Source organism: Lathyrus oleraceus, chromosome 5 (assembly GCF_024323335.1).
Source record: "Lathyrus oleraceus cultivar Zhongwan6 chromosome 5, CAAS_Psat_ZW6_1.0, whole genome shotgun sequence".
Lineage (NCBI taxonomy): Eukaryota > Viridiplantae > Streptophyta > Magnoliopsida > Fabales > Fabaceae > Lathyrus > Lathyrus oleraceus.
The window spans coordinates 227,105,270-227,177,358 of record NC_066583.1 but is presented as its reverse complement, the minus strand read 5'-3'; the positions used below and the strand labels follow the sequence as shown (position 1 = coordinate 227,177,358).

The following is a 72,089-nucleotide window of genomic DNA, read 5'->3' as shown; positions in this document are numbered from 1 at the left end:
TACGGTCAACAAGAACGAGAGTTTGAGATTTTAACCAGATAACTGAAATTAGGCATTAATCCTAAACACAGCGAGAGCGCTTTAGGATTAATTAGACTTTGTTCATATTCAAAAATTACTTTTAAATTCAAAATGAGACCGCGAGAGCCAAGCATTCTAGTTTAGGAGTATGGTCAGAGTCAATAAAACGAGAGTGTGAAACTAAGTCCTTTTTATAAATAATTTCTACTGAAGAATATTTTGACCAATAAGATTACACCAGCTATCTATCGAATCCCCAAAGTTTGATGCGTTATATATCGATATCCCTTTATCGCATATCTTTATTAATCTTCTATTTACGTTATAGTTATTTCTCTTCATCCCTCCAATCTTAGAACGATCATCAGCCTTAGATTTACATGACAATATTAGACCATGATACGTTCGATTATTAGTCCTTGTGGGTTCGATAATCTTTAAAACTATGTGATAGGATTGTGCACTTGCAGTCATGATTCCCATAGACTTACTAAGTCACGATCATCTTCTAAACTTGAAAACATGACCAAATCCATAAGAATATTGAAGAATGGATCTGATATGCTAGATGAAATTCTTCAAGTTGGAAAAGAGGTTGGAAAATTAAAAGGTATAGGTTTTAATTACCAATATCAAAATAAACAAGGAAAAACCCTATGACAAAATTTATTCCTCCAGAACGGAAGTATAAGCCCATGATGCCCGACCAAATGTTACAACATCCTGCCAGACATCAGGAAACTCAAACTAAAGTCAAGTTTTTGCCTTGGAAATGTCATTACTATGGTAAATATGGACATTTAAAGCCTTTTTGCTACATACTGCATGGTTATCCAAAACATCCAACATATCATAGGGTTAATCATATAATGATTAAAACTAGAAAGGAGTAGAAACCTAAGGTTATTCCACATGAAACTACTTGTTCTTGCATATGCCTAATGTCCAAGGAAGATGAAGTCAAGTTGTGGCACCAGAAGCTTGGACATCTGAATCTCAAAGAGATATCTCTTGGTTACTCTACAAAATGTAGAGCTTATAGAGGATTTAACTCCAGAACCAAGGGTGTGATGAAATCCATTAGTGTTGTGGTTGATGATTCAATTATTGTAAAAGGGATTGATATCGATGAATATGTTGGAACATCATCTCAATAGGTTGATGCTTCATAAAATATGGAAAACATTGAGTCAAACATTGAGCCAGCAAGGAGTGAATCAGATGTTTCTGCTGACATATGAGCTGTTTGTTTTTCTATTTGATTTTGCATGTTTTTTGTGGGCCTTTTCCCTGAGTATTGCACCTCTCTGTACCATGGTTTGTACCTCTAATTCACATGTTCTACTACTGATTTTCTCTATTATTTTGTCACCATTGATGAATGTCTGCTTGGTTTGTCATATTCTGGCTAAAAAGGGGAGTAGATAGTGAAGAGTTGTGCTAGTTGTGCTCTTGATTTTTTTTTTATTCTCTATGTGAAGTCTATTTCTTTGAGGGGGAGTATGTTTCTTATATGACAGGGGAGTTATTTTTGTGTTGCTGATCATGACATTCAGGGGGAATTTGATTTTTTTTGTACCAAGGTCGTTGTGTACTTGATGTGATGTCAGACAGAATGTCTTGACGTTTTGTTTCCGAGAATTTTGTCTGTGCTTAGGCTATTGTGTACTTGTTGTGATGTCAGATAGAATATCCTAACATTTAGTTTTAGAGAATTCAGTATGTGCTTAGTCTATTGTGTGCTTGTTGTGATGTTAGACGGAATATCTTGACATTTTGTTTCTGAAGGAGGCTTGGAGTGTAAGAGTTTATTTCTCTCTATATCTTTTCTATGAGGCTGAGTTTCTACTACTTATTTCTGTTGTGTGTGCCTCTGATACGTCTTGGTGTTATACCATGTTTTGGGTTTTTGTGCTTGTGATTATTGTTGTTGTTTTATCTGTTCTCAAGATATATGATGCAAAGGTTTTTTTAGCCAAAATTTACCAAAGGGGGAGATTGTTAGTTCTATGTTTTATGATTGGCAACAATTTTGTTAAAACTTGTATCACAGTAAGATGTTGAGCAAGATGTCGTGACATATTGATCATACATTTTTGCATGTTTTGTTTTACTTCTTGGAATACTTATTTTATTACGAGATATCTGAAGATTCTCTGAATATTTAGCTAACATATCTGATTGTCCAAAAAGGTTTATTTTAGGAACTCTTGTTTCGTTTCCAGTTGTGCACTTGTTTCATAAAAGAGATGTCAAAACATTTAAGTAAACATTTGATTTTATTCTGTAGAAGATTGTGCAGACTGGATGTCGAAACATTTATTAAGACATCGAATTTGATTCTACAGAAGATTGTGCAGAATGGATGTCGAAATATTTATGGAGATATCAGATTTGATTTTGCAGAACAAATGTCGAAACGTTTAAGGAAACATCATATGTTTGCAGAATGGATGTCGAAACATTTAAAGCGACATCATATTTGATTTGATCAAATATTATGCAGAGCATATGTCAAAACATTTAAGGAGACATCAGATTTGATTTGATCAAATATTATGCAAAACAGATGTCGAAACATTTAATAAGACTTTAGATATGATTGATCAGGTTTGTTTTAATCTGCTATTTTTTATCCTGAAGCCCATGCTTACCAAAGGCTATTTAAAGAGGACGTTACTAAACCTAATTGACAGAAAAATCAGCGTTGGAAATTGTCTTTGTCAGGGTTTAGTTGTCATTGTTATTTGTGAGCCATTCTAGTATCTCTTTGATACTTGAATTAGACTGAGTTTATTGAGTTGTAATTGTGAATCACTCATGAGCTTTTAAGAAAGAGTGCATTTTGTTTCATTGGAAGTGTATCTTCTGTTCTTTGATTGTTTTTCAGTTGATAGCACGGTTGCATGATTAAAGGGGAGAGAGAAAGGTTTCATATCTAGGAGAGTCTTAGATAGAAATTCCACGGATAGTGATTAGGTGAGAAGTTTGTAAAACCAGAGGTTGTTCGAAACTTCAAACTAATATTGTTATAGTGGATTTTCTTCCTGGCTTAGTAGCCCACAAATGTAGGTGACGTTGCACCTAACTAGGTTAACAACTGATTACGTTATTTCCTGACATACTATTATTTAAATCATGTTATTGTTTGTGGTATGATAATGTGCTGACTTGAGGTCCTGACATCGTGTACGACATTAGGGATCTACTTACCAAAATTTCAACAGCCAAACAACCCTACAAAAGACAAAATAGAAAATGGAAAAGAATGGAGAAGATGGAATCAAATACGTGTTGAACGAAACTCCATCCTCCGCGAAACTCATTTCATTCTACCTTTGACCGTACCTCTGCAGCACCGACTCTACATCCACTGTGATGAACACGACGATTGCTTTCCCCCGCTCGCATCCAGATCTCTAGTTCCAACTTCGCAACCTTCCACAATGACCACTATCAACCGTGAAAAGCCTTTCAGTCCGATGAACCAAACACCGCGTCAGCCCACCCTCTGTCACCACAAGTGTAAGTCCGTCGGGTCGCCACTCCCATCGTTTGGGTTGGTGTTTCGTTGAAGAAAAAAACAAAGAGAAGCCTTGGTCTTCCTCTGTCTGTGCATTGCAATGGAGAAAATGAGGATATGAGATAGAGAATTCATTAGGTTATGCTGCTACAGGTTTGGTCTTTTCTTTTTTTATTTTATTTTTTTATTGGACACACTTACACTAGGATTGGGGGTTGGGAAAGTTTGAAAAGTAAGAGCAAGAGAAATAAGGGTGGAGCGGTATACTGATTTGGCCCTTTTTTATTTTTATTTTTATTCATTATTTGTTTCTTTTATTAGTAATTGATTTTTTATTGTTTATTCAAAATGAATTAGGGTTACTCGTGTAACACCCCTTTTTCTACCCCAAATTATTTAACATATAATCAGAGTAAATAGGCACGCATATAAAGAAAGGGCGTCACATCGACGTTTTCGTAACTTAAAACTATCAAAAACCAACAATACACCTGGTCATTCAAAATAACACATTTCACTCATCATGAATATTCAAGCAATATGCGTTCGCAGCGGAAATAAAGAATACTCATGTAATTCATAATATGATCCATCTCCCATACCATGATCATCTCTCAATAATCACTTCAAATAAAATAAAACAATTAATGACGTAAAGCTTATCAAAATAAGATAGGAGTTCAATACCACTAAATCTACCCAGTGTTACATGACCAGAGCATTGACTCATTACCTAATTTCAAACTAAATACGGGAACTCTCCAGCTATTCTTGAGCGAGCTACCGTCCACCTACTCCAGCAATACTACTCTGTAGTATCTGCACGATACCCATGTAAAGGTAACATTCAAACAGAAAGGGTGAGAATTCAAATCATCATGAAATGGCATAATAAGGCACAATTAATTAAAACACAATTTAAGAATTCATCACACTTGGTATAATCACGTCAATAATATTAACCAACAATCATCTCACATATTTCAAACGTACATCGCATCCACATCAATACATGCATTCAATGATCACATAACTATAGACGACTCAATGCAAGACAATGTGACTCTATGCATGTGGTACCTCAATGTGAACTCAAAGTTTCACCGCTTTCCGATTCAATATCTAGAATCCAAGTCACGCTTCCGATCCGGACAAGACCAAAGCCCTATGTCTGTTTCCAATGAAGGATCACCGCTTAATACTACGCCTAATCCCAATTAAGGATTAACGTCTGCTACGTCTGTTTCCAATGAAGGATCACCGCTTAATACTACGCCTGATTCCAATTGAGAATCAACGTCTGCTCATGTGAACCCACAGTTTCACCACTTCTACAATAAAGTCAATCATGCTATGAATGAATGCACACATACCAACACATATGCAATTAAGACCATCTATATACCGTCTTAACATCCCACATATCACCATGACTCACAATTGGTAGATATACACATCCATAACAACACAACAATTACGATTACATATACACACCCATAACCATAAATCATTCACCATTCAATAATGGTATCCATACACATTCATACAATATATTATTCACCAATATAGGCCAATCATCAAATATGTACACATATATTTCATTCCAAAACGCACACAACATTTAAATATCAATTTTTCACTTTTCAAACAGTGTTAACCGGTTAACGCCCTGGGTTAATCGATTAACGCAAAACAGAATGCGCTTCTTGGCAATTTATAACAGTGTTAACCGGTTAACGCCCTGGGTTAACCGGTTAACGCAAGACAGAATTCAATTTTTTCAATATCGTAACAGTGTTAACCGGTTAACGCCCTGGGTTAACCGGTTAACGAAAAAACAGAAAGCTGTTCCTGCGCTAACACGAAACAGAATGCAGATTTCCCCGCATTTTTCATCGTTGGAGGACTTCCGGACCTCCGATTTCGATTCCGTAAAAAGCTACACGTTCAGAAAATTATGACTCATCCAAATATATATTCATTCACAGTTTTAGCATAATTTAATCATCACAATTCCAGAGTATTTATCAAGACCTAATAATCCCAAACCATGCCAATTAAGGATTTCAACCTAAAACATGTTCCTACCCATTGACCCAATCATACTAACCCATAATGATAAGGATTTCCCCCCTTACCTTGTCAATTTGATGGAAACCTTGATTCCTCTCGCTTTTCCTCTCCTCTTTCTCTATTGCCTTCAGTGCTCAAGTGAATTCTAATTCTCACTTTCTTCACTCTTACTATTTATAATAGTATTCTAGTTGGGCTTAAATCATCTAATTTAATCACAGGCCCAATAATACCTAATATTTAAATACCTCTATTTAAATTTAAATAATTAACCACTCACTATGCAACCAAGTTAATTAATTAATTCAATTATTTAATTATTTCTCATATCCACTAGATAATGAATTAATACACCAATTAATTAATTAACACTCCACATAATTAAATTAAAATTATAATAATCATAGTATAATAATTCAATACTAAAAAAAAAATGGGTTGTTACAACTCTCCCCTACTTAAAAGATTTTCGTCCTCGAAAATTTACCTCAAACGAACAACTCCGGATATGATTCCCTCATCTTATCCTCGAGTTCCCACGTAATATTTCCATTGGCGACTCCGCCCCATATCACTTTTACCAAAGCAATCTCCTTACCACGAAGCTTCTTCACTTCTCGATCTTCAATCCGCACAGGTGATGTATCAACCGTCAAATTATCCCGTACTTGCACATCATCTAATGGAACAACATGCGATGGATCTGCAATGTACTTCCTCAATTGAGACACATGGAATACATCATGAAGATTAGAAAGTGATGGTGGTAATGCAATCCGATATGCCACTTCACCTATCATCTCAGAAATCTGATAAGGACCAATGAAACGCGGCGTCAACTTACGCGACTTCAAAGCTCTACCAACACCCGTTATTGGCGTAACTCGAAGAAACACATGCTCGTCTTTCTCAAACTCAAGAGCTTTCCTCCTCTTATCATGATAACTCTTTTGACGACTCTGAGAAGCCTTCATCTTCCCTTGAATCATCTTAATCTTATCTGTAGTCTCTTGAATTAACTCGGGTCCCACCACAGCACTCTCTCCCGATTCGTACCAACATAAAGGAGTTCTACACCTTCTGCCATAAAGGGCCTCAAACGGTGCCATCCCAATACTCGAATGGAAATTGTTATTATATGTAAACTCGATTAAAGGCAAGAAACTATCCCAATTTCCTCCTTGTTCCAAAACACAAGACCTCAAAAGATCTTCAAGTGACTGAATAGTCCTCTCCGTTTGACCATCAGTTTGCGGATGATATGCTAAACTCAAACGCAACTTCGTGCCCAAAGCACTTTGCAAACCTTCCCAAAATCTCGAAGTGAACCTCGGATCTCTATCTGAAACAATACTCGACGGTATACCATGCAAACACACAATCCTCTCGACGTACAACTTAGCAAGTCTCTCCATCGAATAATCCATTCTCATCGGAATAAAATGAGCACACTTCGTCAGTCTGTCCACAACGACCCAAATCGCCTCACAATTACTCGATGTTCTTGGTAAGCCTGAAACAAAATCCATAGAGATACTATCCCACTTCCACTCGGGAATAGATAACGATTGCATCAAACTAGACGGCTTTTGATGTTCAATCTTTGACTTTTGACAAGTCAAACATGAATACACAAATTCCGCTACATCCTTCTTCATACCTTGCCACCAAAACATCTTCCTCAAGTCTTGATACATCTTAGTAGCACCAGGATGAATACTCAGGCCACTTCTATGCCCTTCCTCAAGAATCCTCTTTCTCAAATCCATACCATCCGGGACACACACTCGATCACGACACCTCATGATATCATTCTCATCAATCCGAAAGTCACCACCTTTACCTTGGTTAATCAATGTCATAACATCGACTAACTTCAAATCTGACCTCTGACTTTCTCTAATCTCGTCCAGAATGTCACACGTAAGCTTCAACATCCCAAGCTTAACACACGAAGACGTCGCTTCACAAACCAAACTCAAATCCCTAAATTGCTCCAACAATTCAAACTCTCGCATCATCAACATAGACATATGCAATGACTTCCTACTCAATGCATCGGCTACAACATTCGCCTTCCTAGGATGATAATTCAAACCAAAATCATAATCCTTCAAGAATTCCAACCATCTCCTTTGCCTCATATTTTCAATTCTTTCTGATCGAACAAGTACTTCAAACTCTTGTGATCACTAAACACATCAAACCTCGATCCAAACAAGTAATGTCTCCAAAGCTTCAACACAAACACAACGACGGCCAACTCTAAATCATGCGTCGGATAATTCTTCTCATGAACCTTGAGTTGCCTTGAAGCATAAGCTACCACTTGCCCTTTTTGCATCAGAACACCTCCCAAACCCAACAAAGAAGCATCGCAATACACCACGAAGGTTTCTAACGGATCCGGTAAAATCAAAATAGGAGTCGTAGTCAATCTTCTCTTAAGCTCTTGAAAATTCGCTTCACACTGCGAAGTCCAAATGAAAGCTTGACCCTTCCTAGTCAACTGCGTCAACGGTAACGACAACTTAGAAAATCCCTCAATGAACTTCCTATAATAACCAGCCAAACCAAGGAAACTTCGAATCTCAGCAACAGACTTAGGAGCTTCCCACTGAGATACAGCTTCGATCTTCATAGGATCCACAGAAATCCCACCGCTCGAAATCACATGTCCAAGAAAACTTACTTCACTCAACCAAAATTCACATTTCGAGAGTTTAGCAAACAACTTCCTCTCTTTCAACACCGATAACACAACCTTCAAAAGCTCTGCATGATCCTCTTCACCCTTGGAATAAATCAATATATCATCGATGAACACAACTACAAACTTATCCAGATAATCATGAAAGATTCTATTCATATACTCCATAAATACACCAGGTGCATTCGTCACCCCAAAAGGCATCACGGAGTACTCGTAGTGACCGTACCTTGTCCTAAAAGCAGTCTTCTGAATATCCTCAGCCTTTACATGAATCTGATGATACCCAGACCTCAAATCAATTTTGCTAAACACACAAGCTCCAACCAGCTGATCCATCAGATCGTCAATCCTCGGAAGTGGATACTTGTTCTTAATCGTCACTTTATTCAGTTGTCTATAATCAACACATAATCTCATAGAACCTTCTTTCTTCTTGACCAATAGCACAGGTGCACCCCACTGCGACACACTAGGACGAATAAACTTCTTCTCGAGTAAGTCTTCAAGTTGACTCTTCAACTCTTTCAACTCAGAAGCGGACATTCGATAGGGAGCCATCGATACAGGACTAGTTCCAGGAACTAAATCAATCGAAAACTCGACCTCTCGTTCCGGCGGTAAATCACTTATATCTTCCGGAAATACCTTCGCAAATTCACAAACTATTGGCAGTTCTTCGATCGTCCTCTTCTCCCGAATATCCAAAGTTGCCAACAACATAAACAACTCCGCACCATCTTGCACCGATTCATCAACTTGCTTAGCAGACACACACCAATCTTCCTTAGCACCAACCTCAGGAAAAATAACCGTCTTCTTGAAACAGTTGATATACACCCGATTAACTTCTAACCAATTCATACCCAAAATCACGTCGAGTTGCTCTAACGGAAGACAAACTAAATCAACTCCAAAATCCCTACCAAATATACTCAACGGACAATTCAAACACACATAGGAAGTAGAAACAGAACCCATAGCAGGTGTATCAATAATCATACTTCTACGCATATCAGATAATATGAGATTCAACCTCTTAGCACAATCCAAAGAAATGAAAGAATGTGTTGCACCGGTATCAATAATGACAATCAAAGGTGTACCATTAATAAAGCACGTACCTTGGATTAGTCTATCATCGGTAGTGGTCTCCGCACCAGACAATGCAAACACCTTTCCCTTCACTTGCTCCTTCTTCAGCTTATCACATTGCGAACTAATGCGACCTTTCTCACCACAGTTGAAACAAGTTACGTTCGAACCAACCCTACACTGGTTTGCTCTGTGACCCATCTTGCCACAATTGAAACACTTCCCAGAATCTCTACTGCACTCCGTAGCACGATGGCCTTCCACACCACATTTGAAGCACTTAAGTGGAACAGAAGATGCTCCCCCACTTGGCTTCTTGCCAACACTAGATTGTCTCCTCTTGTCATCATATGGTTTTCCCCGATCTTGGTTTTTCCCCTTCAGACTCTTGTAGACAGAAGCACTCTCCCTACTATCCTCGTCATAAATCCGGCTCTTGTTAACCAACTCTGTAAAACGAGTAATCTGTTGGTAACCAATGGCCTTCTTGATATCATGTCTCAAGCCATTCACAAACTTCAAACATTTAGATCTCTCAGCATTAGCAGTATTGTAATGAGGACAATACTTGATAAGCTCCTGAAATCTAGCAGCATAATCAGCAACGGTACCATTTCCTTGCTTCAATTCAAGGAACTCCGCCTCTTTCTTCCCACGACAATCTTCTGGGAAATAGTTCTCCAAGAAGGTATCACGGAAAAGAGTCCAAGTAACTTCAGTGTTGTCTTCTTCGAACCTCTGAAGAGTGTTATTCCACCAATCTTCAGCTTCCTTCTCAAGCATATGGGTACCAAACTGCACTTTCTGAGCATCAGTACAGTTCATGACTCTGAAGATCTTCTCAATTGCTTTCAGCTAAGCTTGAGCTTTCTCAGGTGCATGCTCACCCTCAAAGATAGGAGGATTGTTCCGCTGGAATCTCCCCCAAGCACGGAACTCATCATCATCTCCCTTTTGGTTACCGGCATTCGCATTCGCTTGATGGGCATTCGCTTGATGGATCTGACCCATGGATTCAGCCAGCATCCTCAGTGCCTCAGCAATGGCATCATCATTCCTGCCTGCAACCATTGTCCTAAAAACCCGAAACATCAAACAAACAGTATCGATCGTGTTAGATACACAAATCAAATACCACGGAAAACCTACTATTATTGACCAACTGGTCGACCATGCTCTGATACCACTATTGTAACACCCCTTTTTCTACCCCAAATTATTTAACATATAATCAGAGTAAATAAGCACACATATAAAGAAAGGGCGTCACATCGACGTTTTCGTAACTTAAAACTATCAAAAACCAACAATACACCTGGTCATTCAAAATAACACATTTCACTCATCATGAATATTCAAGCAATATGCGTTCGCAGCGGAAATAAAGAATACTCATGTAATTCATAATATGATCCATCTCCCATACCATGATCATCTCTCAATAATCACTTCAAATAAAATAAAACAATTAATGACGTAAAGCTTATCAAAATAAGATAGGAGTTCAATACCACTAAATCTACCCAGTGTTACATGACCAGAGCATTGACTCATTACCTAATTTCAAACTAAATACGGGAACTCTCCAGCTATTCTTGAGCGAGCTACCGTCCACCTACTCCAGCAATACTACTCTGTAGTATCTGCACGATACCCATGTAAAGGTAACATTCAAACAGAAAGGGTGAGAATTCAAATCATCATGAAATGGCATAATAAGGCACAATTAATTAAAACACAATTTAAGAATTCATCACACTTGGTATAATCACGTCAATAATATTAACCAACAATCATCTCACATATTTCAAACGTACATCGCATCCACATCAATACATGCATTCAATGATCACATAACTATAGACGACTCAATGCAAGACAATGTGACTCTATGCATGTGGTACCTCAATGTGAACTCAAAGTTTCACCGCTTTCCGATTCAATGTCTAGAATCCAAGCCACGCTTCCGATCCGGACAAGACCAAAGCCCTACGTCTGTTTCCAATGAAGGATCACCGCTTAATACTACGCCTAATCCCAATTAAGGATTAACGTCTGCTACGTCTGTTTCCAATGAAGGATCACCGCTTAATACTACGCCTGATTCCAATTGAGAATCAATGTCTGCTCATGTGAACCCACAGTTTCACCACTTCCACAATGAAGTCAACCATGCTATGAATGAATGCACACATACCAACACATATGCAATTAAGACCATCTATATACCATCTTAACATCCCACATATCACCATGACTCACAATTGGTACATATACACATCCATAACAACACAGCAATTACGATTACATATACACACCCATAACCATAAATCATTCACCATTCAATAATGGTATCCATACACATTCATACAATATATTATTCACCAATATAGGCCAATCATCAAATATGTACACATATATTTCATTCCAAAACGCACACAACATTTAAATATCAATTTTTCACTTTTCAAACAGTGTTAACCGGTTAACGCCTGGGTTAATCGGTTAACGCAAAACAGAATGCGCTTCTTGGCAATTTATAACAGTGTTAACCGGTTAACGCCTTGGGTTAACCGGTTAACGCAAGACAGAATTCAATTTTTTCAATATCGTAACAGTGTTAACCGGTTAACGCCCTGGGTTAACCGGTTAACGCAAAACAGAAAGCTGTTCCTGCGCTAACACGAAACAGAATGCAGATTTCCCCGCATTTTTCATCGTTGGAGAACTTCCGGACCTCCGATTTCGATTCCGTAAAAAGCTACACGTTCAGAAAATTATGACTCATCCAAATATATATTCATTCACAGTTTTAGCATAATTTAATCATCACAATTCCAGAGTATTTATCAAGACCTAATAATCCCAAACCATGTCAATTAAGGATTTCAACCTAAAACATGTTCCTACCCATTGACCCAATCATACTAACCCATAATGATAAGGATTTTCCCCCTTACCTTGTCAATTTGATGGAAACCTTGATTCCTCTCGCTTTTCCTCTCCTCTTTCTCTATTGCCTTCAGTGCTCAAGTGAATTCTAATTCTCAATTCCTTCACTCTTACTATTTATAATAGTATTCTAGTTGGGCTTAAATCATCTAATTTAATCACTAGGCCCAATAATACCTAATATTTAAATACCTCTATTTAAATTTAAATAATTAACCATTGACTATGCAACCAAGTTAATTAATTAATTCAATTATTTAATTATTTCTCATATCCACTAGATAATGAATTAATACACCAATTAATTAATTAACACTCCACATAATTAAATTAAAATTATAATAATCATAGTATAATAATTCAATACTAAAAAAATGGGTTGTTACAACTCATGGGCATTAAGCCCATTAGATTTATTTCATTAGGACCTCCTCAATCTAATTAGCACACCTATAAAAATCTATTTTATCTTCTTCGATTTATTTAATTTTATTATTTAGTTTAGATCATTTAATTTAATTTAATTTAATTAGAATATACAAAAACATTTTTTTCTTTTATTTTATTAGGTTATTTTAGTTTTAGTAACTTTATTTAAATTAATTTGATTATTATTTTTTTAATTAAATTAACCGGATTATATTAACCCTATTCAAAAGTTACATAAGTAACAAAAATATCAAATTTCCAAATGCTTAAGTTTGGTTAATTAATTTAGTTAAATTAATTTAATTTATTTTATCTTGATTATTAACATAAAATTATAATTTGTTTCTTTTTATGTTTTATTGTATTCAATGTATCACAAAAAAAAATATTATATTAAATTTAGTTTCAATTGATTTAACTTTTAAATTATTTATGTAAACCAATTTGTTTATCTAGTTTCATTATTAATATAAAAATAATACAAAAATAGATGTATTTAATTAAATTAAAAATAAAATAAATAATAATTACCTATGTATATACCTTATTTTCTAAATTAAATTAAGATTATATCTTTGCAAATTGAACCGATTAACTGATGTCACACCTTATCAATCAAATAACCTAAAATCAATTCAAACGCATCACAACAATACTTTCTTTGCCCTTGTGCATTGAGACTTTTTTCAAGCAAACCTTTCTCCACCCTTGATGCATTGAGATCTTTCCATAACTAAAATCAACAAACACATAATATTTTTTTAGACGAACTACGGTACTATGATCCCTCATAATGCATGAGGATATGTAAGCACTGAGTTGTAACACTATGTCGAGTACAATAATAAAAAACTTTTTTCTTTGTTCTACTTCCCGATTAAATCTTTTTCTATTAAAACAATAACCTAAATCCCTTGTAAATACATGAAATATAACATTAGGTAAAAAACAAATAGGCAACATTAAACAAGCATCCCTTAGATAACATAGTAACCCTAGAACTAGAGAAGGATCCCATTGAGTACAATGAAGGTGAGGGGTGTCTAACACCTTCCCCTCACTTAATCGACTCTCGAACCCTAACGTCTTATCCTTATAACTTTAGGTTTTACCATTATTTCATTGCTCCTTAAGAATGAATAAAAAATGATGGCGACTCTATGATTTTTCCAACCGTTAATGAGAATTGAAAAGTTAGAAATAACTCTCGATTCAATGACCATAAGTCGTCTTGGAAATATTTCTCTATTTTGATTCATTCTCAGGTTTCTCTTTTAGGACTCGTGATTAAAGATGTGGCTAGTTTGTCCATTCATGTCTTTGTGCTCCTCAAAACTTTCAAGATCAATGTCAAGCCCCTTCCTTCCCGAAGGGTTCTTGAAGTTATCTGATCTCTTCCTATGGTTGATTGGATCAAAGGGAATACAAATGGTGCCTCAGTTAGAATATCTAACCTTTGAATATGCACTTCAAAAGTTCTTTGAAACGCGAGAGGCAGACAAATAAGAGAAATAGTATAAGATAATTAGTAAAGTGGTAAAACCAACTGATCGCACCTGATCAGGAGGGCCTTCCAAGGTCTTGGTGAATGGGCCGGAGAATGAAGTGAGAAGGGGGTGTACCTGCAAGGTGCTCCAACGCTTAAGTCAGAAAAGGTACAGAATGAGGTTATCAGAGTGTGAGTTAGCATACCTGCCCCTTTGCCATGAAAGGGGTATTTATATTGAGCCCCCAGCGCTGGGCCAAGGCTCCTAATGGGCTGGATTAGCTAGGCCCAAGGAGGAGCTGCCAGGGGACGCGTAAGAAGCGTTAAGACCTAGACCAAGGTCTGCCCCCTGGTCCAACTGCCCCTATCCCTAAGGAGACAATATAGGGGAGTTGGGTGACGTGGTGAGTGAGATGCCGTTATGGCTCTGCCCGACACAACTTAGGTGTCCGCGACGTGGGTTGACGATGAGTGGATGGAGATCATATGAGGAGGACCCGCTCGTTGTCCGATACGTATTTAAGGGGCCGGGGAGACATTCTTCGGGCGGACGGTCGTTCACCTGACGTGTCCTCGTGGTCGCTTGGACACGGTCGTTTGGACGTGGGCTTGGCGAGCATTGGGCCGTGCCGTGCCTAGTGTCATGGCCCAGTCCAGAACAGGAGCCCCCCAAGTCGAGTCTCTGAGCCAGAGAGATGACTTATGTTTCAACTAAGGGTTCCCCGAGACGACGGGGAAGCTTGATCGTTAGACAGGTGAGGTTGTAACAGACCTATTCATGACTGACATTTTCTCCGGGAATGTCGGGGATGGAGGCGATCGGTTGGTCTGCACCTTCCTTGCAGTAAACGTGGGTACGACGCGGGGAGGTGGCGTCTTGGTGAGTCGAGGAGACGGATAGGTGCTCGGGTCGTTTCAGTTTCTTATCTTTGATAGACGTGTCTCAGGATTAGTGGCGTCGCTTCGTTTCGCGCGCAAAGACGGCGTAGGCAGGCTAGGCAATGATGACCTAGCGTGTTGGTCTACGTGCCGAGCCCTATAAAAAGGGGTTGAGTAACTTCATTTCCACCTTTTTTTCTTGTTCATACGTTCACCGGAGTTCTCCACCTTCTCTCTCGTTTGCTTGCTCAACCGTCTGGACCGCCGTCTCCGCCCGTCCTCCTATCTGAACCACCGTCTTCTGCTCGGACACCACCGTACCCCTTTCAACTTAACTATGTCAGGTATGATTTTCCACTGTGACCCATTCTTTTTCCTTGTTGTTTTCTGTCAAACGCATGCTATTTTTGTAGAAATGTGGTTAGGTTTAACTTGGGAACAGTGTAGCGGACTGTAGGTGTATATTAGATGGTAGAAAATAGGGTTGGGATCCTACTGTACCGGGCATAAACTTCATATGCTGGGCAATACTTGCATAGGCTGTATGAAGTTTATGCCCGGTCTCCATAGAATGCGCGCGCCACCGAGTTGAGCGCGGTTAGTGTCCGTCGCCGCTACGCCCTTTCACTTGACCTGCGGTGGAAGGGTGGATTTGATATGACGTCGAATTCACTCTTTCTGTCTGCGTTTCAGGTGCTACCGGGCGCTTACGACCGAGGAAGGAAGATTCTGGGTCCTCCACCGAAGACGCGACAATCGCTCGTCTCCCTGTCGGGGATGGGAGTGTCCGAGATGGTACCGAACACGCCTCCTCTTCCGGGCAGGTCGACTTCTCATGGGTTGCGGACGAGCCCTTGGAGGAGGAATCAGACTTCTGTGACGAGGCCATCACTGCTCACGCTATGGTCGAGACCATAAGCCGGGAGGATCCACCAAACTGGTATTGCTGCGCCCCCAAGGAAGAAGACCGCATTTGTCATCATTTCCCGGGAAGCAGTTCACCATGTATGAATTTGCTTTTCGTGAGGCGGGGATTAGACTGCCCTTCAACTCCTTCCAGATGTCGGTCTTCAAGTGGCTCCGGCTGGCGCCGTCCCAACTACATCCTAATGCTCTTGCATTTATGCGGGCATTCGAGTTAGTTTGCCAGTTCCTCGGTATTGGTTGCACCCGGGCTCTCTTCTTCCACGTTTTCCATCTCCAGAGGTCCGGTTCCCGTGGTCGCCACAGTTGGGTTTCTTTCAAGCAGCCCGTGCGTCTGTTCAAGACGTACGAGGATTCTGTTCGCCATTTCAAAAGCCGGTGGTACGTGGTGATGCCGATTACCCGGGCTGCCCTTCACTCTCTATACTACTATCAACGGGAACCCAACGGGGAGGAGACGCTGATGTCGAAGATACCGCTGAGGTGGCAGCGTGATCATTTCGATCTCTCCACGGCGCATTACCGGGTCAAGTACGCGATGCTCGGCGAGGAGGATAGGCTCGCGTACAAGAAGCTGGTCGATTACGTGCAGAGCTTCAGCTTGGCGTTCTGGGCGAATCGACAGGGTGTGCCCTACCTGGATGAGGCCGGGGAGCTAATCACCGAGACGCGTTATATCAATACGAAGGCTCTGCTCGAGTGTGATACCGAGGAGGAAGCTCTGGCGTTATTGAGTAGGCAGACTTTGTTTAGCTTTTTATTTCTGTTTATGACTTCGGTCGCTAATGTTTGTGTGTAATTTATTTGCAGGTGCCATGCCCAATGCTCGTGATCGGGTGCTGAAGCTAGCGAATCAGGTCGGCGCTCCTGACCGGGTGCCCAAGAAGAAGAAGAAAACTGTGGCCCGTGTCTCGGAGACTGCTGGCGATGCCGGGGTCGGTCCCTCGCAGGCGGCGAGCGTGATTCCTTCCTCTCCTCCTCGGTCTAACCCGATCAACATTCCTGATAGCAGTCCGTCGCCAGCGGCTTCCCCCCTCCATAAACGGAAGCGTCCGGCTGGGCCTCTCACCAGGTCGTCTCCAGGAAGTCCGAATGGACCGGGCAGCTATCTTCTACCTCCCTGCTATGTGGAACGGTCGTTCTTCAAGGCCGAGGAGTCGATTGTTGTGCCTGCGCCTGAGGCCAAGGCTATTCTGGACCAGGACGCTGCTGCCCGGAGAAAAGATCTGGCCAGGGATATTGCTGCTGTCATCCGGGTGATGGAGACGGCCATGGTTATGACCGACGCTTCGGTCTCCACCGCCTCGCTGGAGGATGCCCTTTTGCAGGTTCGGACGGAGAAGGAAAGACTATCTAAAGATCTGTCGGACTACAAAGAAGAGCATCAGCTGCAGGAAGGGCTGAGCCAGAAGCTGGAGGAGGTGGAAAGGGAGAGGGACCAGTTGAGGGCTGCTAAGGCGAGCTTGGAAGAGCAGGTGGTCGACCATCAGAAGCTGATCGAGGACAACGCTGGCCTACGGGCTCAGGTTGAGTCCCTCGAGGGAAAGGTCCGTCCTCTGGCAGATGAGACCGAGGAGGAACGCGTCCTTGGTTCGCGCGGTGAGCTGCTAGGGCATATTCGGACTCTCAACCAAGATCTCGTGGCCTGCTTCAAAGAGGGTTTCGACAATGCTGTCGAGCAGCTCGGGCTTCTGAACCCTGAGTTGGTGACAGCAGGGTCGGCCTATAACTGCTGCGTCCGGGATGGTGAGATTACCTGCCCGTTTGAAGCGGAGGAGGAGCTGGGGGAGAAGAAGAAGAAGAGGATGAAGAGGTGCTCCGAGCGGAGTCTTAGTTTATTTCCTTTTCTTTGATTTTAGTTATCATGGCCTGCGTGCCTTATGTATTTTGGCCTTCGGGCGTTGTAATATGGCCTTCGGGCGTACTTGGCTTCGGCCGCTCTTATCGTCAATAATGTATGAATATTTTCGTTGTCATTCATTGTGCTCGTTTGTGTTTGATACTTGTTTGTATGAATTCGTACTCTGCTCGACCTTGTTAATCTCCTCGGTTTAGGGAACCGACGAAGTGTCGGGCTTTGTGCCCGTGGGTATCGAAGCCCGGGTCCGTTGTTCGAACCCTGGTCCCGAGGCTTGGGCCTTCCCATCGCGAGCTGGGTGCCCTGCCAGTCCTGGTACTTCGACGTTGAGTCTTGGTCAAGATCCCAACCGTCGGGGAGGGTTGTGTTTGTTATGTGACCCCGGGTCGTTCCCGGGTCTCGTGGTTCCTCCCTGGGGTTTTGGGGACGAAGAGCGTGGTCGTACCTGCCACGTCTCCCCGTGGTGTACTTAGCTGTAATATTGTCTAATTTTTTCTGCGTTCCATGGTCGAGCGAGTTGTTCTCCTTGTAGGTTTTCTAGGTAATAGGCCCCGTTGCTCGTTTTGTCGCGGACGCGGTAAGGGCCTTCCCAGTTGGCCGTCAGTTTGCCCTCTCTCGGGTTTTTCTGGTTTCTTCTGAGGACCAGGGTGCCGACCTGGAACTCTCTTTTTATGACTTTCGCGTCATGGCGTAGTGCTATTTTTTGTTTGAGGGTTGTTTCCCTGAGAGCTGCTTCGGAACGTATCTCCTCGACTAGGTCGAGCTCGGCTCTAAGGGTTTCATCGTTCATTTCCTCGTCTAGGGGCTCCTCTGTCCTCCTCGTTGGCGTCCGTATCTCCACCGGGATGACTGCCTCGGTGCCGTAAGTTAGTCGGAACGGGGTTTCCCCGGTGGTAGAATGTGGTGTCGTGCGGTAGGCCCATAGGACGCTATGTAGCTCCTCGACCCATGCCCTCTTTGCCTCGCCGAGTCTGCGTTTGAGGCCACGTAAGATGACCCTGTTGGCCGCCTCTGCTTGCCCGTTCGTCTGCGGATGCTCGACAGACGTGAAATGCTGTGTGGTGCCCAGGCTGGCGACGAAGTCCTGGAATCCTCCGTCTGTGAATTGTGTCCCGTTGTCTGTGACAAGTGCCTGGGGTATACCGAACCGAGCGAGGATATTGCGTTTGAAGAACCGGAGAATGTTCTGCGCGGTTATTTTAGCCAGTGCCTCCGCCTCGATCCATTTGGTGAAGTAATCCACCCCGACGATGAGGTATTTATTCTGATATGATCCGGTGACGAAGGGTCCGAGGATGTCCATGCCCCACCACGCGAAGGGCCATGGGGAAGACAGTGATTTGAGGTCGTTCGAGGGTGCGAGGTGCATGTCGGCATGTCGTTGGCATTTGTCACATCTTTTGACGTGCTCTTTCGAATCGTTTTGCATGGTCGGCCAGTAGTAGCCTGCTCGAAGGGCTTTTCGTGCGAGCGATCGTCCGCCGAGGTGTTAAGCGTTAATTCCCCGGTGTATCTCTCCAAGTACGTCGGGGACTTTCTCTTCCTCGACGCATTTGAGTAGTGGGATGGAGAATCCTCTCCGGTAGAGTTTGCCTTCGAGGAGTACGTATGAGCATGCGCGTCGTTTGACAGTGGTTGCCTCTTTCGGGTCAGCCGGGAGTTCGTCTCGTGTGAGGTAATTGTAGATGGGTGTCATCCAACAGTGGGCATCTCCAATAGCGTTGACCTCGAGTGGAGGCGGTAGTTTGTCGATGCTGGGCCGAGGGAGAATTTCTTGGATTACCGATTTATTCCCACCCTTTTTCCTCGTGCTGGCTAGTTTCGAGAGAACGTCTGCCCGTGTGTTGTGCTCGCGGGGTATGTGTTGAACTTCCCATTTTTCAAATCTCTCAAGTTTTTCTTTGACGAGGGACAAGTACTCGAGGAGGTTGTCGTTCTTGGTTTGGTATTCTCCTCGCACTTGTGAGGCCACGAGCTGGGAGTCGGTGGATATTTTTACCTCTTTTGCTCCCAGGTCCTCGGCTAACCTCAGGCCTGCGAGGAAAGCTTCGTATTCGGCTTGGTTGTTTGATGTTGGGAACGCTAGCGCTAATGATACCTCTATCAGGATCCCTTCTTCATTTTCGAGGATGATCCCGGCCCCGCTGCCTGATGTGCTAGAGGCGCCATCGACGAAGATCGTCCATTTGTGGGCGCTTTCTGCTGGAGTCGGGCAGTGGGTCATCTCCGCGACGAAGTCGGCCAGTGCCTGAGCTTTCAAGGCTTTCCTACTTTCGTATTGTATGTCGAATTCGGAGAGTTCTAGTGACCACTTGAGCATCCTCCCGGCCATATCCGGGCGCCCGAGCAGCTGTTTGATTGGCTGGTCGGTCCTCACCTTTATCGTGTGTGCGAGGAAGTAATATCGTAGTCTCCTCGCTGTGTTGATGAGGGCCAGGGCGACCTTTTCGATTTGCTGATATCGGAGCTCGGGACCTTGGAGTGCTTTACTCGTAAAATAGATGGGTTTTTGTCCTTCGTCGGTTTCTCTTATTAGAACGGCGCTGACGGCCTCGGTTGCCACGGATAGGTATAAGTATAGGGTTTCCTTTTCTGATGGCCGTGATAAGACCGGGGGTTGGGACAGAACCTTCTTTAGATGGAGTAGCGCTTGCTCGCATTCGTCGGTCCAGTCGAAGGTAGCCTCTTTGCGAAGGAGTCTGAAGAATGGCAATGCGTGCTGGGCGGACTTGGCGATGAAGCGGGAGAGTGAGGCGAGCACTCCATTGAGCGACTGGATCGATTTTTTGGTTTTCGGGGTCGGAAACTCCGAGAATGCCCGGCATTTGTCGGGGTTGGCCTCGATCCCTCTTTCGGTGAGATAGAAACCGAGGAACTTGCCTGCTCGGACTCCGAACGTGCATTTTTCGGGGTTGAACCTCATTTTACACTGTCTCGCCTGCTCGAATACCTTCGTAAGGTGTCGAGCATGGGTTATCTCCTCGTGTGATTTGACGATCATGTCGTCCATGTACACTTCGAGCATGTCCCCTATTTCGTCCTTGAAGACTTTGTTCATCATGCGTTGGTATGTAGCGCCAGCGTTCTTGAGCCCGAACGGCATCACGTTGTAATAGTAATTGCCCGTTGGGGTCATGAACGCTGTGTGTTTCTTGTCTGCGGGCGACATAGGGATCTGGTTGTATCCACTATATGCGTCCATGAAGGACAAGAGTTTAAAACCTGCAGAGTTGTCAACGAGCGAGTCTATATTAGGGAGGGGGAATGCATCTTTCGGGCAAGCCCTATTAAGATCAGTATAATCAACACACATACGCCATTTTCCATTATTTTTCTTAACGAGGACTACATTAGAGAGCCAGGTTGTGTACTGGGCTTCAGAAATAAAATTTGCCTCTAAGAGGTCTTTTACAGCTCGCTCGGCAGCCTCTGCCTTTTCGGGCGATTGCTTGCGTCTACGCTGTGCTATGGGCTTGGCTGCCCGGTCTAAAGCTAGCTTATGACACGCGATCTCGGGGTCCAGCCCGGGCATTTCTGCGGCATTCCACGCGAAGAGGTCGGAGTTCTCTTTGAGGCATGCTACTAGCTCTTCTCTTGTTTCCTCGGGTAATCCCTTACCTATCTTCACCGTCCTTTCCGGATCGTCCCCAAGAGGAATGAGTTCGAACTCCCCGTCGGGGATTGGTCGGACCGGGTGTTCGAGAGAGCGTTCCTTGGGGAACCTCCCCTCTTCGGTCTCGTCCAGCCCGATGCGACAGTCGAGGTCGATGGCGTTGACTCCTCGGGCAGGATCCTCGGTCTTGAGTTTTTTGTTGTCGCAGTTGCTCTTCGTGCTGACTACGGCCTGTCCTTTTACTGCGGCGTCGTAGCATCGCCGGGCTGCTTCGATGTCACCATGGATGGTGACCACACGTCCCAATTTGGTGTAGTATTTCATCTTCAGGTGGACGGTGGATGGGACCGCGGTGAGTTCGGCCAGTGTCGGGCGTCCAAAGATGCAATTGTAGAGAGACGGACAGTCTACGACCAGGAATTGGGTTTTGACTTCCCTGGCCGTTTCTTGTTCGCCGAAGGTGACGAGGAGCTCAACATATCCCCACGGTCTGGTTGTTGCTCCGTTGAATCCTTGGAGATCTGATCCGACGTAGGGGGCTAAGTTGGTCTTGTCTAGCTTCAGAGTCTTGAAGAGGTGGACGTACATGATATCCACTGAGCTGCCTTGGTCGACCAGGATGCGTCGTACGTCGAATTGGGCCATCTTTGCCCTTATCAATAGCGGGATGCCCGAGTTCGGGGATCCGCCCGGGAGTTCCTCCAGGAAGAAGGATATTGGGTTGGATTTTCCCCGGTATTTTGTCAATGTCGCTTTCTGCTCGGGGGCAGCCAGTAGGAGTTCGTCGAACTTACGTTTGACGGAGAGGGCCGCGGATTCCCCGTTAGTTCCTCCTCCAGATATCACCAGTGTGGTAGGGAAGTTTTCCCAGGCACTGAGTGTAGTGATCTTGCCCTCGGGCAATGGTTCGGGGGGGAAGAAATCTTCCGGTCGTGACACGCAGAGGGCCACTTGATGGGGAGAGTTGTCAGGGGGTGTGTCTTCCCGGGGCCTCTTCTTCTCTGGCTCGTCGTGTCTGGGAGCTTCGTTCTTCCTCGTATACTGCTTCAGGTGCCCCTCTTGGATTAAAATTTCTATCGCATCCTTCAGGTGGACGCAGTCTTCGGTCACGTGCCCGTGACTTCTGTGGAACCGGCAGTACTTTGATTTGTCGGTGTGGGGCTTTGGTGCAGACGGTTTTGGGAACCTGACCCTGCCCTGCTTAAATTCAGAGTTGATACATTCTGCGAGGATGCGCTCTCGAGGAGCTGTCAGTAAGGTGTACTCGCTATATCTGCCCGCGGGGCCTCTTCCTTCCCGGAGCTCGCGAGATCTTTCTTCTCTTCGTTTGTCTCCGTTGCGACGGGAAATGCTCGTGTCCTCGCGTTTTGAGTGCTCGGTCTCCCCAGCGTTACGTCCGCTGCGGGCATTGTGTGCCACCTGCTTTTCCTCGTATCTGATGTAGGCCTGGGCTTTATGCAGGAGCTCGTTTAAGGTGCGGGGAGGCTCGATCCCTACGGCTCTGCTAAGTTCACTGCCGGGCAAGAGACCTCTCTCGAGGAGATACTTCTTCATGTGCTCGGTGGTATCTACCTCGACAGCTTCTTGGTTGAATCGCTCGATGTATGAGCGCAGTGTTTCATTCTTCTTCTGCACTATGGCTTCAAGGGTCGCCTCAGTCTTGGGGTGACGACGGGAAGCTGTAAAGTGCCTGGTGAACATGGACCTCATGACTCTCCATGACGTAATGGACTCAGTGAAGGAGAATTGCCATCCAAGGCGCAGCGGAATATAAAAATTTCTCCTTTAATGATCCTTACGAATGAGCATGATCAGTGATAGAATCGTTACCTCTTGTGGCGATTCAAACCTTTGGTGCAGATCTTTGACAATGATCAACCTTTGATACAGATCCACGGGGCGATCACGAACGTTGAACGATGACAACGTCTCTACTCAGTCCACACGAACGGATTCCTTCAATCGCAGTGCTAGCTGTTTGTGAGTGAAGGCTTTGAGTGAGAGAGAGAGAGATACGAAATTCCAACTCTTCAGTTGTGTTGTCTGGGGTGTAAATGCTTCTACCCAAGGGGTTCTATTTATAGAACCACTTGTGTGGGCTTCAAGCCAAAAAGCCCACTTAAGTGCATTTTGGCCCATATCTCAGAATATGCCAAAATCACTTAAGTATTTGGTACTTTACCATATTTCGTATTCTTCTTAAGTACACCGTACCTTACGATGTTCCTTAATTATTCTATCTCTCATCAATCCGTCCTTTGTGTGTGACCCTATAGGTTTTCGCGGCGTTGACAATTATATTAAATCATGCATTTAACATAATAAACAGTGAGCGGTATCTAGCAACACATCACTGCTACCCAAGTCACGAAAATGTCATGTGATCTGACAAAACCTCCTGTGATAATAATTATGTGTATAATTACCCCTTTGCCCTTATGTCTATATTGAACACAAGGTATAGACCATGTCACCCTTGTCCAGTTCAATATTGGGCCCATAGACATTTATCCTGTTAAGCAGGATTGACAAATTCCATCTAGGACACTCATGTCCCTCAGCATGCTTCGTGGAGTACCTATCAACTGCCTTTATGGTTATCCAGTTACGGACAACGTTGGATCAGCAATAAAGCACTCGACTCTACATCTAGGATCCATAGTGGTTTCAGGTCGATGAGTGGTATACACTATTATCACCATGAGAATAACTTATGACACTTTGTATAACTTTCTATATAGTATTCTCATAGCGGGTCAATCCAGTATGAATATTACTCTTAATATTCATACCTATGTTTAAGACTTGATAACTCTTTATCCATGATCCATGAGACGTGATCATCAGTCTACAAACATAATAGTCTCCATGCTTTAATGTTATCCCATTTCATAATAAAGCTTGACTACGGACATTTTAAGAATAGTGTCCTGATGTTTAATGTGATCTCATGATTAAGTCATACTTGATACATTAAATGGACTATCTATTCCAGGGACTTTATTAAACAAACATAATAAAGAAAAATGCCTTTTTATTATTAATAAATAATTCGATACAAGTACCAAAAGTATTGGCCTCTAGGGCTTACACCAACACTCAGGGGCCAAGCTTTTGTACCAGGCCATGGCCCCTTTCCTGAGGGTCGTTGAGAACAGTCGGCATTTGAGGTGCCCGGTTATATCATTGCGGTAGTCGAGCATCGCGTTGACGTTGTCGACGTGATCGTCGGGATCTGTAGTCCCGTCGTACACAGCTAGATTTGGTGGTTTCTCCATGCCTTTGGGGAGCGGGGCTTCCATTATTGCCCGAGATAGGGGGCAATGCAAATCTTCCTCGTCGCTCCTTAAGGGAGACAGTTCGTTGTTGTCGGGGCTGTGCCCGCGCCTTGGTGATGTTCTCGCTCGACCACCGTCACGACGAGCGCGTGCCCTGCTGACGTGGGGTTCTGGAGAGCGACGTCCTCGCTTCTTCGTTGGCTCCGAACATTGTTGTATCCTACTCACCGGCTGGGGCCGGGCCTCTTGTCGTTCGGCTTCGAGGGCCATGATTCGTTCGTGCTGCTGGTGGAGCATAGAACCGGCCTGATTGAGGGCATTCACCATGGCAATCATTACGGCGTCTCCTTCAACGGGAACGGGAATGGGATGAAATGTCTCTGCCCCTAAATTGTGGGCGTGAGAGGCATCTCCGTTGTTTTGGGGCTCTGGAGACGGGGTGGATGGATGACCGTCCCGAACGTCCGCTTCATGGGATGGCGGGCCGTCGTCCATATTGTAGTTGACGAGGGGACGGCTGCGATCGCTATGTTGTTCTCCGGCCATGTTGGAAGGACAGAAATAAATGAGCTTTTGATCCTCGTTTGATGAAGATGGGGATAGCTAGTTCCCACAGACGGCGCCACTGATCGCACCTGATCAGGAGGGCCTTCCAAGGTCTTGGTGAATGGGCCGGAGAATGAAGTGAGAAGGGGGTGTACCTGCAAGGTGCTCCAACGCTTAAGTCAGAAAAGGTACAGAATGAGGTTATCAGAGTGTGAGTTAGCATACCTGCCCCTTTGCCATGAAAGGGGTATTTATATTGAGCCCCCAGCGCTGGGCCAAGGCTCCTAATGGGCTGGATTAGCTAGGCCCAAGGAGGAGCTGCCAGGGGACGCGTAAGAAGCGTTAAGACCTAGACCAAGGTCTGCCCCCTGGTCCAACTGCCCCTATCCCTAAGGAGACAATATAGGGGAGTTGGGTGACGTGGTGAGTGAGATGCCGTTATGGCTCTGCCCGACACAACTTAGGTGTCCGCGACGTGGGTTGACGATGAGTGGATGGAGATCATATGAGGAGGACCCGCTCGTTGTCCGATACGTATTTAAGGGGCCGGGGAGACATTCTTCGGGCGGACGGTCGTTCACCTGACGTGTCCTCGTGGTCGCTTGGACACGGTCGTTTGGACGTGGGCTTGGCGAGCATTGGGCCGTGCCGTGCCTAGTGTCATGGCCCAGTCCAGAACACCAACAATAATAATAAAATTAAACTGATATTAAATTTTATGGAAGGAGTTAAATTTTTGCAAATGACGATTGTTCGAATTTTGACAAAAATGTGGAGCCATAATCCTAGTTGTGAAGATGTCATCACCTCCACGTGTCCCACAAAGGTTATGGGTTGTTCTACGTATGTCCTCAACAGGAAACTCCAACTTGTTAAGTCTAATTTAAAGCTTAAGAACAAGAATTATTTTTGGTAATGTGAAGGATAATGTCGACATATCTCAAAGATATTCAAAACCTAATTGCCTCTTTAGGACAATCTGACTTGCTTGGAACCCAAGAATGGAGTGCTCATTGCAAACTTGACCAGACTCTTAACTTGGAAGAGATATTTTAGAGAGAAAAGGTAAAGTTAGGTGGCATGCTGAGGGAGACAAAAATACAAGGTTTTTTTTCCCACGAATTGGCCAAACTAAAAATGCAACCATGTTGGTTCAGTCAATCAAAGTGGATAATCAGATGGTCACGGATAATTAGCAAATATCAAGCCATGTGATGGAGCATTTTCAACATCTTTTTAACAATGGTTCTATTTTGATGGACTTCAGCCTGGTGGATGAAGTATTCCCTAATCTTGTCAATTAATAGACCAATGCTCTATTCTGCTTGAATAAAGATGGTGCATCAAGTACAAATCGATTTGGCCTCTATTTCTTCTTGACTTATTGGCACATCATCAAGGAGGATATTCATCAAGCAACCTTGCAATTCTTCAAGAATAGTTGGATCTTACCAAACTATAATTCAAACACTCTTGTGTTAATCCCTAAAATCCAAGGAGTAGACAAAATTGACCAATTCAAGCAAATAACTTTGGCTAACTTCAAGCACAAAGTCATAAACAAAATCATAGTTTACAGGTTGGCCAAGGTCATCCCTCACATCATTCCTCAAGAACAAAAGGGTTTTATACATGGAAGGATTATTAGAGATTGTATTCTTCTCACTGTCGAGGTTTCTAATTTAATGCACAAGAAAATATATAGAGACAATATCGTTATAAAAGTTGATATCTAAACGGATTTTGATGCACTCAACTGGGATTTTATTTTATCAAGGTCTTACAAAGATTTTGTTTCAATGATATCTTTTGCAAATGGATCAGATGCATCATATCTTCTACTCATGTGTTTATTCCTATCAACGGCCAACAAATAGGTTTATTCACTTGTAAGTAAGGGATTAGTCAAGGTGACCCCTTATCTCTTTTTCTTTTTGCCTAGCTAAGGAAGTTTTAAGCAAGGGCCTCTCAAAGCTTGCTTTTTCTCAAGAAATTCAGTTTATTAATGCCATTAGGAGTCATAACATCCCTTCTCATACGTTGTATTATGATAAAATTGGTCTTCTATAAATGTAACATGGCCTCAATATATTCTATTTCAAATCTCTTTAAGATATATGCTCCTTTCTCAATCCAATAAATCAATTCCTCAAAACCAATCATATATGTTAGATTAATGAGCACTCAAAGGCACTATATGATTGCGACCAAGATGGGATTCTGTATAATTCATCTTCCTTTCCTCTAGTGCTCATATATTTAAAGGCAAGCCCAAATCCGTTCACTTTCAATCCATTGCAGATAAGATATATTTCTATCTTTCCAAATGGAAAGCTTCCCTTCTGTTTATTGTTGGGAGACTTCTTCTTGTCAAAACTGTGATCCAAGGTATGCTTATGCATACTCTTATCATCTATGCTTGACCTTTATCCTTGACAAAGGACATAGAGAAATGGTGTAAAAACTTCATTTGAAGTGGTGAAACATCAACTAGGAAGCTTGTTACTGCTGCATGGAACAAACAGAGTCAGAGTTTGGAAGTTGGAGGTCTCGAGCTTAGATCTGTATCCTTTATCAATGAGGACTCTAACATGCTTCAATGTTGGAATATGGAAAATTCGAAGGGTCATTAGGATAGAATCATCAAAACTAGGGCTTTCAGACCAAATGGCCAAATCAGGCATCATATATCCTTTTCCATATAGACTGAATTAAAGAATAATGTTAATGATCTCAAGTCAAACTCTAGATGCCTCATTGGCAAAAGAGAAAAGATTAATTTCAAGTTCGATAATTGGGGAAATTGAGTACTTGTTGAGCATCTCAATATTCCCAATTCCACTTTCAGCAACCTTAAAAGAATATTGATTTCTTTCATTTAGGATAAGTTATTGTCTATCCCTTCTAATCTTGTGTCTGCTTTCCCCTTCCTTGTTAGTTTGAATAAGGACATAATAATCTCTAATGATGGCGATAATAGTTTGGTGTGGTCCTCTAATGAAGATGGTAAAATACCACTAAAGGTTGCCTACAAGCACTTAGTGACTTTAGTGGGGATCCCTCAATTAACAACAAGGGGAAAGATAATATGGTTTAAATGCATCCCTCCTTCTATCTCCATGCTCTTTTCGAGGCTCAATCATGGGAAGGTCCTAACATATTACATTCTTTCCCAAAGAGGATTTCATATGACACACATCTACAGTTTATGCATGTCTCAAGTAGAAAGCATAACTTAGACTTTCGTTGATTTCACTTTTGCTCAGAACCTTTGGAGGTGGTTGGCCAATATCTCCAATATCCATCAAGTAATCTCTTCCATGGGTGACATTTGGAAGCTCATCGAAGGTAGCAACTCTTGCCATGAAAAATATATTCTTTTGTCCTCATTTGTACATATTATTAATGAGAACTGAAAAGTTAGAAACAACTCTCGATTCAATTGCCATAAGTCATCCTGGAAATATTGCTATATTGTGATTCATTCTCAGGTTTCTCTTTTAGGAACCATGATTAAACATGTGGCTAGTTTGTCCATTCATGTCTTTGTGCTCCTCAAAACTTTCAAGATCAAAGTCAAGCCCCCTCATTCCCGAAGGATTCTTGAAGTTATTTGATCTCTTCCCATGGTTGATTGGATCAAAGGGAATACAAATGGTGCCTCAGTTGGAATTTCTAACCTTTGAATTTGCACTTCAAAAGTTCTTTGAAACACGAGAGGCAGAAAAACAAGGGAAATAGTATAAGATAATTAGTAAAGTGATAAAACCAATAATAATAATAAAATAAAACTGATATTAAATTTTATGGAAGAGGTAACACTCTCTTTGTTGAGCCCAAGGGTGCAGTCTTGGCCATAGAGCATGTTTTATCATCGAATTGGTTGCACTTTTGGTTGGAAACAAATTCCATGTTACTGATTAGGTCAATTTCTAAATCAATGTTGGTTCCTTGGATAATAAGAAACAAATGGAACAATTGCTTACTTGAATTTAAGACAAAGAATTTTTCGGTATCCCACATATTTAGAGAAGGTAACAAATGTACAAATATGTTAACTAAAATAGGTCTAACTAAAATAAGTGGAATGGTACGCACACCAATGTAATTATGGATTTTAATATGAACTTGCTAGGCCCTAATTTTAGGGTTCTAAACTGTCATAGTTTTGGTTTAATTTTCTTTATAAAAAATTGATCTAAAAATACTAATATTTATTGCTAAATACGCTTCGAATATGAATATTAACTTCAACCCTATAAAAAAATATAAATAATGCTATTTTGACATTAGTATTTGACACCAAATACTTACATCCAACATGTTCATTATATTTAAACGGTGAACAGTGTTTTTCATTCCAGTTATTTTATAAAAATATTACTTATAATTTTTTTTAATTTAAAATTTATTTTGTAACACAAATATAAGGTTATGTCATTAATCAACTTTGTCATTGCATTAACAATTAAAAATATTATTAACCACTTATATTACTTATAATTCAATAACCAACTTAACTACTTTATTAATCAATAAAATACATAATATTAACCGAGTTTTGACGTTAAATTATTATATATAATAATCACTTTTTACACTATATTAACCGATTTTATTTTACTACTTGAGATTTTTTTATAGTTAATTTATGGTTAAATAGGACCTCAAAAATGTTTATAATGGTTAAACAATAGCTAAATAGGATCTCTATTTCTTTTTTATGATTAAACTACGAGAATTCATCTGCCCCAAATTAAACCTGACATCCCTCATTGCATGCATAAAAGACAACATTGTCTTTACAAAAATCACTTCACTCATTTATCAAATTTACATGATTTACGCGTATTTTTGAAAATTCTACGACGATATCGAAAATTTAGAAACAACTACCGAAAATTTCAAAAATATCTTAAATGTTAAAATTTTGAATTTTGTATCGGAAATTCTAAAATTTTCGATATTAATTCTAACAACCAAAAATTTCAAAATTTCTGATACTTTAAGAATTAATTTCCGGTAATTATAAACACTTTGCTTTTATACCAGAATTTTGAAATTTCCGATATGAATAAAAGTTTTGTTTTTTATCAAAACAATCACAATCATCCAAAATTGTCGACAAAATTCAAAGCAATTGAAATTTTAAACAAATATACTATTGAAAATTTCATTTTGTTGAAATTTCCGATATCCCCTAATAGATTTTACTTTGGTTAAAATTTATGATATCCCCTAATAAACAGAGAAAAAGAAAATGAATATAAAAACTTTAAAATAAAAAAATTGTTGTTCACTTTATTGGTTACAGTAAATACAATGTATGTGTAAAAAAAATTGCCATCTATAGTATAATAATTAACACATTTGCAAAGATAAATTTTCTAAAATAATTGTGATTTTTTATTTGTAATGCAGTGATAATAAATTTATTTCAATTATGCCTTTAATTACTAGATGCATCACGCTTAAATTATTAAGATATATTACTTTATTTATAATAATGAGCATCAATCATTAGTTAATAAAATTATCTGTTTTATGAGACTGAAATAGTAATAAAATGTGAACCTAGTATAAACAAAAATAACTATTTTCATTTTTTTATTTAACATTTAAAGCAATATCTCGCTTTTTCCATAAATTTACATAGATTAAAAATATTATAAATTTTAAAATTATTTTATTAAAATAATTTAGAATATAATTTATATATACGGTTAGTATAAAAATATTTTAGAGCATCAATCAATTATTATTATCAAATATTACTTTATATTTTAAGTATATTTTTTGAAAAAAACAATAGTATATATAATTTAAATTCAATATATATATATATATATATATATATATATATATATATATATATATATATATATATATATATATATATATATATAATTTCATCAGAAATATAAATTAAAAATAATAATTAAAAAAAATGCAAATAATATTAATCAGATAACAATGTTGATAAAATAGTTAAATTTGTAATAAAAATTATATCAAACTGTCACTTTAAAACAATTTTTTTTTATAGATAAATAGGTCTATTTTGGAATGGATTGAGTATTAAGAAAGTCGAAAACAAAAAAATATGTTTAACAAAAAAAATGTCTATAATTCTTTTTTTCATAAATCTATAATTTCAAAGACAATATTTTCCACATTTGTTTTTTTAACATTTAAAAGGCACAATTTTACATGTTATTTCTCTGAAAAATAAGAAGGGTTTCTCTAACTCATTCAAACACACAGTTTGAACTGAAGTGTAAACATCAATGGAAAACCCTGCTATCATCTCTCGAACTTCCAACAATCATCACCAACTCTGGTTCGCTTTTCTCATTTCCTTTCTCTTATTCTCATTATTTCTACGTTTTCATTATTCAAACAACTTTCAATCTCCCAACACTGTCATCACTTTCTCAATCAACAACACTGATTCCTGCCATGGCCGCTACGTTTTCATCCAAAACATCCCATCTCGTTTCAACCAGTTTCTCCTTCAAAACTGTCAATTTCTCACCCGAGGAACCGATCAACCCAACATGTGTCCTTATATGAACAACATGGGTTTGGGTCCTGAGATTAAAAACGAAAATTTTAGTGATATTCTTTTAACAAACACTTGGTATGCAACTAATCAGTTTTCGTTGGAGGTTATTTTTCATAATAGGATGAAGAGTTATGAATGTTTGACGAATGATTCGGCTTTAGCTTCTGCTGTTTTTGTTCCGTCGTATATTGGTCTTGATATTAGTCGTTTTCTTTGGGTGGCTAATCTTACTGTCAGAGATTCTTCTGGTTTTGAGCTTGTGAGATGGCTTGTGGAGAAACCCGAATGGAAGAGAATGTGGGGGAGAGATCATTTTCTTATTTCTGGTAGAATTTCTTGGGATTTTAGAAGGCAGTTTGATGATTTGGCTTATTGGGGTAGTAAGTTTAGGTTTTTACCTGAATCTATGAATATGTCTATGTTAGCAGTCGAGGGTAGTTCATGGAATAATGATTATGCGATACCGTATCCGACTTCGTTTCATCCGTTATTCGATAACGATGTTTATCAATGGCAGAGTAAAATCAGACATCAAAAGAGGCAGTTCTTGTTTACTTTCACAGGAGCACCAAGGCCTGAGCTTGAAGATTCTATAAGGGGGAAAATTATAAAACAGTGTCGAGGTTCGAGTTCGTGCAAGTTCATTGATTGTAGCTCTGAGAAATGTGATGATCCTGTTAATGTTATGAAAGTGTTTGAAAATTCTGTGTTCTCTTTGCAACCCTCTGGTGATTCATACACAAGAAGATCGATTTTCGATTCGATTTTAGCCGGTTGTATTCCTGTGTTTTTTCATCCCGGTACTGCTTATTCGCAATACAAGTGGCATTTTCCGAAAAACAGAAGTGAATATTCTGTTTATATACCTGTGAAGGATGTGAAAGAATGGAACGTTGATATTAGAAAGGTGTTGTTGAAGATTCCTGAGAATGAAGTGATTGCAATGAGAGAAGAGGTTATAAAACTTATTCCGAAAATTGTTTATGCAGATCCTAGAGGTAAGTTAGATAATTTTGATGATGCATTTGATATAGCATTGAAAGGGATACTTGAAAGAATTGAGAATGTAAGAGAAGAGATTAGGAAAGGGAGAGATCCTAGTATTGGTTTTGCAGATGAAGATCATTATAAGTATACATTTTCTGATAACTAGATAGTGTTATGTCCATTCAATAATACAATTAGTTTACTATTACGATGATAATTTATACTGGTTTTTACTTGAACAGAAGCATTCATAGTTAAAATTTTACATATTTTCTGATTTTTCACTATGCTTGCTTCTTGGTTTACATTTATATTTTTTTACAAAGTTTAGAGTTATTGTTTTGCCGACAGTTGAAGTTACTGTGTACTTCAGTTGCATATTCATTTTGCCGACAAAAAATGGACAATGCTGAGAATTTAGAGGGTCATATTGATGAATAGAAGAGGTATGGTATGGGATGCATGTGAATGGCATGTAATGTAACATATGAAATTTGGGTAGCATTTAATATAGTCACAGAGGTAGAGTTGAGACAGGACATAAAAATCATGTAGATTCTAATTGGAAAATCCCTTATTATAGGCTTTGATTAAGGGTAATTTTCCATGACCCTAAAGATGCCATTTGTTGTCTTTTTGACTACAAAAGAATTGCAAAGACCACTTTTTTGAGGGGTCAATACTACTTTTCTTTTGCTAAAGTCCAAAGTGATAGTTTACTTTTAAATTTGTTTATCTCATCCCCTCATGAATGTTTTCGGAATGACAATATAATTGAACTTTAAGACTTAAAAATGTTTCTTTTAATTACAGTTTATACTAGTAGTTATTAAACCTTAATTTATTTTTACAGTGTGATAAAGAGTTTAATTTTTTTAAATGATTTTTATTTTATATCTATATAGAAAATTTCTAAATAAAAATTAACTAAAAAATAGTTTAAATATGTTTTATAAAATATTATTTTAGGTATTCTATCAATTTATTATGACTTTTTTGGATACTAAAATTTTTAAAAAAATATTTAAGTTAATTTATAGAACTTTTTTTAAAATCATTTTTATAATATATCTTTTTGAAAAATTATATAATTTTTCTTTAAACAGCCAAATAACTTAGTTATATTTAAAAAAAAAAAAAAAAACTCTAGTTTGGCACAAGAAGTATTTTGGGTATTGAAGAAGCCCTCATACATTGTCTATTGTAAATTTAACATTTTATTTATTTAGACAGTATAACACTGAAATAAACTCTCTTACAAGTGAATTCCTAGATTTTCTATAATAGGATCTAGCTCCTGCTTTCCACAACCACAAAAGATAAAAACACTATTTCCACTCAAAATTTAAGATTTTATGTATATCGATCATCCTTCTTATGAATATAACATTTTATACCTTCGATTTGAAATTTAATCATTGCATCTAAAACAAACAAATGTATCAATACATTAAAAATATAGAGAAAAATTGGCTTAAGACCACCTAAATGAAGACAAAACAAATAACAAATCATAAAAATGAACAACTTATTTTAAAGCTATAATGAAGCGAACCAAAGAATGTTTGGTAAGTAGATAAAATTAGTAAGAATGTTTGGTAAGTTAACAACAATAGTAATAACTCTCTATAGATCTCTCGAATTTTGAGTTTTTTTTTTAATTTCAACTATTTAACGATGATTTTATATTGACGTAAAATTTTAATTTCAGTTATTTTTTCTTCAGTTTTTAACTATTTTACTACGGTTTTAAACTGACGCGAAATTTTAGTTTTTTTTATCAATATTTTTGTGGTAATTTTAAACTTCTGCAAAATAATTGGTAAAAAACATGCTAAATAGTTGAAATTGTTGAAAATGTATCAAGTATGAGTAGTGTAGATAATAGTCTCATATTGGTTGGAAATATGGAGACTTTAGTATTTATAAGTGAGAGAACTCACTCACCTATCACCTTAAGTTTTGGATGAATATGTAGTGTGTCTCTCACAAAGGTGTTGCTCTAAAAAGAAGAAGCCTCACAATGTTCAATGCTCCCTAATGAAAAACTCTCCGGTGAATAATGGAGGATACAGGTTGTTCGATCCAATGAACAAGCAAGTAGTGATCAGCAGGGACGTGCTCGTGAGAATCTTATGTGATGAACCAACTAGTGAAGTCGAAAGAGAAGTTCGACAAAAAGTCAGAGGTGAAGCAGACCCAAGTAGACCCCAAAGAACAAGACACATGCTTGCAAGATCGCAAGCATGTGTGACTACATCAGATGATGTGGTCAATGAAGAAGGTGAGCTAGTACATTATGCTTCCTACGCAGATGTCGAACTAGTAAATGCAGCCGAGGCATTGAAAGATTCAAAGTGGGTGAAAGTAATGAACGAAGAACTAAAGTCAATCAAAATCAACAACACTTGGTCTTTTGTCGAATTTCCCTAAGACAAGAAGGCAATCGATGTGAAGTGGGTACAAGGTGAAGTTGAATCCCAAAGGAGAAATGACTCGACACAAGGCGAGACTTGTGGCGAAACGATTTATTCAGAAAGAAGAAATCGACTTCGATGAAGTTTTTGCACCTGCTGCTAGGATCGAAACAATCAGGTTGGTTGTTGGTCTAGCAAACATGAACAACTGACAAATGTGTCAGATGGATGTGAAATGTGCATTCCTGAATGGCCCCTTAGAAGAAGAAGTTTATGTTGCCCAACCAGTTGGGTTTGTGAAACAAGGTAAAGAAAGAAAGGTGTACAGGCTGCATAAAACCCTGTATGGACTTAAACAAGCTCCAAAAGCTTTGAACAAGAAGATTGATGGATTTCTAAAGGAGAAGGAATATGTAAAGTGAAAAACTGAACATGGAGTATATGTAAGAAGAAGCAAGAGTGAATTGTTTATATTATGTCTTTATGTCGATGACTTGTTGATAACAGGTAGCTACAAGAAAGAGATCGAAGACTTCAAAGCTGATCTCAACAAGGAATTCCAAATGTCAAATTTGAGTGGCATTTCATAGTTTCTTGGCATCGAATTCTACAAGAGTGGTAGAGGTTTGATGATGTATCAAAGAAGGTATGCAGGCGAAATACTCAAGAGATTTGAGATGCAAGATTGCAACCCAACTTTGACTCCAGTTGAGCCCAGATTATAACTGTCGAAAGATTCAGATGAAGATGATGTCGACCCAATCCAATATAGAAGACTTATTGGGTCACTTCGATACCTTTGTCATACAAGGCCTGACTTAGCATACAATGTAGGTATAGTGAGTAGATTCATACAGAATCCAAAGGTATCACATCTAGCAGCGGCGAAGAGGATACTAAGGTATTTGAAAGGAACTATCGACTATGGCATTTTGTTTCCTGTAATTGATGAAGGAAAAGAATGCAAACTAATGAGATACAATGACTCAAGTTGGTGTAGTGATGTTGAAGATCAAAAATCCACAGTTGGCTATGTGTTTATGTTAGGTGGTGCACCAGTTGCTTGGAGTTTGAGAAATGAGCCAGTAGTGAAATTATCGTCGTGCGAAGAATAATACATAGTTGCTTTCCTTTGTGCATGTTAAGCAGCGTGGATGGTGAATCAGGTCGAAGAGATAACAACGAAGAGTAATGGAGCAATTACCATGAAGATCGACAACATGTCAGCTATCAATATGGAGAAGAGTCTGATAGCACATGGCCGAAGCAAGCACATTGAAATGAGGTTCCATTATCTTCAAGAGCATGTAGCAGATGGGAAGATGGATCTGGAACACTGCAGAACTGAGAATGAGATCGCAGACATCATGACGAAGGGAATGCAAGTCGAAGTGCTCAGAAGACTAAGAGTTATGATGAATGTAGATAGCTTATACACAATGAATTAGGTTGTGTGTTGAATTATAATTCCTTGTGTCAAAGCAGGTTGCTCGACATAAGCAAGAGAGTGTCGAATCACCTAGTGTGTTGAGTTGTATTAGTGTGTCGAAGTGTCGAAGCATGTTGTTTCACCCAGGATTTCGACTTAGGACTATTTTTAATAGTGTTAACTATTTTGGGCTTTGGCTTAGGGAGTAAGTTAATATAAATCTATAAATAGAGGGAGTAACCTTTATTCTTGTAATAGAGAAGTCATAACATTGTATTCACAGAATTTTGCAGTTGCAAAGTGAATAAAGAAGTTTTCCACAGGTTGTGGGCAGAAAGAAACTCTGCGGAAAATATTCTTCTTCTTCTCAAACATTTATTTTCTTTCTTTCTCAAATTTTCTTTTCTTTTCATTGTCATTGCGTGGTTGATAACAATCTTGTTCATCAAGATTGATAGAAATTCTCCATAGGTTGTGGTGGATTTCCAACAAATGGTATCATGAGCCTTTGGTTCGAGAAAGAGATCAACTTACTTGTATCAAAATTCAACAGTGTCGGTGTGGTGAATAAGAAACGTTCCGTTGAAGAGTGTCAACTGCGTCAATGTGGTGAATAAGAAATATTTTGTGTGATACAAGAGTTTGTGGAAGTAAGAAGAACCTTCACTTGAGGGGGAGCATTATAGACTCACACTTGAGGGGAGTGTTGAGAATGTATCAAGTGTGAGTAGTGTGAATAATAGTCTCAGATTGATTGGAAATATGGATACTTGAGTATTTATAAGTGAGAGAATTCACACATCTCCTTAAAGTTTTAGGTGAATATGTGGTGTGTCTCTCACAAAAGTGTTGCTCTAAAAAGAAAAAGTCTCACAATATTCAATGCTCCATAATAAAAAAATTCCCCCAATAAAAATTTAAAAAAAAAAACCCAAAATTTTCAAGTGGCTAACATTGTGATTGCTAGATTAGTTATTCTGATAATGAAAATATAATTTGTGTTGTCATTACTCTATTTATAATTTGATAGTTTTGTGTTAGCAAATATTCTTTTAAAAATAATCAAAATTAAATATTTATGATGTAAAGTTATTAAAACGTAAATCGAGAATCTCTCAAAATATAAACAAAAAGCAAAGAGCATAACTAGAGTAAGACAAATCAAATCGTGTTCATTAGGCATTAAGCAAATATGCACCCCTCCATGTCAGTCTCACATATAAATGTTATCGCCTGAGAATAATCTTTATGCAATTTAGGTACTATCTCAGCAACTAACTTGTCTGTACAGTTATAATTACGAAAAAAGAATACTAGCTAAAACTCTTTGACAATTTAGTCCAAAGAAAATTTACATTAATGTGAGATGAATGTAAAATGTGTCATGTCTAATTAAAATGTTATGTAAAATGTGTCATGTCTTTGTACCCAAAAAAGTGTCATGTCTAATTAAAATGTTATGCTCAAGTTTCTAACTAGTTAAAATGTGAAATGTTTCACTAATTGGAAACTAAGAAGAAAAAAAAAAGTAGATTATCAACTTTGTGAATAATAACATAAATAAATATATGGTTTTTTTAAATAACTGTTTGGTGACATTCATACACAAGGAGACAATGTTTTAATGAAAAAAGAAAGAAAAAGAAAATAAAGAGGGTGATTTTTTATATAAAAATAAAGGCAGAGTCAAAAATGGATTAAAGAAAAAAAGGAGTTACAATTAGGTGGAGAAAGGAAACTTACCCTAAGATTAAAGATATTTTAAATTGGGTAAATCAAATCTATTTCTAGAGTGATCACTAATAATAGTATTAAGATAACAGTCAAACCAAACATCATCGACAATAGAGACTTAAATTGGCAAGTTTGCCAGTACAATGGTTGCCTTCTCTACCAATATGAGAGACAATAAGGTTTATGACACTCAGGTTCTCCCTAATTTGGAATCTTGGAGGGGTGTTCATTAATCATCGAAAAGTCCTCGCTACGCTATGTACCTTCCATTGAAATTCGGCCAACCGGGCAACTTAGGGGGGCGCATGGTGAAATTTTTCTCAGCTAGTGGAATTTTTGATGTTTTTCTGTACGAAAGGCATAGAGAAAACGAGTTATAGAAATAGTTAAGAAACAACCTCAAACAAAGATGTTTCATGGTGATAAACTCACCTAGATATTTGTCCATTCCTCTATCGTCTCATAGATTTAGAGAGATTAGGGTGTGGGAGCATATAAACTTAAAGTAGGGCAATTCTTAAACCACCTCTCGCTCAAAGGGGTGAGATCGACAAAGGAAAAACCACTAATGATCTTCGGATCACTCGACCAAGACAATGGAAAGTGAGGGCGCTAGTCATCCCGGTTGTGACCATTGAATTTGTTGGAATAAGCCTTAATAGTCAATCAATATTAGTTGTATTTAATTTTGTATCATGACCTTGATATACATATTCATTAACATATGTATATATAATTATTAGACATTGTATTTATTGTGTTACTTTTATATGACATAATAAAGTCCTTAGAATAATTTGTTTGTTTAATGATACATTTAGTGTGACTTAATCGTGAGACCTAATTAAACATAAGGACATTATTCTTAAGGTATTCGTAAAGTCTTATTATCACATAGGACAACAGTGATGCATAAAGACTATTATGTGAGTAGACTAATTATCGTATCTCTGGGTCATAAATATGAGATATCAAGTGTTCACATAAGTATAAATATTTGGAGTAATATTTATATTGGATTGGCCCACCATGAGAATAAAACATAGTTGTTATGTAAGTATCATAAGTTATTCACATAGTGACAATGATGTATACCATCATTCGACCTGAAATCACTATGGATCCTAGATGTGGAGTCAAATACTTTATTATCATCAAACATTGTTCGTAACAAGGTGATCATAAAGATAGTTGATGGATACTCTACAAATCATGTTGAGGGACATGAGTGACCTAGATAAGATTTGTCTCTTCTACATATACATTAGTAATAATATAGTCCCTTGATTGAGTAGACTATAAAATGCATGATCGTGCTCAAATAAGTTGATATGAGATATTAGACTTATTTGTTGTTATCAAATATACTCTGGGATTAAGAAATATAAACTTGGACTATACAAGGGTGACACATTTTATGCATTATGTTCAATATAGATATAAAGGAAAAATGGTAATTGTACACAGGATCATTATCATAGAAAAGTTATATCATATCACATGATATTCCTGTCACTTGGATAATAGTGATGTGTTGCGAGATATCGCTCATTGTTTATAATATTAAATAGATAGTTTAATTTTATTGCCAACATTACGAGAACCTACATGGTCACACACATAGATTACTAATAGCAGAATGGACGATTGAATAAAATAAGATTTAATTTAATTATGTGTTAATAGTATTTAAATTGTCTAATACATTAACATATATATAATTTATTTGATTAAATATGCTTTAATTAAATGAATGAGAATGATAATTAATTAAATATAATATAATATAATATAATAATTTATATATATATATATATATATATATATATATATATATATATATATATATATATATATATATATATTTGATTGAGGTTATTTTTTAAAGAGTCTAAAATAAGAATATTAGAATTTTAGTAGCTCTCTATAAATAGAGAAACTCTTCCCCTCCAATCATGGTTTATAGTTTTTGTCATTCTTAGAAAACAGCTAGCATCGCCTTTCACTTTGTTCTCGTGTGGGCTTCATAGATACGATATATTCCATGTTTGTGAATAATGTTTTAATAAAGATTCGTTCATCGGGATTGTTCTGCTAAGAGGATCAAAAAATTTGAAAAAAAACTCCTCTTAAATCCCTTTAGAAGCGCAGTCTCGTCCCTTAACCCTCACAAACTTGTCCTTCCAGTCTCTCTAGGGGTTGAAGTTAGGTTTTAGTAAGCTTTTACCCAAGAGACCAAATAATGACACCCAAGCACTAATGGGGGTAAGTCTGGAGCCATGGAAAGAAAAGAATACCTCAATGGTATAAGGAACCTCTAATTTGCGATACATAATTCATAGCGTCCTGATAATACCCCAAATATTAGGCTTTCGAATTACCTCTCGAATTATCATTTGAAGGACTGTGTACTGATATGTTTGAGAGAAGATCTTAAGAGGCGACTTGGGGATCTTCAGTCGCCCGTTTATCAGGTTGACTGTATATTTATTGAAAGTATCTCCCTTTTATTAAATATCTCATCCTCTAAGGCAAGTAGCTTGATGTAGGAATGTGTGAGTGATGCCTCCTTATGCTATAACATCATGGAAGAGGTCATAAGAGAGGTAAACCATGTTCCCCTGAATATCAAGAAACTCATTCTCATTCCCTAAATGGTTTTTTATTTCCAAGAAGGCATTAGATCCAAGTCCAATGTGGCTATAAATACCTCAACATCATAGTTGAGAAGGATAATCTAACTTTAATACATAAAATCATACATACAAGACTTCTCGCCCTTAAGTGAGCTAGCTCTCCATCTCACAACAAACCTTAAAATCTCCAACAACCCTTAATCACAAGGGGTTGCCACATATTTATATTTTTTAGCAATTACACATCTTATTTATAAGACAAGAGTGTGGACTTAGAATATTTAAGAGAAACATTTGCTAATTAATTCTTACATTTACAAAAATCTTGTAAATTTCATCTTTACATTTTTTAAGTTTGAATATTAGTATCAAGGTTTAAAGAAGGAATTCAAATACCTTGGAATGTATACTCTTCTTTTATAATACATTAGAATTATTGTGAAGATTTGATTATGTTACACAAGTTATGAAGTGAATACCAACAATGCTCCTCTTTTCATACTTAATTGGATAACACCTCTACACCGTTACCTATGCATCAATATTCAATCTTCTTGATTAGTATTGATGTGTAATCATATCATAACAGTTAAGATTAATATGAATATTCCCTAATTTTAACTTTTTTATCTTCATCCAACATGTCTCATATCTAATTATAATGAATGTCAATGTATTTGGAGTGTGAATCAAACATGAGGTTCTTAATTTCATGGATGGCATTTCGACTGTCACAATTTACCACATATTCATATTGTACATTTCTTATCTCACATAAGAAATTATTCATTCATAATATTTCTTTGAAATATTCAGACACATTAATATATTCAGTTTTAGTAGTTTGTAATGCACACACTTTCTATATGTGCCATTTGTGTTCTATGTGCTATTTACTTCTTCTTCTTTTTTCTACTTTTTGATAACGATAGAGGGTAGAAGTATACTCTTATGGGGAGAAGAGTATACTTTTTTATTTATGAGAGGGAGTTAACTACACCAATTTTGTTCATCTATATTTTTAATGTTAACACCTCCCTAAGAAATATGTAGTCAATCTAAAAAAAGGGAGAATGTGAAGGCGTAAAAAACACAAGAAAGGGGGGTTTGAATTGAGTTTTACAAGCAATTTTTTTTCTAAAACAAGAACACCACTAACAAGTTAATAATAAAGAGATAAAAACACAAGTATTTTTATCCTGGTTCGCTTGAACTCAAAGCTAATTTATTCCACTCGCCAAGGTGATTTTGCCTTATACACAATGACTTAATCCACTATAATCAATAGATTACAACAAACACAAAGAATAACCTTCTTTGTCTTCTCAAGGATCCAACTAATCCTTAGTCTCCTTAAGGACTCAAAAATAACAACCTTCTTTGTCTTCTTAAGGATAACCTCCTTAAGGAATCAAACTAAGAGTTTGAATAATATTTTGTGTGTTACAAGATACTTCTACACAAACAGATTTTACACAAATGAATAGCAAACATTTAAAGAAAAACTGTATACAAAAGAATGATAGTTTTTCACAAAGAAAATAACTTGTCAAAAATATTTGCGTAACAGGTGGTTTTCTTCAAGTCTCCAAGTCTTACTTATATAGCATAAGTATAGGACCGTTGGAGGGCAAAATGGGGAAAACTCATTTGAGCGGCTGTCAACTGTTGGATGGAAAAGAAATGATATTGTGTACTATCCTTTCGCCCACAAAATTAGTGACAGGTGTGATGTATAGTATTGTCCTTTCCCATGAAATCAGGTAGTGGAAAAGTCGTTTATTTTGTACCATATACTATTTTATCATGTTCCTATTTTGATTTTATCTTCAAATTCATTGGCTTCTGATGAAAGTTTATAAAACATGAAATGAAGAAATAAAGAGCTGGATTAAGAAACTTCTGAACATTTGGTCAGAACCTTGACAGCGTTAGTAGTCTGGCTTAAGATCTTCAATATCTTTAGAGTCTTCAGAATCCTCAGTCAGAACCTTGATAACTTCAATCGTCTGTCTAGTGATATTCAGAATCTTCAACTACATAACACAACTTCATAAGCTTGTCATTCTTCAGAAATTTGGTGATCAGAGTCACATCCAGAAGCATGAACTGAGAGAACATTGCAACGACAACATAATATCTCCTCAGAAGCTTCTGATGAGTGAAATAGCTTAGAAGCAGAAAGAATATTGCAGTAACAATATTGATGTCTTTCAGAACTTCTAATAACTTGCACAGAAACGGATTTAGAACACATAGTTTAAAAACTGGTGATGTTGACCATCATATATTCAGAATCAGAATTGGTTGTTAAGGCTACACAATAACAAACCATTAGGGTATCAAAATTGTTCTCACACAAATACAATATTGTTATCATCAAAACTCAAGGTATAAATATAGAATCAAATTTTGTTCTAACAAAATGTAGTTCTATGTGTTGTGCGGTTTAATGTCTTCTAAATATTTTGGTGATGACAACTATACAAGGAAAGATAAGTTAAAAGTATCATCAATCAAGAAGCAATCACAAGGCAAAGTGTTCAAGCTCCATTTGAAAGAGCTAAATAAATTTAAATGAATTAATCGGGAGGAACTAAATTTGTGAAAGATCATTTGATCATGTGCTAAGTGTTTTAAATCTTGTACTTGGTCAGTTAAAGTAGTAAGACAATTCACACACACTAAAACTATTTTAAAATCTTCATCTTTTTCTCAAAACTTTTTAAAACCAATCATGTCAAGTACTTAAATTATTAAAAAACAATTATGATCAATTGGAAAAGATAAACTCATTATCTAATCAATTCGACATTTTATTTAATCGATTGAGGTGTGAATCCCCTCCTAATCATTAAGAAATCTTTTTAATCAATTAAATGGTGAACCATATTAGGGTTCCGATTTCTGATTTAACCTAATCGATTAGCTTTTTGTTTCTAATCTATTAGGAAGCAATCAGACTCATGGATTGTTTCCTTTTTAAGCTAATTTTTCTATATAAATGAGTGATTTCATCACTTCTAAATCACGAATTTTATGAATTATCTACTCTCCTTCTCCCTATTTTATTAATTTTATTCACTAGAAATTTATTTAGTGTTAAGAGAGTGAGATGCTTCATTTGAGAGTTATGTTGTGCTGATTTTGTTTATTTAAGAGCTTAATTATCTTGTAATTTTGTTATAGACTTGAAGGTTGCAAGATAAACTTGTAGAACATATTGAAGCAAGGTTGTTGGGATGAACTTGTGTAAAATCTCAAATTTTTGGTTGTGTAAATCCTAAGAGAAAACTCTTGGGGAGTGGAGTAAGCCATGTGGTTTAAGGTCAAATCAGGATAATCTATAATCTGATCTCTCTTACTTTATCTATTTGTTTTTTTGTCATTTATCTTTATCGTTGATTAATCTTTGATGCTACCCTCTTCTTGAAATTAATCAACTTAAAATTAATCAATTTTCTAAAATATTTTTTAAAATCAAATATCACAAACCAAATACAAAAAGAAACTTCTCGAAAAGTTTGATGTGATGGGCTCTTTTTTCATCTCATAACTTTAAGGCCTGATATTCTATTTGCAGAAATACTAAAATAACACCACTTTTTGACATCTACACCGGATTTATATACGGCACAATCCATATTTTCCTTTATTATATTATTATCCAATGCAGTGAAATTTGTGTCAATTTTAAACCAATGCTTGAAACTACGGTGTAAACGGCTACGGTGTTATAATTCAGTGTAAGCATAGCATTTCTCTTCTATTTATTGTCTGATTTTAAGCCAAATTCCAATTAGATTTTAGGGAGTCTCATTTAACATATGTTAAGAGGAATTTTAGATATCTTAAAGAGACCGTTAATCTTTGTTGTTGTATAAGAGTTAGTAGGATTACATGATGATTATGTTGGAGATAGAATTGAAAGAATACATTAGTGGTGTCAACTCTTTGGTCAAAAAGTTATCTCCTAATCAAACAAATACAATCAACCATTACATTATCAAGAAGAGAAGTAAAATAAATTTCAGCTGTAAGTTGTAAAACTCGACTATTGTAAATGTAATATCAACTTGAAGACTATTAGATCAAATGTGCACTTGTATTCATATCATTCGTCACAAAAGACTTTTTTTAAAAGCCATACTTCTTCTGGTATTTATCCATTAAAAAGTTTTGAAGGAGACAAATTGATCAAATCAACTGTAGTTTTTAATCTCTCACTCCAAAATAACTTCAGGATTTTAGAATGAGAAACCACACTTTAAACAATATCCATAGTTATTATATCCATCCTTTCAGCTGAATCATTCATTTGAGAAATCTTGTTAGAAGCTTTCTCATGTCTGATTCCATGGAGTTTGTAATAACCTACGAGATGAGCGCTCTCCACCATTATTGACTCTTAAACATTTCAACTTTCTTTTAAATACTCGTTCTACAAGAATTTGAAAACTCTGAGAAGTATGTCTTCCTTCTTTAATAAATACACACACGTGTGTCTGAGTGATCATTAATTAAGATAACAAAGTATTGTGCAATATTAAGGGACCTTTCAAATGTTAAGCACCCATACGAAAGAACACGACGTAGAATGTATTTTATTTTTCTTGAATCATCTAATCTTGGAAAAGAAATTATGTGTTTATTTTTTTCATGCTAGACAATCTTCACATGATTCAGGTGTTTTCATCTTGATGTTTGGAAGATTATATTTAGCATAAATCTCCAAACTTTTCTCACTCACCTGTTCATCTCATTTGTGCTACGACTCTTTGCTCGTGTCTTGAGCAAAAATGCTATCTCCCTTGTTCATATTTATGTACATAATTCAAATGAAGTCTTGCTTTTTTTCACAAAAAATAATCTTGCTTCCTTTATTGATCTTCCATTTATCAATTTGAAATTAATTGACAATATTATCTAGCTTTCCTACTCATATAAGGTTTAGATATATGTCTATAACATGTATAATCTCTTTCAATTAAAGTTTATTGTCATTCTATGTGACGGTTTTATGATATATATGATGAGAAAAATATTTCATGCGGTATAACGTGGAAGGATGTTTTTGAGTCAATTATACAAATACACTTATCAAATACTTCGTCTCAAATTATAAGATATTTTATATCTTTTACGCAAATTAAGAAATATAATAGTTATTATATAAAAAAGATAAATTATGTATGACTTTATAATACTGTCATTTATTTATTATAGATGAAAGAGAAATTTAAAAAATAATAAAAAGAAATAGTAATAAATGAGGTTATATTGAGAAAAAAGACATTAATGTTGCATTGAAATTATAATATGACTTATAATTTAGAACAAATATTTTTGAAAAAATAATTTATAATTTGGGACAGACAGAATATCATTTAAATAATTATCTTCTTCGATAAAAAAATACATTTTCATCGTCGGAAAGCCATGATGTGGTGGTTCCATCTTTCTTCTTTTCCCTTGGTTCAATTTGGTCAAAATGAATAGTCATAACTCGTTGATTTCTTTTCAAGAATTTGTAGTCATATTTTCTATGGCCCAATTTGCCACAATAATAAGAACTCAATCAGGATTTAACTTGCCACTTGCCCACTTATATCTGGCACCCCACGTATTTTTATAATTCCCAAACTATTCATAGAAAAATTTAAGTCAAAAATATGAATGAAATTTTCGATAATTCATTTAAAATTTTCGATACAAAATTTTTATATAGTTTATTGGAGATTTCGAAAGTCTGTAGTTTATTGGAATTTTTGAAAAGTGTTGTAGTTTACTGAAAATTTCAAAATTTCCGGTAGTGTAAAAAAATTTTAATTTTGTAATTTATCGGAAATTTCGAAAAGTGTTGTAGTTTATTGAAAATTTTATAATTTTCGGTAGTGTAAAAACAATTCAAAACTTTTTGAATGTTTTTTTATTCCGATATTTTTTTATCGGAAAATTTGAAAAAATTCGGTGTTTTTTTTTTTTATTTCTGGTATTTTCTCAAAATTTTCGATAAAAAAATAGTGAGAACATAAAGGTAATAGCATTCATAATATGGAGGTGGTAGATATGAGTGGGGGTAGCAAGTTAAATCCTCCAAGACAATCTCCTGGGAGATTTGAATCTACCTCATGATTTCTCACTATCACCTTTTTACCTCTTCCTTTATTTTCACACAGTTTCTTCGAACTAATTTTTCAAGCATCTTTCCTTTTATCTTGCCTCTTCATTTGACATATACTTTGTAGGTGTTAAACATTGTAATTTTAAGTTATGATTGAGAGCTAGCATTCGACTAAGTCGAAGTTGTCTTAATCACTACGCCAAATAAGGGAACAGATGGCGCTTTTTTTTGCCTATAACAGCGCTTTAAAGCGCCCTCTAATCTGGCGCTGGCATAGGTAAAGACAGCGTTTTTTTTTCCTGGTGAAAGCGCTCTCTAAAGTGGCTCTTTAAGCCCTTTAAGGGCCACTTTAGAGGGCGCTTTTTAAAGAAAGCGCCCTCTAAAGTGGAAACTTTTAAGGGTTTAGAGGGCGCTTTTACTGGAAAGCGCCCTCTAAAGTGGAAACTTTTAAGGGTTTAGAGGGCGCTTTTACTGGAAAACGCCCTCTAAAGTGGAAATTTAAAGGGTTTAGAGGGCGCTTATTTTGGAAAGCGCCCTCTAAAGTGGGTGGTTATTTAATTTTTTTTTTAAAAAAAGCGCTATATTTTTTTATTTATTTTAGACAACCTGTATATTGAAGCAGTACATCTAAAACTGTATAATTTGAAGCCCTTTTTCACACATTGCATTCAACAAGTCTTATATACAACAATCCATACATATACAACAATCCACTGATATATAATCGTTTAACTTCTAAATATTCTAAATATACAACCAATTCATAACTTAAAAAGAAATAAAACTAAGTAGCAAAAGCATCTCTGAGATGTATGTTTTTTTTGCTAGCCGCAGTCTTCTTAGCAACAACCTCTTTTTGTTCAATATCAATAGCATGAACCTAAAATATCATAAAATTAGTTAGGTGGAGTATAAGATCAAGAATTAACATTTTCTATGCATAAAAATCATATAATTGTGTTTATACCTTTTTTTTTATGCAACTGACTCGATTTGCTGCGTAATCCCCTTATATTTTTGGTCCCTTATCTTTTGAAGATAGAATTGATATTTGTTTAGATGGACATGTTCCATTGTCGTAGAGGGATACTTTCAAATATCCAGCATCATCATCTACGCGAATGAGGCTTGACGACAATGGAACATCTCCATCTAAACAAATATCAATTGATACTTTCAAATATCCAGCATCATCATCTACGCGAATGAGGCTTGACGATAATGGAACATCTCCATCTAAACAAATATCAATTGATACTTTCAAATATCCAGCATCATCATCTACGCGAATGAGGCTTGACGACAATGGAACATCTCCATCTAAACAAATATCAATTGATACTTTCAAGTATCCCTTGCCCCTTGCACGAATGATTGACTTCATAATAGCCATTTTACCTGTAATAAAGAAAACAATTAAAATCAGATGACAAATATAAAAACAATTAAAATCATAAAAGCCATTTTACCTGTAATAAAGAAAACAATTAAAATCATTTGACCTGTACCTTTTTCACTAAGTTCTCTTTCTTTTCTTGGTTGGAATATGTTATACATGTCTCTTAACAACACGGACGGTTGGATTGATCCAAATACCCTAATTATGATCATTTCTAATATATGAATCATTTGATATAATATTCTCATCTTGATCATTTCTGGTAAACGAGTCAATCTCAACATCAATATCACCTTGATCTCCAGTGTTTTCATCAATTACTTTGTTGGAAAAAAGAACTATAGACCATTTCGTACTTTTCGGATCATTGACATAGAACACTTGTCTAGCTTGAGAGGCTAGAATAAAAGACTCATCTTTGTATCCCACCCTATTAAGATCCACTTGCAAAAATCCTGACTTATCCATTCGAATGCCGTTATTATTTTCAACCCACTTGCAACCAAATATAGGAATCTGAAACTTCTCATAATCAAACACCCAAATGCGCTCGATAACACCAAAATACGATAGATTTGCAAATTTGGGGTTTAAGTCCTTCACACTTGATATGTGCATTGCTTCAGCTACCACGGTGACACCACTATTCTGCATAGTACTTTTATCATCTTGTTCTTTGGTATAAAATGTGTATCCATTAATCGCGTATGCGCTATAAGAAAAAACATGGAAACTTGGACCATATGCTAAGCATCTCAACCTTTCTGTTATTGAAGCGGGATCTGAATAATACTTTGAATAAATATGATCCTTAAACCAAGGTATAAAACATCGATTGTGCTCTCGTACTATCCAATTTTCATTTCTATTGGGATTTAAACCTCGGAGAACATCCTTGTGAATTTCAACATACGGCTCAACCTCATTCTCATTGTGCAGAACATACAAATGCACTTGATCCCGTTCGACCCTTTAAGTTGTACAACTTTAATACCGCAGACAATCTTGTGAATTTAGTGCAACCATCATACAAAGGTTTCTCTGCATCACTTACCAACCTCTCAAACATTTCGGGACAATCCTTAAGATCTCCTTCAAGTGCTTCTGCAATCTCTTCAACTCGATCACAATCGTATGTATCTGCGCCACTATAGTTTGAGGCATAGGTCGTACTATCCCCCGGTTCAACATTCTCGTTACTTTTCTCACCATGCAAATTCCAACATGTATAACTTCGATCAATTCCATGCCTCATTAGATGCGATGTCAACTGAACTGCGTCAATCCGTTTCCCATAACAACAACCCAAGCAAGGACATATCATTCTACTGGGGTCTTCGGCGTGCGCAACGGCAAACTTAACGAATTCTGATACCCCATTCTCGTACTCTCTCGACAATCGATTGGAAGACATCCATGTATTATCCATTACTAATTAGAATAAACAAAAAACAATTTCAGAAGAGAAACCAAAAATGGGATGAGACAAAACAATTTCGCTTTATTGAGTTAGTCTCTGTGCAGGGCATTCATGTCTCCAACAACAACCCAAAACCAAAATAATTTTGGTTTATTGAGTTAGTTTCTCAACATTTTCAGATATCTCTGACTTCAATAGCATGAGAATGTATGAACCATGCATTAAGCATTAGTGGTATGCACTAATTTGTAGCATAGTTATATATCATCATATAGTTTTTACAAAAGATAAACATTGACTAGAAAATATATATGTAGAATTGTATAATAGGATCTAACTGAAAGCTAACAGAAGAATAGTCGACTCTAATTTACTCTATCAAATAACATCCATACCTAAACTTCTTAAGTTACTAGCTACGCTATGTATGCTAGAATAAATACACTTATAAGCTGCATAGTGTACCTTTGATTGGTAGAAGGTGTTTTAGATATTGCTGCCTCCTTTTTCTACATCGAGAAACAAATGGAACAGTTGGTGAAATTTAACCCATAATGCCTAGTCTCCATTGCTAGCATTGCAACACAATAATTATTGTTGAGAATACTCAATAAATGTATGAACCTAGAAAAATGAAACCAAAAATGAACAATAGCGAACGTCAAAAGAGAAACCAAGTAATATGAAGATTAGAAAAATACCTATGGTGTCAAAATCGAACAGCTAACAACGAATTAATAGAAGGAGGAAACATCGTAGATCTAACAGAGGTGGAAGGAGAACGCCTTAGAAGTAGCGAAAATCGTAGCAGTGAGAACCCTAACGTGAAAAAGAACGAAAATAACAGAGAGTGAAATAACAAAACGCGCAGTATGTTATAATTTTAATGTTTACTAAAGGGGACCTTAGAGGGCGCTTGTGGAAAAAAAGCGCCCTCTAAAGGGGGCCTAAGAGGGCGCTTATGAAAGCGCTCTCTAAGGCTTTCCAAAAGCGCTTTATAAACTGGAAATGCACATGGACTTATAGAGCGCTTTTTTAAAAGCGCCCTCTAAGGGTAACCTTAGAGGGCGCTTTCTAGAAAGCGCCCTATATTGTTGTCCCTCTATCTCCTCCTTATTTTTTCGCTTCACCTTAGAGGGCGCTTTATTACAAAAGCACCCTCTAAAGTGCGCTGTCTATTCCAGTTGTTCGCTCCTTATTTTTTTGCTTCACTTTAGAGTGCGCTTTTGTAATAAAGCGCCCTCTAAGGTGCGTTGTCTATTCTAGTTTTTGGCGTAGTGAATCAGCTGTATTCGACAAAGTCAAATACAACATAAAGTAGTGTCAAAATATAACTTGTAACTTTGTATTTTAAAATTTGTACCTTTGGGCTAGGGCCGGTTTGTATTGTTTGGGCATGCGGCTTAGTTTTTTTTTTATCTAAATGGCTTTGTATGATGTAAACATAACTTCACTCAATCCTAATTTTCATAATACAGTTTTATAATTTTCTCTCTTTTCTCTCTTCTTCTTCTTTGTCTTTTAACTTTCTTGAAAACTTTTGTTCCAACAAATTGGTATCAAGGAGTCCGGTTGCAATTCAAAGAGAATATGCAATGACAAACGGAACAACAACATCAATGCAATTTCCAGCGAATGTACCGGTTTTAAAAGGGGAGAACTATGAATTGTGGATTACGCAAATGAAGTTGTGTGGTGAATCAATCAACGATTTGCAGAATATTGAAGATGAAGTTGTGTGGTGAATCAATCAACAATTCTGATGATATGCTACTCGTGGACAACACTCAGTCGAACACAAAGAAAATCAACATGTGGTACATAGATTCAGGATGCAGTAACGACATGACTGACAATAAAACGTGGTTCACCAAGCTAGATAAATCAGTCGAGAAAGTGATAAAGTTTGCAAACGGCAAACATATCATATCAAGTGGAAAATGAGATATTTATGTTGTTTGGAAGGGTGGTCGAAAAGCCAACATCACTGATGTGTTGTATGTACCATTGATGACAAGTAACTTGATAAGTGTAGGTCAATTATTTGTAAAAGAGTATAACATGAAGATAGAAAAGAATCATATGAAGGTATATCATAGTGATGGCAAGTTAATTATGAAGGCGCCTTTAACAGACAACAAGACCTCCAAAGTATAGATCAACCTAGTTGATCACAAGTGTTTTGCTTCGACTGCATAAGAAGACAAGAAATTACTATGGCATCATAGGTATGGACATTTAAACTTCAGAAGTTTAGGCATGCTCAACCATAAGAAAATAGTGTATGGCTTACCTCAGGTGAAGGAACCAAGTCAGATGTATGAGGAATTTTGCAAAGCAAAGCAGACCAGGAAAGCATTCAATCATGACTTGCCAATGAGGTCGAAGGATAAGCTAGAGTTAGTTCACTCTGATGTGTGTGGACCATTTAAAGTGATGTCGAATGGAGATAACTACTACTTTCTAACATTTTTAGATGAGTTCACTAGATATATGTGGATTTATCTTATTGAAAGGAAGAGTGAGGTATTCACATAGTTCAACAAGTTCAAATTTCATGTTGAAAAGCAAAGTGGATGCAAGTTGAAGAAATTGAGAACTGATGGTGGTGGTGAATACACCTCTCGAGAATTTTCTAGATTTTGCAATGAGGAAGGTATATAACATGACAACATTTCACCTATACACCTCAACATAATGGCATAGATGAGAGGAAGAATTGAATTATACTGAATATGACTAGGAGCATGTTGAAAGCTAAAGATATGCCAAAGAGATTTTACGTTGAAGCATCTTCGACAATAATATACATACTAAGTAGGTGCCCAACCAAGAAGATGGTCGAGAGGACTTATTATGAAGCTTGGACAGGTGTGAAGCTGAATGTTAGTCATCTTAAAGTGTTTGGATAAATTTGGTTCAAGATGTACTTGAATAATTTAGGAAGAAAATAGATGACAGAAGTCAGACAATGGTGCTCATAGGTTATCATCTAACTGTTGCATACAAGATATATTCACCAAATGATGATAAACTAGTGATCAATCTAGATGTTCTAGTGGGTGAAAGCAAAAGGTGGGATTTGAGTCAAGGGTCAGTTCGACAGGAGTCAGATACAGTTACAACTGTTTTTGAAGAAGACCAACAAACTGAAGTCCCAACAAATCGAAATGAAGAACCACCTAAGTAAAATGTTAGAAGATCGACTAGAGCAAGAACTGGGTCAACAAGGTTAGCTGGATATGAGAGATTTCCAGATGAAGCATTCGATGCAGATGGTGACTTAATAGAAGAAGCGATGATGATGGCTGAATCAGAACCAATCAATTTGGATCAAGCCATGAATTATTCGAATTGGTTAGCAGCCATGAAAGAAGAACGCAGGTCAATCGAGAAGAACAAGATCTGAGAGCTTGTTGAAAGGTCAGTCAAGAAGCCAATTGATATAAAGTGGGTTTACAAGCTGGAACGAAGACCAAATTGAGAAATTGTTAAGTATAAGGCAAGACTAGTGGCGAAAGGTTTTCTGCAAAAACCTGGTATTGATTTCTACAAAGTCTACACACCTGTTACAAGGCTGGAGTAAATCAGAATTGTTGTGTCGACAATAGCATACGTAGGGTGGAAGATACATCAGTTGGATGTAAAATCGGCATTTCTAAATGGACCTCTGGAAGAAGATGATTATGTCAATCAACCACCAGGATTCAAAATCAAAGGGTAGCAGTCAAAACTTGACAGATTGAGGAAGAATCACTATGGTCTGAAGCAAGCTCTAAGAGCTTGGAATAAGAGAATAGATAGCTTTATAATCAAAGCAGGTTTCACAAAGTGTGTCTATGAACATGGAATGTATGTCAACGATGAAGACATGGTCATTCGAATCATCATATGCATGTACGTAGATGATTTGTTGATTACAGGTGCATATGAAGTCGAGATAAGAAAAGTCAAGTCGAAGTTGATGCAAGAGTTTGAAATATACGACTTAGGGAATTTTTCATATTTATTAGGGATGGAGTTCAAAGATACGAGAGAAGGAGTGTTCCTGCACCAAAAGAAGTATGTCCAAGATATCTTGAAAAGATTCAAGATGAGCACCTGTAATGCAACTGCTACACCATTAGAAACTGGAGAAAAGTTGAGGAATGAGACAAATGATGAGTTTGTAAGTGCAACATTGTGCAAACAAATCATTGGATCCTTGATGTATCTTTGCAATATCAGGCCATACATTTGTCAAAGTGTCGTATTATTAAGTAGATTCATGGAGAAACCCCAAGAATGTCATCTCATTGCAGTTAAGAGGGTCTTGAGATACATAAAGGGTACGATTGATCGTGGTGTGTTGATGTCGAGGCAGACGAAGACCAACATAGATGAAGAAGTATATGGCTACACTGATTCAGATATCAGTGGAGATCAAGACGAAAATAAGAGTACTACATGATACATAATCAAGATCGAAGCCGCTCCAATCTCATGAAGCTTAAGGAAGCAAAGCATTATGGTTTTATCATCGTGTGAAGCTGAGTATGTGGATGCATCATATGTAGCATGCCAAGCAGCATGGTTAGAGATGTTGCTCAAAGAGCTCAAGCTAATAGAAGTTAAGAAAATGAAGTTGTTTGTCGATAACAAGTCAGCTATCGATCTAGCGAACCATCCAGTGTGTCATGGCCAAAGTAAGCATATAGAAAGGAGATATCATTTCTGAGGGATCAAGTCAACAAATAAAATCTTGAACTTGAGCATTGCAAGACAGAAGTGCAACTAGCTGGCATACTCGCCAAACCCCTGAAGAAAGTCAGGTTCGACGAGTTGAAGAGAAGCATCGAGATGAGAAGCCTCGAGAACATGAATTAGGGAGAGTGTTAGAAGTTGTAATTTGAATTTCTGATTGAGAGCTAGTATTCGACTAGGCTAAAGAAGTTAGTCGAAGTTGTCGTAGTCAGTTGTATTCGACAGAGTCGAATACAACATAAAATAGTGTCTAAATGTAACTTGTAATTTTGTATTTTACATTTTGTACGTTTAGACTTGGGTCGGTTTATATAGTTTGGGTATGGGTCTTAGTTTCCTATATAAATGGCTTTGTATGATGTAAATATAACTTCATCAATCCTAATTTTTATAATTCATTTTTATAGTTTTCTCTCTTCTTCTCCTCTATCTTTTATATTTCTTCTTTTTCTCTACCTTTTATCTTTCTTGAAAAAATTTGTTCCAACGGTAGGATCATTCATGCTAAACTTTCCATACTGGGATGGATAGATGAGAGTGACAACTAGAGTGTCTCATCTCTCAAGCAATGAACTTGGGAGTATAAGTGTTTGCAACTCATCATATATATTCATTTCAGTCAACACCAATTGGTTTAGAATACCTTTGAAGGTATGTAGATGTTCAATCATGTTTTGATCGTCATAGTACTTTAAGTTCACAAGTTTTCTAACAAGGAAGACTTCGTTTCTACGCGTCTTCTTTTGAATCAAGAATTCAATCTCCATCCACAATTCACATGCATTGGTATAAGCTGATACATACTCCAACAAACTTTGATCAATGCCTTTTTCGAATCATAACTATTGCCTTCTGATATAAGGTCTCCTAATCGTTTTTGCTCTTTTTCTCAAGTTTATATTCTTAGGTGTTTGACTCAGCCAAATCTTTGTAATATAAGTTGTCTTGTATCACCTACTTTCAATATGTGAAATTATCTATTATCCAGAAAATTCTCTCAATGTAAAATGATAAAATCACAAGACCTAGTCTAATAAAATATCTCCAATATAGAAAAATAGAATTACAATAGCTATCTTAATACAGGAGGAAATCTTTTCATCTCTCTCAAGTCAAAGGGTATTCAATATCTCTCAATTCTTAATAAATTGTGATAAAAACAAAATTTAATAAATTGTGATAAAAACAAAACTCTTTTTTTCTCTCAAATAATTTTGTTAGAACCCACTTTTGAATTGCTTCTCTTGGATTTGGATAAGATGGTGAAACACTTCAAAAGTCCATCTATTTAAAGGAGAAAAATGTTTCTTAAAAAATTCAAGAGATAGTGGATATTTAGGGCCTGTTTGAAACACTTTTTAATTTTAGTTATTAAAATTTGTTTTTCAAATCTATTTTAAAAACTATTTTTAAGAAGAAAATTAACAAAAAATTTGTTTGATAAACTATTTTTTAAAAACTGTTTTGAAAATATGAAAATGAAAAAACTTGTTTGATAATCTAATCTTTTAATAGTATTTTAAGAAGAGAATAAAAATGCATATTTTGTTATTTACTTTTAAAATCTATTTTATTGTATAAAATATTACAAACTTAAGAAAATTAATTGATATTTGGTCGAATATAAATAATTGGATTAAATCAATTTTTAATTTTACAAATCACATAACACTTGTTTGTAATAATAATAAGAAAAAAACAAGTAAAAAATGGGATTCCACGTTTAATAAAAAAAATTATATAGTGAAAATAATTAAGAAACATAAAAAAAATTAAGTAAAATAAATAAACATATTTGAAAATGTTACTTATACATAAAAAGAGTATAAATAAAAAAAATAACATACTCTTTCAAATACGTTTTTCTATTTTATTTTTAAAATATAAAAATTATTAAAATTACATTACTGCTATTAATACAAATTATAAATTTTTATGTTTTTTTTTCAAATTTTATAATACTAAAAACTAAAAAGTAAAACACAACTAAACTGTTTCACTTTTTTGCTTTTAAAAATTGAAAAATAGAAAAGAGTTTTAAAAAACACTTTTGCAAAACATTATATTCAAACAAGTTTTTAAATTTTAAATTTTCAAAAACTAGAAAAGAATTTTTAAGATGCATTTCAAACAGGCCCTTAATTCTTATATTTACCGTGTAACTTTGTAAATTTCATTTCACATTTCCTAAGTTAAATGTATAGTTTCCGTCCTCCTTTTTCAATGCAAAGACTATGAAATGTCCATCCTCATTTTTCTATGCATTGGAAATATTGTGATGACTTGACTATGTTGCACCTCAAACTAAAGGCTACTCCTATTTTCTTAAAAAATCAAACCCTCTGAATTTATCAATATAAATTTAGAAAAACCAGTTTTTTTTCTCATTTGGATTAAAGCTATTTTTATCAAACATAGAGGAAAGAAGCTAAAGAAATGACATTTATGATATATTCCAATCTTGGATTCCAATCTATTAGTACTAATCATTGAAGAGGAACAAGTACATTATTAAGTGATGTTTATTTCAAATTTCAACTGCATCAAAGATGCATTTCATTCACTCATACAATGAAATGATGATAATAGTAATGCTTATGGATTTAACAATGACAACTAATGCTTATTTAAATCCATATATCTGAGGTGCAGTCACCACCAGGGTATCTCATCTCATGAGCAAGGGAAGGACCATTAGGCTCAGCTCCAAAGTCCACAAAGAAGTTTGGGTTGATTTTCAGACCACCATTCTCAGTATCAACATCAACCTGTAAAATGTGAGATCCTTGCTCTACAAGCTTTGGATAAAACTGTTTATCCCAAGCACTGTACAACGAGTTGGTAACATACAGCCTCTTTCCGTCTAAGCTCAATTGAATCATCTGAGGACCCCCTCTCAGCTTATTCCCCTGAAACGCCAACATTACATACATCAGACACTGTCACGTATTCAACACTGAATTTGACACTGGACGAATAGACTATTTCAAGATGCTAAGTTTAAAAACACAAAATTGGAATATCAAATACCTTAATCTCGGGCACATCAATTTGCCAAGTTTCGCCGTCATCCTTAACAGCAACTACAGGGCTTCCTTTCTGGAAAAGGCCACCAACCCATAATTGACCAGTTAGTTTAGGATTTTTGACATCCTCAATGTTATACTGTCTTATATCGCCGTGAAGCCAGTTTACGAAGTACAGAAACCGGTCATCAAGAGAAATCAGAAAATCAGTTATAAGGCCAGGCATTTCAGGAAGAAACCAGTTTTGCACTTTCAATGGTTCCACTTGTATCACAATCTGCAAGTAAAAAGCTTAGTCGGTAAGTACTATTGATACTACTCATGATCCATTTTATGTCTTAAAAGATAGTAGATATTAAGATCTTTTCGATATACCTCATGGCCCCATGAGTCATCTTCTTTCTTGAAAAATCGTATCATGTTACTTGACAATGCACTCCCAACAAAACCTGTGTCTTTAGCAGGATCATGAAGGAACCTAATCTGCATTCAAAATCAGGACGAAACAGAAAACAAACGGCTCAAACGATTGAATCATAGACCATGGAGGTACAGGATTGAGCTAGTTTAGCTATCCATAACAAAATATCTACCTCCAAGGGTAAAAGCCCTTTTTCACCAAGGTCCAGTGTTTGTCTCAGTTCGCCCCCGGGCCAGTTGTATACGTGAAGATGCCTCCCATAGAGTCCATCAGCAACATGCTGCAAGTTAAAACCTTGTCGAAAGGCCTTAGGAGCACCCCATGATGTGCTAATCATAGTATTGAACCGCGGTTGGTACCAAAAATCATATCCAAACAATGGACTGTGACCTGGTTTCTCCCACCTTCAAGATACAAAACAATATAATTAGAAAAAAAAACATACTGAAATGCTAACTAGGGCTATTGCTGAAGATGCAACATCATATAATGTTCGATCTCGTGAGCCTTCTTGAATCTTACCTTCCTTTCACATTAAACTCTGAATCAAGAAGTAGAAATCCATTTCCATCGGCATTTCCTTCTTTATCTCCGATACACGAGATCATAATTTCACCAGAAGCCAAACAATGAGAAGTGTGTGGATAAGCTAATCCAGTCTTCTCCAAGATATCTGCAGGCTCTACAACTTTGTGCAAAGATGGAGCCCTTGGATCTGTTTTGGTGTCAACCACATGTATACGACCCGATCTGAAATAGCATAAAGTTCATTTTAGTTCACTTTACAATATTCCAATATCATTCTTTTTAGTTCATGGAATCAACAAGACACAAAAATCAACACAATTAGGGTTCAAAGTTTAGTTAGACTGTTATTTTCTCTAATTTAAGTGATGTTTCCCATCTAACTATGAAACATAGAAACGTCTAAAAGATTACAGGTCTGGTATCCGAAACCAACACGACACATACATGTAGTTATGTTCTATCACTACTATCTGGAATAGCTTTAAAAAATACCCGATTCATGTCTTATGATAGACCGCAATTAAGTGTAGATAGAGATACTTACGTAAGTCCGGGTACGATGAGAAATCTTCTCTTTGCAGACGGGTCGCCATGGCAAGAGCTGCAAGAATTCCAACCAGTATGATGCAATTCATCACCAACGTTAGGAACAGGTAATCTATGAATCACTTTGGAAAAACTTGGAGAGTTTGGATCCACATCAACCGTAGCCAAATAATCAGGCTTCTCAATTCCAGTTCCTATATTATTCAAATTCAAAATTCATCAAATCAAACATTCTTTTACAAAAATTACCAAAATTCACAGAGATGCATGCAATTCAGTTGTACCTGTGTAAACAGCAGTGACATAAATAAGAGTTTCTCTTGGACCCTTAATGGCGTCAAGAGGAGTAGCATAGCCTGGCCCTGATTTGCAGCATCCATTTCCTGCCATTTTTCTCTCTGAGAAAACTTTGAGAAGAAAAATGTGAAGAAGATTTACTGAGATAACTTCTAAGAGATGGAAAAGGTGATGATGACAGAAAGAAACAACGTTGTTGCGTATATAACTCGTGACTGTTGTGTATGTATCGAAACAGAAATGTCGTCTGTGTACATGTTCGCATTAAATTCTGTCTAGAATCGAGGTACATTAATTAGTCAATAATATTACTATGACCAAAATTAAATGTATTTGAATTTTGAAATTTTGTTCCTAATTTAATTTTTTTATTGATGTTTTCTTAAATATTAAATGTTTATGACTTTAATGTAGTGTAAGGATATCTTCCATTTTAAAATATTATATTATATAAATAATTTAAAATTTATAAATTTATATATCGGGATACATATTGTATAATATAAAAATAATTTACACTCTCAGTATACTATTTCTTTTCCTGTGAAATAATTTTTTTTTTAATTTTAATAAAGTTTAATTCCCTCCATCTTAAAATAAATATTATATATTTAACACTTTGTATTAAGAAAATAGAATGAATGAAAAGAGAAAATAATGATTTTACTAAATTATATATATCAACTATTGTTGTATTGGAATTAATATTGATGCAAATTGAAAAAATAATAAATTAAAAATATTAATTAGAGGATATAATTAAAAAATTAAAATTAAAAAATTATATTTAATAAAATAAATGAAATTTTTACCCAAATACCCCTATTTTAAAAAAATCCCAAAATAATCCTGTTTTTAAAAAAAAATCCAATCTACCCCACTTTGAAGATGGGGCGTCAGACCAATTGGGGCTTACTCTTAAACTTATAGAGGATGCGCCAATTGGATTGGCTAGTGCTCCTTGTGTTGCTAATCCAATTGGCGCCTATGTGTTAAACTTTAAAGGAGACACCAATTAGTCTGACACCTGTGTGTGTTTTGTAATTTTTTTTGAAAAATATTCTACATGATAGATAAAGTCGAAATCGAACCAAATCATATTAATATTAATACCCGTTTACACAACAAAGACTAATGTCGATGATCGGGATCACCTAACCGACCTCCAGTCCCACATTCCTAGCTACCCGAACTCGTGGCCCTAATCCACGTTGATGATTCACCCCAGGTGTTTGAGTATCTGAGGGCCTAGGAACATCACCACCAACTGCAGGAGATTGCCTCAGATAGTCAGACAAATCAGTGTAGTCTTGTTATGCATCGGAGGTGTACCGCCATAGCTGAGTTTATGACCCATGCCAGAGTAGTTGGGTTGTGTTTGAGTTGTTGGAGGGCGACCGGGACGATTGAAGGGAAACATTGGTGTGAATGATGTGTCGAGGAAAGGTTGAAATGAGTGTTGTGGTGTTTGGTAGACATATGGTTGTTTAAGGTTTTGATTTTGAGATGTTTGGGCTTTTTGGCTATGGTATGAGGAGCGACGATTGATGTTAAATGATCGTTGAGTATTTTGGCTAAGGCGGCCATGGTAGGGTGATGTGTTGGGTGCATAGCGATGTTGGGTCTCTTGATGATGATCTAGTTGTTGGTGGTGGTACGGGGTATGCTCTTGGTATTGTGGTTGGGTGTATGGTATGTTTGTGTGTTCTTGGATCGAAAAGTTTGATGAATAGGGGGTCGTGAGTGGTCGGTCTGACAATGTTGTTAGGGGTTAGATATTGAACCTTTTGGTGTATAAGGTGCCTGACGTGGATCGTATAGGTACATATCCTCGGCGATGAACTCAAATCCAAGCGATCTATACCAAGCTATATAATTACGACTTGGTTTTTCTTCAGTTGACATCACAACGTCAATTAAGACATGGTCATGGCGGTGCTTCCATTTGCGACACTCAGATCTAGCGAAGCTTTGCCATGGGTTAAAGTTCCATTGGTCGTTAACTTTATGTATATGTCATTCTCCTAGGTTTTTCGAGGGATCTGGGATGTGCTGAAGCATACCGAACTCCAATTTAACACGTTCACTATTGTGCATCTCCACAGTGGTGAATCTTATGATCGGTGTGCATGCAGTTCAAACGACTGCGTCTTGTTCACTGATTTCATGGTCATGATCCAAATTTATATATGGACGCCAAATGAACTGAAATGTAAACATATGTTAGATTATAAATTTGGTAGAAGAAATTAATAAATTATTACGAAATAATTAGGTTAATGGCCATGCATCTGTCGGTCGAAGGTGATCCAAGAGATTGTGATACTGGGTAATACAATGTCTAGGATATCTGTTATAACTCATACCACGTGCCGACCATCTGCACCATAAAGGTAAAAATATTATTTAGAGATAATAATCGGTAAAGTAAGTAAATATAATCCATTTTTAAGAACTTATTTTTGTGCATACGGGAATGTGAAAGAGTTGTTGTTGAGGGGCGCTAGGGACGGTAGTCTGGACCAACCCCATGCTTGGAGCAAAACAACACATCCAAAAAAGGTAGATGTGTCTTTGTGTGAATTTTTACATAAAGAGCTATAAAGATAAGCCAAACAAGCGGATCCCAAATTGTAACTTCCTATTTTATCTACATGTCTTAGTAAAGGTAAATACATAACATGCATACTAGAACCATTACATTCTGGAAATAAAAATGAACCAATTAAAAGCATATTATAACACCGAGTTTTTATTATTCGAGCCTCTTCGGTAGAATTCTCATCTAATTGTAAATTGTTATAATATACCTTAAGGCGTGAAAGGAGTATACCTTGACCTCTCGAGTTATCATCTAACAAATCAGCATCCAAGAGGTCCATGCAAATTGAATTCGCATAGTTGGTTTTACCATTTACCGTCTTACCTTCGATAGGCAGTCCCAATAACATGTAGACATCTTCTAACGTCACAGTACATTCACCGATTGGAAACCAGAATGTGTGTGTCTCGGAACGCCATCTTTCACATGACGCAAGAATGAATTTAGTATCCACCGACCAAAACATTATTTTGCTTATATATCCAAAACCGACGAATTCGACATACGGTTGAATCATCGGGTCCATGTGTACATATTCGTGGACCCGAGTTCGAAACCGAGAAACATCCTATAAAAGAAACAACAAAATACGTTACTTTATAAAAGATAAACAAAAAATTAAGTATCGTTATTAAAAAGTATTATATACAAATAATAGAACAATTAAACGCTTACATAAGTTGTTATGTTTGCAAATGTGCCTCTGTGCGATTAACCATTGTGAGGAGAGACATCTTGTTGGAATAAATGTTGAAAAAGTGTTTGTTGCAGATGAAAGAGGTTGTTGTAGATGAAAGAGTTGTTGTTGTTGAGGAAGAAGTGAGTGTTGGTGTGGAAAAAATGTGAGACTTTCTTGGCTATTTATAAGGCGTGACATGCAAAAGTATGAATGCATGGATAATGGTGATTGCATGTGCATGCCAAATGGTTTGGCGCCCATGTGCAATTGTCACATGCTAGCGCCAATCAAAGTGGCGCCTCCCCTAGGCTTGCATGCTTTCTACATCCTAACCTAGCTTGGCGTATCCATGGCTCTGCATGCTTAGTTACGAGGTCTGCATGGAAGACAAGGTGGCGCCAATTGGACTGGCGCCCATGTACAAGCATTACAAGCCAGTGCCAATTGGACTGGCGCTAGGGCTTGCATGATTGACACATGACTTCCATCTAGCTTGCATGTTTGACACATAACTTTCGTCTTGCTTGCATGTTTGACACATCACTTCCCTCTAGCTTTGCATGTTTGGCACATCACTTACCTATTTAAGTGTCTTACTATCTACACCAACAATCAATACAAATTCATCTGCACCAAAAGTTACTTTTTATCTGCACAAGAAATATTACAATGTCATATGCATCAAAATATACTATCAATGTTCACTGCAATGGTGAGACATATGAGTCTAAGTTATACGAGTTTTATTTTCGAAACACCGATACTATCCGACTTACGATCAAGAGAAATTCAAATTTCTTTCATTTGAAAAAACGAATTGAATCCTGCATAGGATTTGGTCTTGTGTCACAGATCACGTATCAAAATCCAATTTTTTTTAGAACAGTCAATGCAAAATTTTCCCGCTGAAGGTACGGGATGATGAAGATGTTGAATATATGTTTGTTAGTCACGAACATTCTGGTTGCAACTCTATTGAGTTATATATTACTCTTCAACCAAGTATACCATCTCAGCAATCTCAGATAACTAATCAAGTTGAATCTGATGAATTTGATTCAGAAAACTCATATGACACCGACCTAGAAGCAGAAGCAGAAGTCAACGTTGTTGATGAATAAGAAGAAGAGATCGAGACACAAGTCGATCATATGTTTAACAACAACATTGAATATGATGATCAACCAGCGCCATTACCTCCAAGTCATGTATATAATCCGCCTTAACATATGACAAACATGGATCTTCATGATGATGAAACATCCAACAGTGTTTTTTCTAACCCGTATCCACGATCATAGGGTGAGTTAAAAGTGGGAGACATGTTCTGCACTAAAGAAGAATGTGTGCGAGCTATCAAAATATTTCACATGAATAACTCTACTGATTTCACTATGAAACACACTGATTCGAGAAGGTATGTCATCGAATGACGTAACATCCTTTGCAAGTTTTGGTTGGTTGCGTCTCACAAAAAGAGAAGCGACTCTTGGGAGATAGCTTCTGTAGGCCCACCTCACAGTTGCATTGCAAGTAATGTTCAACAAGATCATCGTAAATTAAGCGTTGCATTGATATGTCAATACATTTTTCCGCTTGTTAACAAAGACCCATCAGTGAAGGTGAATATAATAATATAGCATATCGTCACAAGATATAATTATACTCCATCTTACAAGAAAACATGGATTGTGAGGACAAAGGTTGTTGAACAGGTATTCGGCAACTGGGGGGATTCATACAAAGAATTGTCACGGTTTTTATGGGCCCTAAAAACATACGTACCAGGAATTGTTGCAATTATGGATACATTATCAGCATTTACGCCAGACAGAATCTGTGTTGCTAGAAATAAAATCTTTCACCGCCTCTTTTGGGCGTTTGAACCGTGCATCAAAGGTTTTGCATTCTGAAAACCTATTATTCAAATTGATGGAACATGGTTATACGGAAAATACAAGGATACTTTGCTTATGATTGTTACACAAGACAACAACAACAATGTCTTTCCCATTACCTTTGCTCTAGTTGAAGGTGAAACCGCTGGTGGTTGGGGTTTCTTTCTTCGACATCTCAGAACACATGTCGCTCCACAAGTCAATCTCTGTTTGATTTCAGATTAACATGCTGCCATTGAGAGTGCTTACAATAACCATGATAAGGGATGGCATGATCCTCCTTCTACCCATGTCTATTGCATTAGACATATCGCACAAAACTTCATGCGTGCAATCAAAGATAAGAACCTTCACAAAAAAATGGTGAATGCTGAGTATGCTCTAACTCAACCGTCATTTCAATATTACCGTGATGAAATTACATTATCTAATGCAGATACAGGAAGATGAGTGGATAACATACCAGTAGAGCAGTGGATAATGGAATTTGATGGAGGATGTCGATGGGGCCACATGACAACAAACCTTGTGGAATGCATGAACAACGTATTCAAAGGCATTAGAAATCTACCAATAATCGCTTTGGTCAGAACAACCTATTATAGGTTGGCTTCTACCTTCGCAACCAGAGGTGAAAGATGGAGTGCAGTGTTAATGTCGGGTCAAATATTCAGTGAATGTTGTATGAAAGTGATGAAAGAGAAAAGTATCAAAGCTAGCACACACGCGGCTATAATCTTTGACCATCACATGCAAAATTTCAGTGTGCAAGAAACAATTGACCACAATGAGGGGATGCCAAATTTATCATATGTTGTCAAACTAAACAGAAGTTTGTGCGATTGTGGAAAGTTCCAAGCCTTCCGTATTCCTTGCTCCCATGTCATTGCGACATGCGCACATACTCGCCATGAAGCTTACAGTCATCTATCTGATGTTTACAAGGCCATTACCGTCATGAATGTGTATAACAAAAGCTTCCCAGTGCTACCAACGGAGGAATACTGGTCTCCATATGAAGGTGACATAGTTTGGCACAACGATGAGATGCGAAGAAAGAAAAAATGACGGTCAAACAACATGCGTATTAGAACATAAATGGATACGATTGATAAAATGATAAGAGTATATAGTATATGTCGTCAACCAGGACACAATAAAACAACTGTCTCAATCTAGGAGCAACATATGCATCATAAGATAGTATTTCCTTTTAATTTTTGTAACCTTGGATTTTTATATATCATTATCTTTTTGTTACAACAAGGTTAACAACAAACATCACTACAACATAAGAAAACTTACAAGAAAATATTTCTAACTGATTACAACAATCAAATTGATGTTATCTCGTCCAAACACCATTTCCCGAGCATCCTTATCAGTTTTAACTCGCATCCAATCAAATATACTATCGAGTCTCTCAATACTTCTAACTTTTTCCCTTATGGTGTTTTTCCATCTAACCAACAAACCAGCTCCCTCTTCAGTTGATCGAAACTGCAGATATTCCAAAAGAGCATCAACATCAGAGGTTTGTCTCTCGAATAAATCATTTTTCCATAGCGGCGACGAACACCAAACATGTTTGCAATATGATGAAATGAGATGTGAAAAAATGATTCACACAACACCTCTATTTATAACACAAAAAATTGCACATTACACTAAGGCATCAGACCAATTGGTGTCTTCTCTTCTAAATAACACATGGGCGCCAATTGGATTGGCAGCACCATGTGCTGTAGCCAATCCAATTGGCGCAGTTCCAATTAATTTTTAAGGGTAAACGTCAATTGGTCTGACGCCTATACCCTACATAATTTTTTCTTTTTTAAAATTGTGGTAGTTTGGGAATGATTTTGAAAATTGGATTATTTTGAAACATAAATTGAAAAACTGGTATATTTGAGTAAAAATTTCAAAATAAAATGATTATTAATTTTTCTAAATATAATTATTATTTTAGGATGGGGAGTATTAAATTTGTAAGATTTTTTTACAATATTAGTTACTCCATCCATTCTCTTTTAGAAATAATATGAAATTTTAGATTTATTAAATAAATAATTTATAAACTATATATAAATTAAATATATATAAAATTGAAATTTAATTATAATAAAGAATACAAAGAATACTTGTAATAGGTAAAGTATTAAAAATATTTGACGAATTTCTCTAAAATGATTTATATGATAAACATTTGATATTTTCAATTTAAAATCATCGATTTTTTTAAATATTATTTTTTCTCGAAAATTAAGTTTATCAATCTATTTAAAAATTTGATACAAAAACAATAATAAATTGTAAAATAATTTTTTTATAATATGGGTAACATAGGTTATGCTTTAATTCCTCGTACTCACATCTCTTTACACGTGTGTTTTTATTGACAAGATATTCGAATCTCATCTCAATATATCAAGTTAGATTATAAACTTAGTTTATGGTGCAAAGTAACTTGACATGTTTGTTTTCTACTTTTTAGATTAATAAATCTTATCCTATGTTTCTTAAGATAAGATAAGAGTCGGCTAAAAGAGGATCAAATCATTGTTTTAGGTCTCTTGAAATATAAACCATAGAGCTAAAAAATTAATCAGTAAAATTAAAAATTTAAAGAGTATCAATACTTTTTATTGAGATTAATTATTATGTGAATTCAGCATTATTTTACATATACTTCTTAAAATAAAAGTTACATTTTCTCGCCACATTCAACGTTATGAATAGTTGCATTTTAATTAAATTCATTTTTATTTACTACTTTACACATATTTGAAAGTTATATTCGGTGCACACTTGGACTCTTGAGTAAAAACTTATCATATATCCATTAATAGCAAAAACAAACTTACTTGGTATACAACACTTATTTTACTTATACATAGCAGAATTATCCTAAAATATATATTTTTAAAAACTATATTCAATTTTTTTAAGTTGTTTCAAAAAAATAATTAAAAGTCAAAATAAAATATATGTTAATGACCAAAAGAGTCATTTAAAAATGATACTAACAAAAAATATATTTCGACTTTAACCATCAAAACTAAATTATATATAAAATATTAAAAATTCATAATAAAAATTAAAATTAAAAAATAATTAAAATTTTAAAAATACATAATTAAAAAATAATTATACTCATATTTGATATAAGGTTGAGGAAAGCATTTCGAACATAAAATTTATGAGATACATGTGTTGTTTCAATTTCGAATGAAATCGTCTCATGAGAAATAAATATCTAAATGGCATCAGAAATGTATATCTAAATGGCCGAAAGCTGATAAGGATTGACAGTGTTGAAGATAAGAAGGGAGAAAATATAGTAATTTTTCTCCAATTGAAAGTGAGCATGTGGGATCCAAGTTTGTCGTGTATGTAGAATGTAGAAATACACTTCACCACATTATAAAAAAGGACAAAATTTAAGTACGAATGCATAATACAAATTCGTCTCAAGCTTTTAAAGAGCTTACTTGGGCTTAATCACAATTTTAAGTATGATTAAATTTGAGAATTTTTTAAAGCATTTTCTACTCTATCACGAGAATTTTCATAAATATTTATGATTTTTGGAGATATATATCTGGACGCACCTCTTGCGCACTTAAATAAGACTATTATGAAAGACTCTTATATATTGGATAATTTTTATTCCGGAAATACATCTCCAGAATATTTTTAAAAAGATCTTAATTATTTAACAGTTCAACAGACATTCCGGAGATGCGTCTCTGAAATTATGGGCGATATTTTAAATTTTACCTCACATTTGCATGTCAAATATTTTCGGAGATGTATCCGAAAATATCTGATAAAAGAACCAGTTGCATGATCACACAGTCCTTGTTGACATAGTTTGTTTTCAACCAAACCATTTACTCTAAAAATTCTTCATTCTCGATCCATTTTTTCACTTCAAATCTCTATCCTTTTGATTCATCACATTTTTTCACTTCAAATCTCTATCCTTTTGATTCATCACATGATATGGAGCAAAGAAGATAGAATTTCAGGTAAAGATTCTTCTTTTCCCTCTGCATTGCTCATATTAATCTTCCATTTTTACTAAAAAAAGTTAGGTCATGTCCGGAAATATATCTCCAGAACGTATATGAACTTGTCCGGAGATGCATTTCTGAAATTTGTTTGTGTTTATTTTTGAAGTCATTCTGCAACAGTAGTAGCGTTTATGTTCTGTTATGGTTTCAATTTTTTTTATTAGATATGGTGCACCCCGATGTTTTCTCAAAACAAGTTGTTTCTCTGAATGTCCAAGGTGTGGTTGTTTCTCCGAATGTTCAAGGTGTTGTTGTGGAGGCGGTAGCTGTTGGCAACGACTTTAACAAGCAAGAGTTTGAATCTCGTGATCAAATGCTTCAATGGATTCGTATGAAGGCCTCTAAACGTGGATTTGGTGTGGTTATTAGAAGGTCTGATAATGGTTCCGATAGAAGATGTGTCTTTGTGACAATGATTTGCGAAAGAAACGAGAAATATAGAACTCCTCTCCGAAATTTTAAAAGAGACAACACCGATACAAGAAAATGTGATTGCCCATTTAAGGTTTGTGGTTTTATGTTTGCAAACAAAAACTGGAGATTTAATGTGATATGTGGTTTTCATAACCATGATTTGTGTTTAAAATTAGTTGATTATCCTAGTGTATGTCGGCTTAATCCAGAAGAGAAGGAGTGTGTTGCTGACATGACCTTGAATCTTGTTCAATCGAAAAATATACTTGCGACATTGAAACGAAAACGACCCGAAAATATATCAAATATCAAGCAAGTGTATAATATTCGGTACCTCACTTACAAGGCACTTAAGGGGGGTAGAAATGAGATGCAACAACTCTTGAAATTGTTGGATGATAACAATTACGTGTCTAGGTACTAAATGTGTGATGATGGAGTTATTGTTAGAGTCGTTTGTTCCTTGCTCGAGCGGTCCGACACCAGAGACAAAATGGATGTGCTTCCCTAAAATATGTCACCTAATAGTATGTGTGTATGATAGAGTGTGTGTTGACCTGACCGCTACGGTTTTTCAGAAATCGTTTTCCCACTGCGCACCGCCCCACTCCAAAATCCAAATGATCATATCATGTGTATTGGATGACTTTCAAAATCAAGTAAATATGTTCAAGTTTACTTAAAACCTAGATGCCCTATACCAGTTACATCACCGGAGTGGGCGACTCATTCAATCATAAAAGCCGAGACTTGGCCGAATCACTTTATGGAAATGATGCAAGAATTCGAGAGATTGAACAACGTTGAAAAAGAATCAAATTCACAAAATTCCAAGGGGGTACCACCTATAGATTTAGCCGGCGACGTATATTTTGATTAGTTTTAATTTCTTTTTTAACGGGACAAATAATTGTATGTAATTGTGTCTCAATATAAATAAAATGTTATATATTCACCTTTTGTTCATATTTTGTATTTATGCATTTTTGATCTTCCCCATGATAACATTTGTGTTTTTGTCAATAAAAAAATAGGTTCTTTTTTAGTGTTCTGTTTGGAAACTGGTTCATGACAAGTTCCGGAGATGCATCTCCAGAACAAGATAATAGAGTGCGGTTTCAGAGATATATCTTCGGAATCAATATGTCAATTAATGAATGGTTCATATTGATTTTTGTCTTCTATAAATTTAGGTGCTCTTATGTTATATTTCACACAAACTGAAAATGTCACAAATAAACATTCATTGGTATGTCGCAAATGTCTTCTTCTATGGCTCTACACCCCGGCGAAAGTTTAAGCTCGTCGATTTCACCTCCCTCGAAGATATCAAAGACGAAATCCACTATCTTCTTCCTTACGGAGACAAACGAAGGATTGTGAAGCTCGAGTACCGTTCACCGTCGATTGACAACGGATGGAAGTTTGAGTTCAACAAATTTGAGCTCAAGACACAAGTGGATTTCAAAACAAAAGTTCTGCTCGAGTTGGAAGCGACGCTACAAAGATCGGTCGAAGATATTTCGAAGATGTGCAAGCGTCCACCGGGATATTGAAATGTAATATTGTAGTTTATGTTGAAATCATCATTGTAATGCTTATTTTATGTTATGAATGTCAATTTCATTTTGAAAAATTACTTTTATGTTGATTTTGTTACTGATGTGTCTCTCCAGAGATGTAACTACGAAATCATTCTAGAGACGCATCTTCGGAATAAAATAAAATAAAAAAGATGTAATTCAAAATGACATTTGTTGAGTGCGTGTTAGATTGCGTTTGGAGATGCATCTTCCGAACCAGATAGTATTTATGAAAATTCATATAATGTATTATAAATATTTAGAGTACCATAAAAAATTCTCTAAAAAATAAATTAAAGTCATATTTAATTATCATTTAATTTTTTAAAAAAAAATTAATTATAATTTAATTTTGACAAAAATCTATAGATGATGTACTATAGCTCACGCTCTTAAAGACACTTTTACTATAATAGAATATAGGCTTAAATATTAAATCATCTTTGTAACTTAGTAGTTTTTTATTTTCGTCTATATATTTTTTTCTTAAAATAACTTTAAATGTTAAAATAAAATTATATTCATTTTGAGTATTTGAAAGAAAAACTTTTTCTTAGCTACGAATTTTCGTGCTAATTTTATGGTTAAAGACGTAATAAAAAGAATTTAATATTTAGAGATTATTATATAAAAAAAATACAGAGTCAAAAATTAAAATCTAAAACATAAATAAAAATGACGGAAAGTTGGAAACTACTCATGTCTTGAGTGGATGTGGCTGACGGCAAAGTCATGGGCATTTTTTATGCATATGCATATGACGTGTAAAGACTTCAAAAATGTTTCCTTTTCTTTTTACTTGAATTAGCATCTTTTAATTATAAAAAAAAATTGTGATATGAATTGAGCTGTGATTCACACAAAATTCAAAAAGTGAACCTAGAATTATTTTTTTTTAAATGAAAAAATGGAGCACGTCACAAATCAAATAGAAATGAAAGAAAATAAAATGAAAGAGGAAGAAGTTAAAAGCTTTTAAGGAGTGTATTAGTCAAAATGGTTAACGAGAGAAAAAAATTAAGAATACGAAATTTTTTAAGAGTAACAAGTAAATTCAAATTGAATTATAAGAAGGCGTCTCTAATTTGGTTGGTTTCACAATAAACATGTCGATTTCAATAGTCACGTAACTATTATCAATCTTGAAAACGATCATTTGATAAGGATGACCCTTACTA

General features: G+C 36.6%; 2 protein-coding genes across 2 annotated transcripts; one reads left to right on the top strand and one right to left on the bottom strand.

The window, feature by feature from the left end:
- Positions 1–31,573: 31,573 nt before the first annotated feature.
- Positions 31,574–33,674, top strand: LOC127083174 (probable xyloglucan galactosyltransferase GT14). The gene has a single exon (XM_051023421.1). The coding sequence runs from the start codon at positions 31,675–31,677 to the stop codon at positions 33,103–33,105; it is 1,431 nt and encodes a 476-aa protein (XP_050879378.1). The 5' UTR covers positions 31,574–31,674; the 3' UTR covers positions 33,106–33,674.
- A 23,618-nt stretch (positions 33,675–57,292) lies between these two features.
- Positions 57,293–59,952, bottom strand: LOC127083173 (selenium-binding protein 2). The gene is made up of 7 exons (XM_051023420.1): positions 59,647–59,952; positions 59,361–59,556; positions 58,811–59,038; positions 58,461–58,692; positions 58,243–58,350; positions 57,872–58,144; positions 57,293–57,750 (listed from the first exon to the last, which is right to left on the bottom strand). Exons 1-7 carry the CDS (start codon positions 59,750–59,752, stop codon positions 57,469–57,471), a joined length of 1,425 nt encoding a protein of 474 aa, XP_050879377.1. The 5' UTR covers positions 59,753–59,952; the 3' UTR covers positions 57,293–57,468.
- Positions 59,953–72,089: the final 12,137 nt, after the last annotated feature.

Bases quoted from the DNA above. Each gene is read 5' to 3' on its own strand.
- LOC127083173 (XM_051023420.1), bottom strand. From the start codon at position 59,752: ATGGCAGGAAATGGATGCTGCAAATCAGGGCCAGGCTATGCTACTCCT. The intron at 59,039-59,360 runs GTAAGTATCTCT...ATGCTATTTCAG, and splicing joins CTCATCGTACCCGGACTTAC to ATCGGGTCGTATACATGTGG. The intron at 58,693-58,810 runs GTAAGATTCAAG...TGTATCTTGAAG, and splicing joins GAGTTTAATGTGAAAGGAAG to GTGGGAGAAACCAGGTCACA.
- LOC127083174 (XM_051023421.1), top strand. From the start codon at position 31,675: ATGGAAAACCCTGCTATCATCTCTCGAACTTCCAACAATCATCACCAA.